The following is a 63197-nucleotide window of genomic DNA, read 5'->3' on the forward strand; positions in this document are numbered from 1 at the left end:
TCGAACTATTCTGTTGTTGCATTGTTGTCTGCCCATATTTCATGCCTTAGAGATGAAGTGATCTATTCACACAAAACTTTGACATTTGTCATTCCATTAATACTTACAAGAAAACTAATGTTTTCTCATTATAAGCTTATTGGTGCATCGGCATAAAAGTTCATGCATCGTTTTAAACATTTTGCATCGATGAAAAACCGATTGATTGATATATAATTAATAGTAGATTTGATATACTTTGATTAATAATTTGTGACTGATATTTGATATTTAAATCGAGTTCCTGTCGCTAAACCGTTCCTCGAGAGCGTTCTCACTGCATCATAATAGGGGTTAATCATCTTATATCACATTGGTAGCTGCTTCATATGTACCTTTAATGTTTAATCTGTGTGGGAGGATTTGGGCCCCTGACTGAATTTCCCATCAGCCAATGCAGCTCCATGTCACAAGTCACATGTGACACTAAATAAGTGTTTTGTTGGGTCTTTTTTTTGTTTTGTATACATTTAGCCTAAGAATCTTTTTATCTGCACTTGTATCCGCCTTTGCTTCATCACATGACCCTATATCATTCTCAATCATTGACAGATCCATCACTGTTTTTACTGCCCAATACAACTCCAAATAAATAAACAAATAAATATAATAGCTATTAAAAAATTTAATGTAATTCACAATTGCATTTATTCAGAAACACACACACACACACACACACACACACACACACACACACACACACACACACACACACACACACACACACAATATCTCAGACCATCTTTGTCCTTCCACTGACATCTTTATTAATGTGCTTAATTGATGCTTTGCTTCATCTACAACCCCAAATCCAAAAAAGTTGGACCGTTGCTCTCATTGTTGGCTGAAGAATGTGGTCCCATTTGTGTCTTATACAGAATTCAAGCAACTCCTGGGTCTTCTTTGTTGAACTTTTTGTTTCATGATCCGGACTCTTTGAGTCCATGCTGTTTTAATAGATCCAGAAATTTACGTCAATAAGGTTTGCAAATCAACACATTTAGTTTTGATTTACATTTTACATAACATCTCAATTTCTTTTGGAATTAAGCTTGTATTTATGTAACCTTAACCTCAATAATCAATGAATAAATTGAGTAATTGGTTGCAGCACTGAAAGCAAAGTGGTCAAAACTAAATTAAAGAGTGTGTTTGCTACTAGATTTTCTCCTAGTTTGGATGCTGACACACTCTGTTCTGATTTGACTGAGAGAATGTATAAATTCGGTGACATGTCGGAAGCTTGATTCAAACCACAGTAGATCCAGTTCGTTCCATGTTACTGCTGAGTGTAACGAAGTAACAGACATACAATCCCCAACTTTGTCCGTTATTCTGTGGCTCCCAAAGTGAGAGCTCCAGATCAAGATCTCAGAATAACTCTATAATAATAATAACAATCAACTGTCCTTCCCACATGATGCTAATGTTGCTCGTTCCTCTCGATTTCTTCTCTACAACATCCAAAGGATTGGACCATTTCTGTCCACACAGGCTGCCCAGGTGCTTGTTCAGTCTCTTGTCATTTTAAGACTTGACTACTGCAATGATCCAAAATGCAGCAGCACGACTTGTGTTCAATCTGCCCAAGTTCTCCCACACCACCCCACTGCTGCCTCTTCCACTGGCTTCCAGTAGCTGCACATTTCAGAATTAAAACACTGATGCTTGCCTACAAGGCCAAAAATGGACCAGTGCCATTTTACCTCAGAGACCTCATCACACTTCGCACTGCACCACGCTGTCTGAGATCCTCCAGCACTGCTCGACTGGTACCACCTTCTCTCAGAATAAAAGGTAAGTATACTTCAAGGCTCTTCTCTGTTCTGGCACCGAGGTGGTGGAATAAACTTCCCCTAGATGTCCGTACAGTGGAGTCCCAAGCGACGGTTGAAGACCTACCTCTTCCTGAAACACTTAAATTAGCACTTGACAAGTTTGCTTGGTAGAATTTAAGAGTGGTATTTATATTTAGTTTGTAATCTGGTGTACCAGTGCAGATTTATTCATTACTAGAGACTCAAAGCTCTTTTGTATGTCGCTCTGGACAAGGGCGTCTGCTAAAAGCTGCAAATGTAAATGTAAATGTGGGAGCGCAGTTTGTGGATCAGGATGAAGGGCTGATCTGCAGCATCAGCACTCAGTATCAGCTAATTAAGGTGGTCAGTTTGGATGTTGACTGGGCGATGGGAATTGAGTTCAATAAGGGTTGTAAAAAAGTGCATCATTCTGAACATCTATAAAGCCTATGAGAGTTCTCAGAATGAAGATGAACATCTTAATAAGGTTGGCTTGTGTTATGTTATGTTATGTTATGTTATGTCTTTTATTGAGGATAACACAGTAGGGATGAGATCAGAGCTCTATAGCAGACCACTCAAAATTTTGAAAGCATGTAAACCAGATCTTCAAGGAGCTCACTTTGTGCACAGAGGCATCGCCATGCTGGAACAGGTTTGGGCTTCCAAGTTCAAGTGTATGCATAATTTTATTATAGTGCATAAAACTTGAAACGATATTGGATTATAATTTTGTCTGATTTTTGAAAACAATTCAATTTTATTTGTGTAGCATTTTCAACAATAAACATTTTCCCAAAGCAGCTTGACTATAATGAGTGAGCACGTGGCAAAAAAAAAAAAACTACCTGAGATGGCATGAGGAAGAACCTTGAAAGGAACCCATTCTCATCCTCAACACATGACCCTCAACGTCCATTCATTATAGTTCCATGATTTTCAGGTTCATGGCAAACTGGTCATGACAAATGCAGCTTGAGTAATTGTATATTACTTTATATTAATTACAGACCAAATCCATCTTTATGGCAAACAGCAACATCGGAAGCGGACCTTAAATTATCCCATTTTCAAGAATCCCAGATTCCAATCCATCCCAGATCTCTGTCTCATACGTATTCTGTCCCATTCCATCATTCTGTCTCATCCAGTCTTACATCATTTTCTTTCAATCTGACTTCTCATGTTTAATATCTTTGTATTGTTGTAAATAAAACCGAGATGTCATTTTTTAAATATTTTTGCAAGACAACTTTACTGACCTTGGTTTTTTGTTAAGGAGGACTTACACATTTACTTGCATGAATGTCTGCGTGTGTGTATGTCTGTGAGTGTGAGAGAAAGGGAAAGAGAGAGAGAGAAAGAGACTATCCTCCAATACTGTCTTTCAAAATCCAGACAAATATTCACACATATATATATGCATATAGACATGACGTCCTGAGCAACAAGGGCACACACTTGTAGCTCAACGCACTAAAACCAGCGCAAATGGGTAAAGCGGCACGTAGCCAGGAGATCGTCTAGGTTACCGTCTCTTAGCAACAGACAGACATTCACCTCCAGTCTGCTGGTTGCCAGGAGTAACGATGATGTTTAGAGCCATTCTGTATTTGAGCTTGGAGGAGAGAAGGACCGACGGAGTCTGACACACACACACACACACACACACACACGCGCGCGCGAAATGATCGGATTTGCTCTGATCACACATATGATTCTTGCACATTTGGATGGCGGAAAAGTCCTGGAATTTTTCCTCGGCATGTAAGTGATCGTCTTGTTTATGATATCTCGAATTTGTTACATAAATGTGTGTATTTTTGTATTAGTAGATTTTTTTACGTTCATTATATGGGGCGATGTGGTATGTAAACTAATTCTGGTTCTGATGTTCCTCATCAGGTGAATCATTCATTGAGAACTGAAACGAAAAAAAAAAAACATTTCTTTGTTGCTGCGACCCCAATTACCCACAATGCACACGCCAGCTTCAATAGTGACTGGCATTGTTTTCGCTCCCTTGGGACTGGTGCTTGTGTTTACTGCAGCCATCACACCCCAGTGGCGGGAAGGCCAGGCTCGTCTGGGGAGGGTCGGGACTGGTGTTGGTGAAGCCAGGGGCATCGAGCTTCTTCTCCTCCGGTCTGATGGACTATGGGAAAGCTGCTTGCAGGTGGTGCACTCAGAATTACGAGAATGCTGGCCTGTATCTGGGCCGTACCAACACGATTCACGAGTCCTTGCCACTCGGGGACTCGTTCTCTCGTCCTTGTTCCTGTGCGGTTCGGGGATTGTTCTCGCCAGTGTTGGAGCTCGGTGTTGGACGGACACGCCGCTCAGAAACGTAGCAGGAGCCGGAGGATTGCTGGTGGCACTCGCAGGAGTTCTCAGCCTGGCGGCGTTGAGCATCTACACTCATCATTTGCCCGATCTGGGAGTGGAGCTTGTGTCAAACATTTCGGACTTTCAAGGTCTTGACTTGCACAAGTTGCCCAGTCTGACACTGCACCCGGCCGGATCTCTGTATTTCGGCTGGGTTGGTGCATGTGTGCAGGTCCTCGGAGGTCTTGCGCTCTTGTTTGGAGTTGGCCGGCCACAATGCCCACTTCGCCCCAAACGGGTACGGAGGGAGATCGTGATGAATGCTTACGAAGTCAGCTGCTAGACAAGGCCTCATGAGAAGATGAAAAAGAAAGGACAATTAGGACTCATCAAACACTGTTGTAACTGCTTGGATCATTGTAAAGAATGTAAAGTGCAGCAGGTAGTGCTGCTGTCTCAAAGATTCCTGGCTTGAACCAGAGCTCAGGTTACCGAGTTCTGCATGTTCCCTCCGAAATGTAGGTTTCTTGCGGGTTCTTCTGCTCCGTCCCACATCCTAAAAACATGCAGGTAGGAGGATTGGCTATACTAAGTTGCCCATGGGTGTCAGTGAATGTGTAAATGACGGACCCACATCATGTTCAGGGTAAGTTCTCTCACCATGTGCTCAGTTGTCTCACCACAAACCTGATCCTACAAAACAAACAAAGGCATGAGCCCATGGTTTCCCATCTTGGCCCATGTAGCTAGACAGAGCTTGCTTACAGTTTTTCTCAGTTACTTTGCAGTATTTCTTCAACCACTATTTGCAAACCAGTAAGTACAATTTGTTCTCGAAACACAATTACTTCCAAAAACTTGTTCTTTTCTCAAAATGTGTACTTTTCAATTCTTTTCATTGGCATCAGAATTTATTCAAACAAGATCGTCAAAATGTTTAGTCGTGTTGCCAGTATGATGGAATCTACGCAATCAATGGTTTGGATTACAATAATTAAATATGCACCTGGCTGATTTTTCTTCTGTTTGGCATCTAATGAATTTCAACAGCACAAATGTACACATTACTGTATGTGGGATTTTGATTGCTAGAGACAGGATTCACCCTCCTACTGTACTGGGATAGTCTTCGTTCGTTTCCTGGTTGTTTATCCATTTTCAGAAATTGTAATTCTGTGTTTTGCTCTGTCAGTTGAAGGTTCACGGGATTCACATTTGACCTGTTTTAGAGATCGAGTTGATCATTGGTTGATCTGATGCCGCTGACTTGCCTTCATTATTGACATTCGAGATTCATCTGCACAATTCATCACTTCAACACATTTACAAAAAACGCACACAATCGATTAAAGGAATGTAGCAAAGCGTTCGCAATTTGATCGAAGCAACGAGAAATTGCTTTTATGATTTGCACATGTGACGACATGATGTGGAGGCTGAATAAGTAGTTTTGAGAATTTCATTTCTGATCTGAGAAACGTTTCAAAGCAACTGAGAAAAACTGTAATGATAAGTGCAGGGTGTGTGAGCAGAAAGGTTATTTCTCCTGTTGCCTCCTGAACCGGCTTGTTTTTATTGCCAACGCTGGTTTTCAGGCCTCAATTGTACTTATTGCATGATTTCTATATTTTAATGAATGGCTCAGGGGTGGTGTGAGGAGTACTCTAAGCTCCCAGAATATTTAAAAGGGTTTTAATATAAATAGATAAAAAGGTCAAAAAGAGAGGCAACTTTTTAAGGCAGGATGATCACAGATCCCATTTGTGAGGGCGTCCAATTGATATAATTAGAGATCAAATATTGCCGGCAACATGATAAGGCAATTACAAAGGCGAAGGCTGTCAGTGTTATTTCCTGCTGAAAAAAAAACAATGCAATCTACACCCCTTATTCTGAAAAAGTTGGTACAGTGTGTAGAAACAAAATGAAACGATCTGCAACTGTCATAAACCAATATTTTATTAACAGTAGAATATACAAAAAAATGTCACATTTTAAGGAAAAAATTAGGTCATTTTAAATTTGATGGCTGCAAGACGTCTCAAAAAAGTTGGGACGGGGCAAAAAGTCTGGAAAAAGTAAGTGTTATTGAAATGAAACATATTGGCGAAAGATTTTGCAACCCATTGGGTTAAATAGCAACAGGTCAGAACGATGAATGGGTATAAATAGCGTATCTCAGAAGTTAAGATGGGGCGGAGCTTCACCGTACAAATTGTGGAACGATTTCCGAATAATGTTCCTCGATGTCCATTTGCAACCCAGTTGAATATCTCATCATTACATATCATCAAAAGTTTGAAAGAATCTGGAGAAATCTCTGTGCACAAGGGCAAAAATAAATGGATTTGTGAGGATTCTTAGTATTCCTGTTGCGGTTGTCCAGAAGTCTGAGACTGCAGAAGCTGCTCGGATGAGTAGTGAAATATGACTCGACTTCCAGCCAATGCAATATTTAAACACGATGTAATTACACATTAAACCACAAGGGTGGCAGCTTGGCAATATTGGGGCTTGATCCCCAAACCTGCCAATCAGTAACCCAGAGCCTTAAGCACTGAGCTCCCACCTCCCCCAAGATCATGTCGTCAGGAGTGGGATCACACTTGATCATCGTGAAGTTACTGGTGATGCAGCACTGAAATTTTCAAGTGAACCAACTTTTGCCTTTCGCACACCCCTTGTGGCAGGTTCATACTAATAACCCCCATGTGTTCAGAGTGTTTCAAACACGCTCTTAGTTTATATACCCCAGCCCTGATCTTGTACCAGCTCTGGTTATGCGATATATTTGTATATAAGTGGACATTGGAAAAAGGATGAACAACGCCGCTATCAGCTATCAGTGTCTATTCATCTGTTTATAGAATGTTTTTGTGTTATACGTACCAAAAACCCTGCACACTGCTACTCCGTTTAGGCTAAGAGAAGCAAAAACAGCTAGCGGTAGATGATTCGTGCTGCTTGGTGTGTTTATGGATGTCGGTATTCATTCCATCTTGAGGTATAAATCACCTACGCATTATTAGTGTTATTATTGGTACTTGTAGTATTTGTGTTCTTTGTATTAATATTATTATTCAAGGTATTATTTACAATGTATAAAATAGCATTTAAGGCTAATTCGACTGTTTGACATTTGTTCGATCATTGAATATTCATACAGTATGTAACAGCCACGGTGTTTTACTGCATAAAATCGTTCTTTCGATCCGTACAATTCGAAAGCGTTTAAAAGCCTTATTTTTTTTGGCCTTATACCGGACTTTAGCGTGTAGGTGTGATGTGCTACGCATTGTGCCTCGTCAGTCCTGTAGACATTTCTCAACTGTTAGAAAGTGAAATTCGAATAAAAAGCACCTTGTAAGAAATATGCGAATACAGTGCAACCTCGATCCTCGCGGGGGTTACGCTTATGACCCCTCGCCAGTAACAAAAAATCGTGACCTTTTGGGTTCCTTTTTCAATGGGAATTGTACATGTATTAGTGTAAACTCAACACAAATTGTGAATTACTTGTCATAAAGGTTTTATTTACTACTTTAAACGAATAATACAATATTAAAAGTTTTTCAAACATTTTGACGTCATTTATTAGTACAAACTCTGTTTTGAAACATTACTCCGAACTTTCGGATTTTTCCAGAGTTACTCTCGGTCCGCTTTCGGTTCCCTGGTGGTCTAGTGGTTAGGATGCGGCGCTTTCACCGCTGCAGCCCGGGTTCGATCCCCGGTCAGGGAACCAACCCCAGCCACTCTTAGTGTCCCGGTCCCAAGCCCGGATAAATAGGGAGGGTTGCGTTAGGAAGGGCATCCAGCGTAAAAACGTGCCAAATCAAACATGCGGATGATCCGCTGTGGCGCCCCCTAATGGTAAGAAGCCGAAAGAAAGTTTACTGTCGGTCCGCTTTCAAATGAAACGTGTCGAGGTCGGGAGTATTGAGGTTCCGCTGTGTATATATATATATATATATATATATATATATATATTGTAGTGTTGCTAAATAATTCGAAATATGATCTCTAAATACGACTTTTATAGGTTTGGAGACACATAGTTGTATACGATGTCTTTGGATGTAATAATGAATTTTTTCATTGTTTTCTTGGTTTTAAAAATAAATAAATAAATAAATAAATAAATAAATAAATAAATAAAAAAGAAAAAGATTTGCGATGTTCTTCCTGGGGACGGAAAACGAATACACCAGATCGAGTGTTGGAGGATTTCCAAGTCAATTTATTTGTGTCGGTCAAAACTTTTACTATAATTTGTAGAAATTTTAATCTACAAATACTCAATATGGACAAAAGTATTGGCACCTGACTTTTCCAGCCGTGTGTTTTTTCACGAAACTGTTACCACAAACCTGGAGGCGCATTTTTTTTTTTATTCGCACTAAACCCAAACCTGCTTGAGAATTCACGACAAAGCCTGCTCAGATCGGCTTTCTGTGGTTTGGAGTGGAAGATCTCCTGCTATAGAGTCCTAAACTTTAATGAACATGATGAATGTGAACGCTGACTTTACAAACACTCTGAATGAATCTTACAAAAATCTCCACAAAATCTTGTTCCCAGTAGACTGAAATTTATTCTAACAGCAAATGGGATGTTTACAAAAGCACATACCAACCTTATGGTCAGATGTTTATGTAGTATATGTGAAAAATATGGTGATATTCGGCTTTTGTGATTTATATCTGATTTGAATTACAAAATAAGGAATTCAGAAAGGTTTCTGATAAGTAACGAGATGAACAGAATGGATCTTTGGTAAACGGTGGACATTTTATTTACAATAAAACAAGACTTATTCAAATTTCTTTTAACATATACAACTTACAAAATATCGCTCGATACTCCTATTGGGTACATCGTTTTGTTCTGTGACGTAATGCGTTTCCGCGAAATCTTTTCCTCCGCCTCATTGCACATATAATCGACAAACGTGAAAAAAAAACATATCAACTATTGTAAATTTGCCGCTCGAAAATGTACTGCCTACAAAAATAAAAGGCCCTGTAAAATATCCGCGAGGGCACTTTGTTCTATTTGTATTATTTTTAATATACAGTGAGGAAAATAAGTATTTGAACACCCTGCTATTTTGCAAGTTCTCCCACTTAGAAATCATGGAGGGATCTGAAATTGTCATCGTAGGTGCATGTCCACTGTGAGAGACATAATCTAAAAAAAAAATCCAGAAATCACAATGTATAATTTTTAAACTATTTATTTGTATGATACAGCTGCAAATAAGTATTTGAACACCTGAGAAAGTCAATGTTAATATTTGGTACAGTAGCATTTGTTTGAGGTCAAACGTTTCCTGTAGTTTATCACCAGGTTTGAACACACTGAAGGAGGGATTTTGGCCCACTCCTCCACACAGATCTTCTCTAGATCAGTCAGGTTTCTGGCCTGTCGCTGAGAAACACGGAGTTTGAGCTCCCTCCAAAGATTCTCTATTGGGTTTAGGTCTGGAGACTGGCTAGGCCACGCCAGAACCTTGATATGCTTCTTACAGAGCCACTCCTTGGTTATCCAGGCTGTGTGCTTCGGGTAATTGTCATGTTGGAAGACCCAGCCTTGACCCATCTTCAATGCTCTAACTGAGGGAAGGAGGTTGTTCCCCAAAATCTCGCAATACATGGCCCCGGTCATCCTCTCCTTAATACAGTGCAGTCGCATCTGTCCCATGTGCAGAAAAACACCCCCAAAGCATGATGCTACCACCCCCATGCTTCACAGTAGGGATGGTGTTCTTGGGATGGTACTCATCATTCTTCTTCCTCCAAACACGTTTAGTGAAATTATGACCCAAAAGTTCTATTTTGGTCGCATCTGACCACATGACTTTCTCCCATGACTCCTCTGGATCATCCAAATGGTCATTGGCAAACTTAAGACGTGCCTGGACATGTGCTGGTTTAAGCAGGTGAACCTTCCGTGCCATGCATGATTTCAAACCATGACGTCTTAGTGTATTACCAACAGTAACCTTGGAAACGGTGGTCCCAGCTCTTTTCAGGTCATTGACCAGCTCCTCCCGTGTAGTTCTGGGTTGATTTCTCACCTTCCTTAGGATCATTGAGACTCCACGAGGTGAGATCTTGCATGAGGCCCCAGTCCGAGGGAGATTGACAGTCATGTTTAGCTTCTTCCATTTTCTAATGATTGCTCCAACAGTGGACCTTTTTTCACCAAGCTGCTTGGCAATTTCCCCGTAGCCCTTTCCAGCCTTGTGGAGGTGTACAATTTTGTCTCTAGTGTCTTTGGACAGCTCTTTGGTCTTGGCCATGTTAGTAGTTGGATTCTTACTGATTGTATGGGGTGGACAGGTGTCTTTATGCAGCTAATGACCTCAAACAGGTGCATCTAATTCAGGATAATAAATGTAGTGGAGGTGGACATTTTAAAGGCAGACTAACAGGTCTTTGAGGGTCAGAATTCTAGCTGATAGACAGGTGTTCAAATACTTATTTGCAGCTGTATCATACAAATAAATAGTATAAAAATCATATATTGTGATTTCTGGATTTTTTTTTTTTTAGATTATGTCTCTCACACTGGACATGCACCTACGATGACAATTTCAGACCCCTCCATGATTTCTAAGTGGGAGAACTTGCAAAATAGCAGGGTGTTCAAATACTTATTTTCCTCACTGTATATATATACACTTACAATTTCTTACAAGATTATTTACAATGAAATAACTTTATCGGAACGATCATGAAGTTCGACTCGTATGAGTTCGAGTTAGAAACTCGTATCTGGGATGTTGTTCTTCTCCTTCCTGAGTCCAGGTTCAGGTGCTTCACTTTGAGTCTTCAATGCGTTCTTTCCGTCAGAATTTGTTTCTGCTTCAGAGTTGGGATGTTAACTGTACTGCGATACTGATCACGCTGGACTTGGGCTGCTGATGTGAGCTCCATCTTGGGATAAAGATTCACAGGAACACTACTGTCCTATGGATCGAAAGATTGATAATTCCATGATTTTTTTGGAGTTTTGCTGAAAATATCGTGAGAGAAACCTTAGCCAGCTATTTCTCCTAGCTAGCTAGGGAGTTAGCTTAAAAAAAAAAATACAAATTCCGCCGCTGAAAATGATCGTTCCTTATAAGAATCCGCTCGACAGAGCAGCACAAGTCCCGCCCCTTTCGGAAAAAGAGGCTATCCAAATTGGCGAATCTCAGATGAAGAAGTAGCTTTCAGAGGAGCCGCTGTCCGCTCTTTCGCTACGCCCCGTGTCGCTGACCAGGGCCAAGCGTTCAGGCCCGAGGCCGGAGTCTCCGTCGCTAAGGAACTCGGCGTCCACCAGCTGCTCGCCGTCGCTCAGGCTGAGTCGACACGCCCCGTCGTCATCAGCGGTGGAACTTCTCACTTCGGGGTTCATCTGGTCATGATTTTTCTCGATAGCGATTTTCTCAATTTCCTGGTAGAGGTCCTCGTTGAGCTGCTTCCACTGGCGGAATTTCTGCGGCGTCAGACCGGAATCTTCCAGAAGCTTATTGATGATCTGTAGCTCCGCCTCCTTCGCCTGTGCAGGAGACACGTTGAGCGAGACACATTCAAGTTAACGTTTCACAATGTTTGAAATCGTGTACCGATATCCAATCTGCGCCTTTCGTTGGCTAAATCTGGTGCCGTATGTCTTTACCTCTTTTATGACGTCATAAGACACGTCAACCAATAAACAAGCAGATAAACTCCGCATAGGCTACGCTACTACACAACTACGGGAGAATACTGTACAAAACTTCGTCTGGAATGGGATGTATGTATATGTATATCATGTAATAGACTTTTGCGATGTGTGTCTGTGTGTGTGTGTGTGTGTGTGTGTGTGTGTGTGTGTGTGTGTGTGTGACCTTGAGCGTGCTCTGAAGGGCGCGGAGCGTGTGGACCTTCTCGTTGATGACGGGATTTTTGTTCCGTCGGATGAACGACCTGCGCAGTTGGTCGTGAGTCATGGGCTGATTTTGGCCAATCAGAGACACTCCTCCTTCCTTCAGCTTGTTAAACAGCTCGCCCATCTCGTCCACAGTTCCTGAACGCGACGAGAATGACGAGAGGAACACGGAATGTCTACAGGTGCTCCCGAAGTCTCCGTACATACATTACAGTTTTAAAATGTCTTTTTTAATAGTCAGTTTATATTATTTTTATTAGATCATTCGCATTACTGGAACTGGACAAACACATGTCTCTCACACACACACACACACACACACACACACACACACACACACAGGACACCAGTGTGATTCATATTAACGAATACAGCACATAGAACAGAACTGTCCTGAGAATTCAACTGCTCAGTGCGGTCGTGTACCTGTAGCTTTTCTGCCCCCTCCTGGTATTGTGTTTACTGTACCGCCTCCTGGTGGTTTGATTTTCTTGCCCAGAGCTCGAGGGAGTGTGTTCGACTGCAGCTTCTATCACAAGAGACGGCAAAAAAACTAAATGTAAAGCTGCAACATTGGAAGTGGAAATTATCTTGCGTATTTCTATTTTATTTCTAACATCATCATCATCATCATCATCATCATTATCACATTTACAGCATTTTGCCTCCTTATCCAGAGCAAATTACAATTATCTCAATCATACAACTGAGCAGTTGAGGTTTAAGGGCCTTGGGCAAGTTCGATATCCTAACCACTAAACTACCCCTCCCCACTAAACTACCCCTCCCCCACTGAACTACCCCTCCCCACTAAATTACCCCTCCTCACTGAACTACCCCTCCCCACTAAACTACCCCTTCCCCACTGAACTACCCCTCCTCACTGAACTACCCCTCCCCACTAAACTACCCCTTCCCCACTGAACTACCCCTCCTCACTAAACTACCCCTCCCCACTAAACTAGCGCTTCCCCACTGAACTACCCCTCCCCACTAAACTACCCCTCCTCACTAAACTACCCCTCCCCACTAAACTCACTCTCCTCACTGAACTACCCCTCCTCACTAAACTACCCCTCCCCACTAAACTAGCGCTTCCTCACTGAACTACCCCTCCCCACTAAACTCACTCTCCTCACTGAACTCCCCCTCCCCACTAAACTACCTCTCCTCACTGAACTACCCCTCCCCACTAAACTACCCCTCCTCACTGAACTACCCCTCCCCACTAAACTCACTCTCCTCACTGAACTCCCCCTCCCCACTAAACTACCTCTCCTCACTGAACTACCCCTCCCCACTAAACTACCCCTTCCCCACTGAACTACCCCTCCTCACTGAACTACCCCTCCCCACTAAACTACCCCTCCTCACTGAACTACCCCTCCCCACTAAACTACCCCTCCTCACTGAACTACCCCTCCCCACTAAACTACCCCTCCTCACTGAGCTACACATTCACCACTGAACAACTATCCATTTCCAGTGAACTACCCCTTGCCAGTGAACTATCCCTTACCACACAAACTGCACCTTTCCACTAACCTACCCCTCTGTAATAAACTACCCCTTCCACTAAACTACATCTCCCCACTGAGTGACCTCTTTCCACTTAACTACCCCCTCCCCTGACTTAACATTTTCGACTGCGGTACCCATTTACCACTAAACAACTACAAATTCCCACTAAACTACCCCTGCCCACTAAACTACCTCTTCCCACTAAACTACCTCTTCCCATCATCATCATCATGCATGTGTCCTCTTTCTTCTCACCGGCGAGGTTTTTTTCTTTAGGAGGCGTGGCGAATGTGGGCCGTCCTCCTCGGACTCTGTCTCACTGTAGCACTCTGTCGAAACACGCACACACACACACACACACACACACACACACACACACACACACACACACACGCACCATCTGCAATAAACCGACTAGTGTCTTATTGAAAGCATTATATCCACACGAACACAACTGTCTGTTCTTTCTAACAGAAGGAGGTCTGATGGCACGCACCGGTCTCGGTATCTGCTGGATTCTGCTGAAACTTCTTATATTTCTGGATGGCGATAATCAGACAGTTGATCCACCTGTTTCACCAAAATCAGAAAGAAAATAAGTGAACTGTCTGGTGGATGTGATCCAAATCAGGTTATATACACAATACCCGTCCACATCAGGGTACCAAAATCTGGGAGAAATCTGGGAGACCCTCTTAGCAGGGGTCTGCATCTCATCGTGTCCGATATTTAAATCAGACACTTAGCAAAAGGCATGTCGATGTTGTTTTACATGGCTTCAAGATGCACTTTTATTCCCTTCATTTTTGAGCTTGATGCTATTTAATGTTATCGATTTTTTAACTTGATTTTTCAATAAATGAGACATTTTTTAATTTGAAGTATTTCATTACACGAGGGCCTTGAAAACACCCCCCCCCCCCCAAAAAAAAAAAAAAAAAACCTCTTGCTTACAGTAAACATTCTCGTATTTACTCAATACTTACAAAAGGATATTATTTATGTTTAAGGAACAGTTATCCAAACCGAGTTAAGAGTTGTGTATCCGAGAGCTTGGAGGATCAGAGACGGCGGATTACAGTGTTTCTGTCTGCAGTTCTTTTTTATCACTGTGTATGTAATAAGGTGCTGCTGCATTTACAAAGAGTACAAACGCCTGTGTGATGATCTTCATGTGTTTACGGGGATGACGTTTGTGTTGCTGGTTAGACAGAGCTAAAGCTGAGCAAACACAACATCACTCTAATCTTCGGTGTGACTGTATGCAAGTCTCCCAACACCTCAACAAACCTCCCAACACACACTTGTATATGGAGATTTACAGATCTCAGTTGGCTACGATTGGATCTGATCCCAAGTCAGTTTCGGTGAAGTTTGTTAAAATGTACACTTTTAATGTACAGTTGTGCCGAGAGCACAATCTTCTCCTTTAACACCTGATGAAGACATGGCAAGGATTCTGAGACTTTTCCTCCATACACACCACACAGATTTATACCCCTGTGAAACAGGAAGTCATGGCTAAACAATATCTGTCTCTAGTCACACAGAAACAGATATAGATAGGAAAATACTTTAAATATATTTTACTCCTATGAATTTGTAGCCAATTATTGTGGCACATATATATTTAGCAAAGATGGGTTTAATATTATTATTTTTGTTTTCGATAAACTGGCTTGCGTTTTAGAAATTAAAAAATGTCTTTGTCTTTCCTATTTCCTCCACCAGATGTCGCCATTGTGTCGCTCATTAGTTTCCCATTGTTTTCAGCGGCATTCAATCACCTCGTGTCTATTTATAAGTTCCCTTTGTCGCAGTTTCATTGCGTGGTTATTTGTGGGTTACCTCGAGCAGGGCTGTGTAAAAGTTCTTGTTTTTGTCATGTTTAACAGTTTATTAAAGGACTACAGGTGAAAAACACCCCCCCCCCCCCCCCCCCAATACTATATCAAATAAAAACTTTCTTTCGGCTTCTCCCATTAGGGGTCGCCACAGCGGATCATCCGCATGTTTGATTTGGCACGTTTTTACGCTGGATGCCCTTCCTAACGCAAACCGGCACTGAGAGTGCACTGGCTTGTACAACCCTAATGGCTGGGGTCGGTTCCCTGACCGAGGATCAAACCCGCGCCGCAGCCTAACCACTAGACCACCAGGGGACCCAAATACCATATCAAATACCCCCCAAATATCCAAATACTTTTGGCCAACATCTCTCGTTTTCCTAGATATCGATGTCTGTTTGACAGCAATCTCCAAGCTCTTAGATCATCACTGGACAAGAAGCTGAAAAAAAACCTCACTTGCTCATCTCGGTCACGTTCTCCGCGGCGAAGAAGAAGTTCTGGAAGCGTGGGTGAGACATTTGAAACACGCTGCAGAGACACAGGGGAGAAACATGGCCGTTCGAATGAGTATGTAGACTCCGGAGGTGTGTGTGCTCTCGTAAAATAAACATAATTACATCTGCAACGTTAAAGTCAGATCCGTAGACCTCAATGAACAGATGAGTTGGAATTCTGAAGCAAACTGCAGACCGAAACGCAGAACATACAAACTGCAATTTATATGGAGAAAGTAAAATGTGTGAAATGCATCATTTATAATAGGAACACTTTATATATGCATTGAAACTGGAGAAACATTAAATAAAAATATATTAAATAAAAGTCTAGATTATATTGACGAAAAAATTTGTCATTTGTGTGACAGTGTTGTGTATTATGTAAATATTTATACATTTATACGTATGCAAATAAAATGAAATCTATTTTTACACAGGTTTGTGCTTTGTGTAGCTACATGTTGGTTGCTACGGTTTTCAGTAGTAGGGCTTTGTTATATGAGGCCTATGGAGAACTCTGAGGTCTATGGAGAACTCCGAGGTCTATGGAGATCTCCGAACCTCAGCGCAAACCACATGGCTGCAAATCCCAACCCGCCTACACACACACTCTGTCGCTCTGCATCTAATAAAGAAGTATCCCAGTGTTTAAGATGTTTAACTTTCGTTCTCTTCGATCGTAAACCACTCTGTACAGCTGAGGACGTTTCCACATCAACATTCTGAAGATCCAGGAAGCTTCTGAGCAACTCAAAAGATGGATTTGGACTGTAATTAATATCAACAGTCTGCTACAAATGGACTCAGGACCATGAACAGTTCTGCATTTAAGCACCTTTCACTGAACAGATCACCTCAACTATGATGGATGAGGATGGGTTCGCTTTTGAGTCTGGTTCTTCTCAAGGTTTCTTTCTCGTGCCATCACGGGGAGTTTTTCCTTGCCACAGTCGCCACTGGGTCGCTCATCAGGGACACACTTTTACATTCTTTTATAACCGCTTGAGCTGCTTTGAGACGATGTCCTTTGTTGAAAAATGAATTTATAAGAAGGTTGTGGGTTCACCCAGGCTCAGCTGATTAAGTTCAATGAGACTCAGAAATGCTTCGCTCATTTAACAATGTCCCAAAGCTGCTTAACACCGACATAGATGACGAACATTCATTAGAAACGTATGAATTGGTCTCTAAATGGCGACTGTGGCACAGAAAACTCCCAGCAGATCTTCCTCTAAAGAGAAAACCCTGAGAGGAACCAAATATCAAAACCCATCCTCATCCGGGTGACGGCGAACGTCTGCTCATCACAGCTCCACCACTGGCGAGGATATTAACAGCACAAAAGATGAAGATGGGTATAAAACTGTTCATGTTGACTGCGACCCCAAGCCACTGTACCAGAGTTCAAATCCATTCTCATGGTCCCTGAGCACAAACCTTCACAGCAACCCCATGAACCAACAGCCATCAATGCACTTCTACTGTAAAATATTTGTAAATATTTTCACGTTCCAAGACTGGTCTCGAGGTCACGGCATACAAAGGGACATGTGTTGACCAAATCCTTAATGACATACATACAAAGGACTTACTATTTTCTCTTGTGTTCTCCAGCACTCTCGATGCTGTAGCTGCCGATCTTCGCCAACCCGACCGCCTTCTCTTCCTGCAAACACACACCTGCTTTTAGTTCCGAGACACACAACATGCAAAGCTTTGACTCGTCTTAGTTGTAGGTCCAGGTATGTGTTTTAAGCGTAATTGTACTTAAGTAGATATTTCTAGTATCAGCAACTTTTTACTTTTACTCATTAAATTAAATTAAAATAATTAAATCTTTTACACAAATATTTGGCTTTTCTACTTTGTAATTTTTTTAAAAACAGACTCGTTACTTTAGTTTTAATCGATTTTTCAATTCATCAACCGATTTCCTGTCATTAGTTTAATTTAGTGCGCGTTTCCGTTCGACCGTTTTTTATTCAAAATGGAAATGTAACACACGTTTTTTCTCGACGTCGTTTCTTGACTCAGATAAAAAAATAAACAAATAAACTCCACCAAAAAATTAATTAGTACACAGAACCCTCTGGGGTCCACAAACGCGCCGGTGCGTTTTGTGCTATTTTTTCCTCAATAAACCAAAACAAAAGTATTTTGTATTCTACCTTTTTTTGTATATACTCATAATTATAACAAAATGCTGTGCTTTTGTAAAAAAAAAAAGAAAAAAAGAAAACCGACAGGGGGCGCTCTCTGCCCTCTCATTTAGTATCTCTCTTCACAAAAATAAAACTCAAAGAATCTCAGTGAATATTTGCCTCAAAGACATAATAAATATATAAATAGAAAGCTTTTGAAATAAAACAATTTACGTCGAATAAAAATAATCTCTGATTCTGAAAACAAAGCAAAGGTTTCGTTTGGTGTCCCGATGAATTACGTCATTTAAAACAACATAATTACTTTAAATCGTTTACAAGAATATTTTGTCTTCATGCTTTATGATCAGTTTGGTTTGACTAAAAATAGGTAATAGCTACTTTTTACTGAAGTACATGTCAGAGCCCGAAATTCTTTACTTTAACTTGAGTAAAAATGTATAGTCAGTACTTTTACCCGAGTCTTTTAAAACAAGAGTATCTGCACGTCTACTGAAGTAAAGGATGTGTGTACTTTTGTGTGCTCACCTGCTGGCTGGTGTACCAGTAGATTGTCACCCCTTTAAGGACAAACCAGAAGCGTTGCCATTTCTGTGCCATGAACACACTCATCTCTTTCCTCTTCTTCCACAACCACCCGTCGCAGTCGGGCAGGCCCAGCTCGCGACACGACACCCTCCTGCGACTCATCGCCGTCCGCGTCTGCGTGCCTGAAGGAGGTCAAAGGTTAGACTGGGGCCACACGGCATAGCCGTTAGTCACTTAAAAGCGATCTCATATCTATAATGCGTCACTGGTGTCCAGCTAGCTTCCGTCACAAACTAAACACAAACTTCGACCATACAAATGTGTGTATCTTGTATTAGAGCAGTTACAATTTGGTGCTTTCAGTACAATTATCTCATAGTTACCACTGGATGTTCAACATGCACCTCATGGTAAAGAGTCTCTGAGGATTTAAGGATCAGAATTGTTGCTCTCCGCCATAAGACGCCTCGGCTATAAGAAGATCAGTAACACCCTGAAGTTACAGTGCAGTGTTCAGGGTCATACAGAGGTTTTCCAAGACGGGTTTCCTCTCAGAACAGACCTCGCAAGGGTCCATCAAAGAAGTCGAGTCCTCCTGCTGTGCGTCAGTTGCAGAAACTGCTTCAAATCACAGACACGAGTGCTGCAGCGTTGCTTTAGAGGCGGCAGAAGCGGAAGGTGTCGGTGCTCAGACCGTACGCCGAACACTGCAACAAGTCGGTTTTCACGGCCGTCTTTCCAGAATGCACTAAAGCGTCTTCTGAAGCTGCAAACCCACAAACAGTTTGCTGAAGACGACCTGTCCAAGAGCATGAATTACTGGAACCATGTCCTGTGGTCTGATGGTATTAAGATAAACTTGTTTGACTCAGATGGTGTCGACGCCCTGGTGAGGAGCACCAAGAAAACTTGCCTACAGTCAAGCATGGTGGTGGCTGCATCCTGGTCTGGGGCTGCATGAGTGCTGCTGGTACTGAGGAGCTGGGATACATTGAGGGAATGTACTGTGACATTCTGAAGCAAAACGTGATGCCCTTCCTTCAAAAACTGGGCCGAGCGGCAGTTTTCTAAAATAATAATGACCCCAAACACACCACCAGGATGACAACTGCCATTCTAAGGAAGTTGAAGGTGATTGAGTGACCAAGTATGTCTCCAGACCTGAACCCTATTGGGCATCTGTGGGGCATCATCAAGCAGAAGGTGGAGCAGCGCCATGTGTCTAACATCCAGCAGCTCCGTGATGTCATTATGGAGGAGTGGAAGAGGATCCCAGCAACAACCTGTGCAGCTCTGATGAATTCCATGTCAAGGAGGATTTTTTTGGCATTTTGTGAAATACTGAACTTTTATTTATTTTTTTATTTTTTTAAGAATAATTTATGGATCCCACAGGGAAATTTATATTTCTTCACATATCCAAGCAATGTAGGAAGCTGAGGTCAAAACGCAAGGTCAGCCAAGTTACAGCGTCCCCGTGGCAGCTGGCGATAACGAGACTTGTACCCCCAACCTCCGTTTTATGGAATCTGGCAGATGCCAATTATTTGAGTGACTTACAATTATCTCATTCATACAACTGAGCAGTTGAAGGTTAAGGGCCTTGCTAAAGTGCCCATGAGTGGCAGCTTGTTGGTGCTGGGATTTGAACTCATGACCTGCTGATCAGAAGTCCAACATCTTAACCCTTGAGGTACCACGCTACCACATTTACATTTACGCCCTTATCCAGAGCAACGTACATCAGAACATCATATGCGACTTGAAACGTATTAAAAGTATTAGTACATTACAGCTAGAAACATGATCAAAATTGAACACAACACCCCCTAGTGTTCACTAGTGTCACTACATTCTCTAGGCATATTTGATGTGAGAATGACATCATACCTTTAAAGGAGCTCTTGGTCGACTCTTTTTCCTCCTGCAGAGAGCGACAGAGAGCAAAATTAGCTCCAGGTGAGTGAACGTGAATGTGGAGCAAAAATTAGCTTCCGCACACTGTGTGTGTGTGTGTGTGTGTGTGTGTGTGTGTGTGTGTGTGTACTCACCACACTGGCCCCCATGTCAGACCAGGATCCGACTCTTGTCCTCGAGTCCAGACTGAGTAAAGATGTACTCCTGCGCTCTAGTCCGGAACCTACCAGCAAGAGAAGAGTTAGAGTGCACTGTACACATCTCTTTCTCACACACACACACACACACACACTTCCTGACATGCTAGCTTGTTGCCGAGAGGCGTGTCGAAGCATGTGCTCTGCTGTTGCTAGGACGCGGATACATCAAAACAGAGTGCAGATGCTCCTGTTGCTCCACAGCTCTGATACCCATCTCACACTGACCTTCTCCTCCTGACAATTACCTCCTGCCTCAAGCAGAGGCCAAAGACATGGTGAGAAAAAGGCCTCTGTTTTAATGGAGATAGAAACTTGTAGAAGGAGGAGAAAGAAAGAAAGAAAGAAAGAAAGAAAGAAAGAAAGAAAGAAAGAAAGAAAGAAAGAAAGAAAGAAAGAAAGAAAGAAAGAAAGAAAGAAAGAAAGAAAGAAAGAAAGACAGAAAGGAAGGAAGGAATAAAGCATGATTGCGAAGGAATAAAGCATGACTGCGAACATAGAACATCATACATGATGTGATTAAAAGAAGAGTTTTACAATGATGTGTGTGTGTGTGTGTGTGTGTGTGTGTGTGTGTGTGTGTGTGTGTGTGTGTGTGTGTTTTTTACCTGTAATCAGGAGGTGTTTCTGTGCACTGTTGCTCTGATTCCCATCAAGGCCTTGATCTTTAATTTCCGGCTCTTTCTGTCCTGTCAGCTGCTGCCCTTCAGGCGACAACACAGCAGTCCTGTATGTGCACACACACACACACACACACACACACACACACACACACACACACACACACACACACACACACACACACACGAGATACAGTTATAATACAAACCAATGCTTTAAAACATTCTGAACCTTAATTTTACCATCACACACATAAAGGATTTAATTCCCACTGTATTGAGCCTATTGAACTCCTGTGTATTGAATCTTCCATGCTGACTGCACCCCCAGGAACCTCCTCACCTCACCTCTATCAGTACCTTACTTTACTAACACCCTTGTAACTGAATGAGCAGAAATCTCCACAAAATCTAGTGGAACATCTTCCCAGAAGAGTTACAGGTGTCTGCATACTTTTGAACAAAGTCCCATTGTTAATATAACAGCAAATGTGGAACCTGATGTTCCTCCTACGGTGGAGCTCCGGGGTGTGTCGGTGAAGAGTTGTGTGTGAAGCTCACCTGAAGGAGTACGAGCGCACAGACGCCGGCGCTCGCCCGATCAAGGAGTGTCTCTTTGTCCCGTCCTCTTCTGGGTCGTCTTCTACCTTCTGCAGGCGAGAAACAAGAAGAGCTTGACGTTATCACCACCTGGAAGTGCAGTGTCTCACACCGAGAACACCGGAAAGGAGTGTGTGTATGTGACCGGGACGTCATGTTGAGGCCTTAAGCTTTGTGGATGCGTGTGAATTGCGTGTCTGAGCAGAGTCTGTGTGTGTGTATGTGGAACAGTCATGTGGCACTGCTGTGATCCCTTAAGGCCCTCCAAACAACGAGAGAGAGAGAGAGAGAGAGAGAGAGAGAGAGAGAGACGGCATCAAACGGGTCATAGAGAAGAAAATGGCTTTCAGAGCTCTGAACAGGAAATGAGTGTTGTCATACCAACCCCTCTCCTGAGACTGTCATCAGGACCCACACGAGGTTTACCATCATTACAAATACAGGATTCTCCAACATCCCAATTACATAATTTTCCCAAATCCCAAATAAATGGTTCTCCCAAATACTACATATAAGCTTCTCCCAAATTCCGAATAAATGCTTCTTCTAAATAGAGGTTTCCGCAAATACCAATTACATTGTTCTACCAAAATCCCACATAAATGGTTCTCCAAAACCTTAAATATATGGTTCTCCAACATCCTGAATACAAAGTTCTCTCAAATCCCAAATGCTGTACATGGTTCTACTAAAGCTCAAATACATAGTTCTTTAACATCCAAAACTCATGGTTCTTCCAAATCCCAAATACAGGATTATCCAACAACTCAAATACACGGCTCTATCAAATCCTAAATACCTGCTTCTCCAACATCTCAAATACATGGTTCTCCGAAATCCTAAATATAAGCTTCTTCCAAATCCCAATACATGCTTCTTCTAAATAGAGGTTCCCTCAAATACCAATTACATGGTTCTCCCAAAATTCCACATAAATGGTTCTCCAAAATCCTAAATATATAGTTCTCCTAAATCCCCAATACATGGTTTATTTTAAATACAGGGTTTTGCCAAATCCAAAATGCAGGGTTCTCTCGAATCCCAAAAAAAGGTTCTCCAAAACCCTAAATATATGTTTCTCCAACATCCCGAATACTGTACATGGTTCTCCCAAAGCTCAAATACATAGTTTTTAACATCTAAAATTTATGGTTCTTCCAAATCCCAAATACAGTGAGGAAAATAAGTATTGAACACCCTGCTAATTTGCAAGTTCTCGCACTTAGAAATCATGGAGGGGTCTGAAATTGTCATCGTAGGTGCATGTCCACTGTGAGAGACATAATCTAAAAAAAAAAAAATCACAATATATGAAATCACAATACACCAGAAATCACAGTGTATGATTTTTTTTACTATTTATTTGTATGATACAGCTGCAAATAAGTATTTGAACACCTGAGAAAGTCAATGTTAATATTTGGTACAGGAGCCTTTGTTTGCAATTACAGAGGTCAAACGTTTCCTGTAGTTTTTCACCAGGTTTGCACACACTGCAGGAGGGATTTTGGCCCACTCCTCCACACAGATCTTCTCTAGATCAGTCAGGTTTCTGGCCTGTCGCTGAGAAACACGGAGTTTGAGCTCCCTCCAAAGATTCTCTATTGGGTTTAGGTCTGGAGACTGGCTAGGCCACGCCAGAACCTTGATATGCTTCTTACAGAGCCACTCCTTGGTTATCCTGGCTGTGTGCTTCGGGTCATTGTCATGTTGGAAGACCCAGCCTCGACCCATCTTTAATGCTCTAACTGAGGGAAGGAGGTTGTTCCCCAAAATCTCGCAATACATGGCCCCGGTCATCCTTTCCTTAATACAGTGCAGTCGTCCTGTCCCATGTGCAGAAAAACAACCCCAAAGCATGATGCTACCACCCCCATGCTTCACAGTAGGGATGGTGTTCTTGGGATGGTACTCATCATTCTGCTTCCTCCAAACACGTTTAGTGGAATTATGACCCAAAAGTTCTATTTTGGTCTCATCTGAGCACATGACTTTCTCCCATGACTCCTCTGGATCATCCAAATGGTCATTTCCAGTTTAGTTCATAGTTTAAAAATCATATATTGTGATTTCTGGATTTTTTTTTTTTTTAGATTATGTCTCTCACAGTGGACATGCACCTACGATAACAATTTCAGACCCCTCCATGATTTCTAAGTGGGAGAACTTGCAAAATAGCAGGGTGTTCAAATACTTATTTTCCTCACTTTACATAATTCTCCAAAACCCTAAATACAGGATTCTCCAACAACCCAAATACATGGATCTATCAAATCCTAAATACCTGGTTCTCCAACATCTCAAATACATGGTTTTCCAACATTCCAATTGCATGGTTCTTCCACATTAAAAAAAACAAACAAAAGCACAGTTCTATTAATGGACACATGCCTTCAACAACCAACAGCCAGGGATTAAATATGCAAACATTTCTATTAACAATTCACAGAGTTTTGAAAAAATTGTGACGTCTAGACGTCTGGGTCAGAGCGTCTCCAAAACTGCAGCTCTTGTGGGCTGTTTCTTGTCTGCAGTGGTCAGTATCTATCAAAAATTCTCCAAGGAAGAAACAGTGGTGTGTGTGTGTGTGTGTGTGTGTGTGTGTGTGTGTGTGTGTGTGTGTGTGTGTAGGTACAGTATATACACAAGAGTCTGAGGAGAGTCTGTGACTCACCACGATTGGCTTGTCTCTGTCTCTGTCTTTGACAGACAGTGTAGGGAGGCGTCTCAGCAGCAGTGACACACCATTTGGGTTCTCCTGAAGCTTCGCCACCAGGTTCTTCCTGCTCCAGCCCACCTGAAACACAACGCGAGACACTTTCTCAACGTGCTCCCGAACTTGTTTCTTAGAACATGCAGCACGAGTCGGCCACGATGTGGTAACTGCATCTTTAACAAGATTTATGGAACTGAGGGTTGATCATGAAGTAATCAGTGTAATGAGAGTTATCCAGGGAGCAGCTTTTACTCACCACAATCTGATCGTTCACCTTTATGACCTCATCACCTGCAAAGATCTTCACAGAGGAATCTGCTGGAAACTGTGTTGAGTCAAGAAGAGAAAAAGCACAGAAAAGCAGTGGGGGTTATCTGGAATCTGTTTCATTGCTGTTTCTCTCACTCCCTCTGTCCATCTCTTACTTCCTCTATCCATCTCTCACTCCCTCACTCTGCCACTCCCTCCCTCCCTCTGACTCTCACTCCCTCCATCTGTCTCTCTCTCTCTCTCTCTCTCTCTCTCTCTCATTCTCTCCCTTCACCTCTCAGTCCCTTCCTCTCTATCAACTAAAACCATCGGTCACTTCCTCGCTCCGCATTTCACTCCCTCAATACAAATCTGGACTAATGATGGACTAACCTCAGCAGCTGTTCCAGAGACGTAGTGTTGGCTTGAGGATGTGGAGGTGATCTCAATCCCCTACAAACAGAAGAACAGAAGATATTTATATAATGTACTGTACAGACCAAAAGTTTGGACACACCTTCTCATTCAAAGAGTTTTCTTTATTTTCATGACTATGTAAATTGTAGAGTCACACTGAAGGCATCAAGGGCTATTTGACCAAGAAGGAGAGTGATGGGGTGCTGCGCCAGATGACCTGGCCTCCACAGTCACCGGACCTGAACCCAATCGAGATGGTTTAGGGGTGAGCTGGACCGCAGAGTGAAGGCAAAAGGGCCAACAAGTGCCAAGCATCTCTCGGGGAACTCCTTCAAGACTGTTGGAAGACCATTTCAGGTGACTACCTCTTGAAGCTCATCAAGAGAATGCCAAGAGTGTGCAAAGCAGTAATCAAAGCAAAAGGTGGCTACTTTGAAGAACCTACAATATGACATTTTTCAGTTGTTTCACACTTTTTTGTTATGTATATAATTCCATATATAATTCCACATGTGTTTATTCATAGTTTTGATGCCTTCAGTGTGAATCTACAATTTTCATAGTCATGAAAATAAAGAAAACTCTTTGAATGAGAAGGTGTGTCCAAACTTTTGGTCTGTACTGTATAAACAGTATAATTCAGAGTAAAATGTCTGTAATGTTTGTTTTGTCAAAACTCAAACAAAAACGAGTAGTTTGTTCTATTCAGGTTTCTGTTTATATATTTCTGGCACTGAAATTTGCTCCGCCTCCGGGGAAGAGTTTCTCAAATCTGCGTTTTTCCTTAAAAGACAAGGACATGAATTTGTATCTGACAGTTGTTGTTTAGTTGCTTTCACACAGCTGGAACAGGAACAGATTAAGGGTGAAAGTCTCCAGAGTTTCTGGGAAAGCAGAGGTGTGGTTAAGCATCAGTTTGTGATTGAAGGGGCGGAGTCTATTTGCATTAGCACAAAGTTGGAGGCACACAATTGTACTTTGGATGCGGGAGCATGAAATTTTCCCTTCACTTCAACTAGAAGAAACACCATCCAAAATGTAGTTGAACATCTTCCTAGGAGAGTGGAGGTTATTTGTATCAGCAAATGGGGACCGAATGCGGGGTTAAAAAAAAAAAAGCACACACGAATCTTATAGTCAAACACATAGTGTATTTAAATCCAGAGCCAAGTGTTTGTGTGTTGTGTGTAAACCCTCTGAATACTCCACACACTCCAGCTGGAGGTTATGGATCTTCCATGGCCTGAACACATAATCCAGATTTATCATTCATGCATTTATATTTAATACATGTTTCCATTGTGATTGTGTTCATTTACATCAAAAGTCAGACGTAAAGAGGAACGAATGGAAGCAAACAGATGGAGAAATCCCAATCTATACTGGATTTTTTTTCCTACCACACCAACTGTATCTCCTCCACTTTAACAGGACAATGCACACAATTTACAACCCTATTTGTAGATCATGTGACCTCACATAGGATTATAAACCCAAGTCTTGACTGAACCGAAAAACCAACCAGGTTCATTAAAGTTCATCAAGGTTCATCCAGTATGCAGTGGTGGACAGTAAGGAAGGAAATGTCATCCTTTTTCTGTACTGAAGTATTTCTATTCTGTGGAGACTTTAACTTCAATAAATTTCAAAGTCAAATATTTTTTTACTCGACTACATTTTGCGAAAACAAGTCAAGTAAAGTCAAGTTTATTTCTATAGCGCTTTTCACAACAGACGTTGTCTCAAAGCAGCTTTACAGAAATCAACATCAAGGTGAATGTTGTGTGTTTATTCCTGATGAGCAGCCGTGGCGAATGTGGCAAGGAAAAATTCCCTTAGATGTTAAAACAGAAGGATAAACACGCAGCGAGTCACCAATCAGGGTCGAGCGCACGCTCAGATTTTAACTCGTTTTCATTGGCGCTTGGTGCATCTACTGATCACCAGCATACAGTCCAGCATCAGTTCAACATCAAGCAGAACATTTACAGAGAAATAAATGATGAAGAAACTCCAGACTCGAACTCACCACAACACACGTGACCTGATTTATGCGATTTTATTTTTAAATAAGAAGGTTTTGGGTTCATGATCGTTGTAATAAAAATCAGTGTTTAAGTCGGTAATATCATTCTATTAATAGATCAGCGTGCTGAGAGTCACATTCGAGTCTTTTGACGTAAAAGTTGAATAACGGAAAGTCTTGTGACAAAAACGATAATCGGAACATTAAAGCCATAATAAATAGTACTTTGGATACTAAAGTACTTTTACTGGAGTCATATTTAAACTAGTGTTTCTCTACTTTTAATCAACTACATGGTTTGTAATTGTATATACAATTCTCCTGGGAACTGCTCTAAAAAGAAAAACACAAACCGCTTCTTAAATTTGGCACAAATGAATAATGTGGTCTTTGCAGTGCAGATCAGACTTTTTTTATTCAGTTTCACTATGCCGGGATGAATCTCTGAGCGGCTCTCAGTTCTGCAGCGACAGGGTCGTTTAAATGCCACTCCACCTACGAAACATAGGAGTCGCTTCTTTTCTGTTCTGTATTTTTATTTCAATGTAAAACAGAAATAAAAAAAACAGAATGGGTGTAGTAGGAGTAGGAGTTCCTGATTAAGGATCTTGGTTTAGTCGGTACTTTTAATACTGTAATCATGAACTGACTAGAACTTCCTTCTTTCCTACTGTGAAACGCGTATTTTTTTCGAGCGAATCGGAAACCACAAAAGTGAAGTTTCCTGGAGTCCGTCATGTCGATTACCAGTCCTGTATTCAGACTCTATCTTTACAAAAGTGTGTGAACACCTGAACTGGTTTACATTTAGTCCTTAATGACTGCTATAGCAAACTCCACTCTTCTGTAGGGTGTGAGTTCAAAGCAGGAGTTCAAGGTCAAGGCTGGCTCAGGAACATCAACTCTAATTACTCAATACAATTCAATCAATTCAATTTTATTTCTGGCGAATGAACTTTACAGTTCTCAAAGCAGCTTTACAGAATGTAAGAATTCTAGAATGAAATTCACTTCTATTTAAATCGAACCAGATGAGCAGCCTGGGGTGGAGGCAAAAACTCCCTTAGATGTTATGAGGAAGAAATTTTGAGAGGAACCAGACTCAAAAGGGGAAACCCATCCTCATCTGGGTGACACCAAGAGTGTGATTATAAACCATTAAAACGTTACAAACACTAGAGAGTAAGAAATATCATGAGTGTGTGGTTATGAGTAATGTGAGAAATATCCTTTCTACAGTCTTCTACAGTCAGTTGGAGTTGTGGAACCAGGTGACCTTGAGCAACTCATCAATTAGCTCACATTCGAAGATCATTATAGATTCAACACCAACTCCAACTCCTCCATGCCAACGCCTTTAAATGTTCAAGAATAGAAAATGAGAACCAGCATATGTGGAAGGTTATTTTGAGTATTGATTAAGATGTTTATCTTCAAAGTCCAATGTCTGAAATCTTCATGAGGTGGGATCCAACTGGGGCTGGTACGTCTCTAGATGCCCCCCGGGATCCACGCAGGGTCCGAAATCATGAATAATGATCCATTGATTTAATGATCTATTTATTAATAGAATAATGTTTTTTTTTATGAAATATAAAAGAATATATATATTATATAAAATAGTAGAACACAATTTTTTTTTTATATTTCATTGAAAAATAACTTAAAAATAAAACATTTGATAATGATTTAAATATTTAAATAGCATCAATTAATATATACATGTAGCTTAGAAATGAAAAAAAATTCATTGTGTATTAATAACAATTATTATTTGTTGATCTTTTTGTTTGTTTGTTCTTTGTTGCTGTCTGGTTGAGGAGGTTCCTGGGGTGCAGCCAGCGTTCACAATCATCCCAAAGATGTTCAACAGGTTCTATAGCAGAAGATCTTACCATTACCAACCCATGTCAAGCAGATCTTCAATGGGGTTTGGCTTTGTGCACATGCTGGAACAGGAACCTGCTAAAGCCTCCAAAGACAAAGTACAATTGTATCAGGTGTCCCAATACTTTTGCTCACATCATGTAGTTCTAGACTGATGTTTCCTAGTAATAATAGTAATATTTCTGATAGACGTGAATAAAATCCGACTCGCAATACTGGTGTATTAATTTTTTCTGGCCATGGAATTTGCTCCACCCACAGGAAGAGCGTCTCAAATCTGCCTTTTTCCTTGAAAGGCAAAGAAACGAATGCGGTGTGAAAACGAGTTCTTTTCAGAGATGATGAGATTAGATGAGGTAAAGATTTCAAACTTTTTGAGCAAACTGATGAATGAAGTGATTTATCTATTTTACTATTGAGTGTTCTGCAGAAGGGATTAAATTGAGAGAGAGAGAGAGAGAGAGAGAGAGAGAGAGAGAGAGAGAGAGAGAGAGAGAGAGAGTAAGAGAAAGAGAGAGAGAGAGAGAGAGAGAGAGAGAGAGAGAGAGAGAGAGAGAGAGGAAAAAAAGGATGGACAGACGGATTTAGTACCAGTTGTTCTCCGGGCTGGACCGGCACCAGATCAACACTCTGCAGCTGAAAAGAGTGAGTCAGGGCATCCTCAGGAGCAGAACTCAGAATGTCATCACATATCGCCACCAACTGACGACTCTGAGAGAGAGCGAAAGAAAGCGAGAGAAAAAAGAGGAGAGAACGAGAGATTTTATTTTCTTCATTTTTCCTTTTGTTGATGCTTTTTACTTTTAACCTCTAGAACTGAAAATGAAATGAGAGAAAGACAAACAGACCTGAACAATAACAGTGGAGAGAACGAAAGAGAGACATGAAAGTAAAGCAGATAAAAGAGATAAAGAGAAGGATACAGAATCAGTAAAACAGAGAAGGAAAGATGGAGGAAAACAAACAACAAGGTACTCAGAGAGAGAGAAGAATAGAGAGACACAAAGAAAGAAAGGCAAAGGGAGTAAGGCAGAGGAAAAGACAGAGAAAAGAAAGAAACAAAACGGAGAGACAGACAGGACAGACAGGACAATCAAGTAAGACACCAGGAGAAGTAGAGAGAGAAAAGAATAAAGAGACATGCAGGAAGGAAGACAGCAAAATGAGAGAGAGACACACAGACAGAAAGAGGAGACAAAGGCAAGTGAGTAGGAAAGACAGTCACAGAAAAAGACCAAAAGAAAAGAAAGAAAAGAAAGAAAAGAAAGAAAGAAAGAAAGAAAGAAAGAAGGAAAGAAAGAAAGAAAGAAAGAAAGAAAGAAAGAAAGAAAGAAAGAAAGAAAGAAAGAAAGAAAGAAAGAAAGAAAGAAAGAAAGAAAGAAAGAAAGAAAGAAAGAAAATGAAGGCAAGCAAGAATGAAAGATAGTGAAAGAGAGCGTGAGAGACAGCAGGAACTGAATAAAAAAAAAAAATAGATAAAAAATAAATAAAGGAAAAAGAACAGAAAGAGACAGACAGACAGACAGACAGACAGACAGACAGACAGACAGACAGACAGACAGACAGACAGACGGAAAGAAAGAAAGAAAGAAAGAAAGAAAGAAAGAAAGAAAGAAAGAAAGAAAGAAAGAAAGAAAGAAAGAAAGAAAGAAAGAAAGACCAAAACGATGGATGAAATACAGTGAAATACAGTGACAGAGACAGAAAGAAATAGAGTGGCAAATGGAAAGAAAAAGAAAGAGAGACAGAGAGATAGAGAAACAAAAAGACACAGATAGTGAGACAGAGAGAAGTATGCTGAAGAAAGGAGGAAGAAGAAGAAGACAAAAAAAGAAGAAGAAAAAGTAGCCAAGGAGGAAGAAGAGGAAGAAGAAGAAGAGTCTCACCACTGATATGAGGTCCTTCTCTTTCTCCAACAGCGTGGTGTCCTGTAAACAGGGGACAGAAAAGCAGGTGTGATTGGATGCCCAACCCACACCCACACACCCACCCACACACACACACACACACACACACACACACACACAATGTTATTTTGCTGGGAGAGATTCTAGGAAGTCATAGCTGCCTGGATTCAAAGAAGACAAGCAACGCCTCAGTAATCCTTACCCTATATAGCTAAATCTAGCTAATCATTAATGTCTCACACACACACACACACACACACACACACACACACAAACACACACACACACACACACACACACACACACACACACTCACAGCTGCTGAGTAATCAAGCTTATTCCTGACTATTATCCCCCTTCTCACAGACTTAACTGCTATAGTGACTGTTACACAACGTTATTATAAAAAGCACCCCCCCCCCCTCACACACACACACACACACACACACACACACACACACACACCGACACCGACACACACACACACACACACACACACACACACACACACACACACACACACACACACACACACACACACAGAATAAATCTCAGTAAATCTGTTTATGGTCATTCAAAGCACTACTTATATTCACAACAACAGGTGAGTGTGTGTGTGTGTGTGTGTGTGTGTGTGTGTGTGTGTATATATTAGGGCTGTCAATTAATTAAAATATCAAGTTAAGAGTTAACACGCGATTAATCGCACATTTATATTTGTTATAAAAGTACCATAAATGAATACATTCCTAGTTTTTATTACTCTAATCAACACAAACATGAACACATATTGAGGCTTTATGCAAATGTACGTTTATTATTAGTGAAACCAGACTCAACATAGAGCACGAAGACAAAATATTCTTGTAAATGTTTTAATTATGGTGTTTTAAATGACGTAAATCAACAGGACACCGAACCAGACTTTCTGAGTAAAGTAAGGACATCATGAGGAAATGTGTGTTGCGTTGAAGACTTTAATTTGGCCTCTTTTATATTTATTTATATCTCATTTACTTGGAAATGAAATCGCCGGCGTAAAAACGGAAGTAAATAAAGAAAGCTTCGCTCGGTGAACTTGAATACCGTGCCCTGAAGTGGCCGATTCTCCAGCGAGTGGGACGGACCCCAGAGCAGCATGGACAACGTTTCCTCCTCCCCCTCGTAAGCGGGGGGGCAAATCCTTCCAAAACAGGTCGCTCGTCATCAGGCACCTCCCCGTCCCTCTCCTTCAATTATATTCTCTATGTCTATGTCTCCTGTCCCTGACCTTCCGCTTCTGTCACCTCTAAAGCAATGCTGCTTTGATGGACCCTTGCGAGTCCTGTTTCGAGTGGAACCCGTCTTGGTAAACCTCAGTATGACCCTAAACACTGTACTGTAACTCAGTTTCAGGGTGATACTGATCTTATAGCCAAGGCATCTTTATGCGTTTAAAAATCACCATCGATGAAGCTTTTCTCCCGATGCTGTGCAGCTCAGAACACAGGTGAAGTGTGTTTTTTCATGCCGGTTGTTTTCAGCGTGACGAATGATTCACATTTCCAGGAAAAATCCATAAATTAGCTGCTTCGTTGTTTAAGCCGCGGAGTTTAAAGCGTGGGAAAAAAGTAGTGGCTTATAGTCTGGAAAATACGGTATACACATTAGTATACATAATTTATTTATGAACTTATTTTACATTTAATTGACACAAAACTCCATAGCAACAACAAATCATTAGGAAACTTTCAAGGGATGTTTGTTTGACACGATACGATTTGTTTCCCGAAATCGTAATCATATGTAAATGTAAACGCCGTATGCACCCCAAATAGTACTGGATCGTCTCTTTAGACATTTTCCCCGGAATGCTGTCGTGACTTGGTGGTAACTCTTCCGCGTTCAGTGCTGAGTGATGATCTGGTGGTTGGGGACCTCTGGTCTAATTTGCTGTAATGTTATTATCTTGTATTTTAACAATGTATTACATTTCAACTGACGGTAAAAAATGGCCAGGAATCTCTGGAGTTAGTCGACTATACAAAGGAAAATGAGGTGTGAAGTGAATGGCGGGAATTTCGGAAATTCACACACTCATCTCGAGCAGATGTCTGGATAAACCAAGAGGTGCAGAAATACTCAGATGTACTTCAAACCTGATGATTTACCATCTCCTGGCCTGTCGCTGCATGATAGGATAGGAGTTGTGGTGCTGCAATGTGATTGGCTGATCAGATACCTGCATAAATGTGCAAGTGTACCTAATGAATTGTATGTGTGTGTGTGTGTGTGTGTGTGTGTGTGTGTGTGTGTGTGTGTGTGTGTGTGTGTGTGTGTGTGTGTGTGTGTGTATGTGTGTGGGGTGGATCACTTCTCAATAAAGCGGCTTGTCATTTCCTCTGTGGGTACATTCACATTTACACACACACACATACACACACACACACACACACACACACACACACACACACACAGGTACCACTTCCCCTTTTTAGTTATAGGTTTGACAGTAAAAAAAAATTAAACATGAGTTTTTCCATGTACAGCTCGGTTTAAAACACACACACACACACACACACACACACACACACACACACACACACACACACACACACACACACACACACACACAGGCAATGACACAAAATGTAAAAACCACGCTAACACTCACTCTAACCTTAACCACAGTCACCAACAGGAAACAGCTTACAAACCAAATGTCCCCACAAATTGTCGAGTATCAGTTGGTTCCCATAAACATGTATAAGCAGAATTATTCAGAATTATACAAACACACACACACACACACACACACACACACACACACACACACACATGATTGCTTTTTTTATTACTTGGCTCTGGATATTCAAATGAAACGTCATTGCGTGTATGTGTGTGTCCACCTTCACATCCATCCAGTTCCACCTTCTTGGCAGTATGTTGATTACTTTCTTTTTTAAAAGCAGTGGAAAATCTATCCAAGCTCTGATTATTTTCCCAGAAAGCTCTTCCACTATGGACATTGTCTCAAAGCAGCTTTACAGATTTTAAGAGTGAAGGTGAATGTGGCAAGGAAAAACTCCCTTAGATGTTATGAGGAAGAAACCTTGAGAGGAACCAGACTTTTTATTTGGAACCTCATCCTCATTTGGGTGACATCAAGAATGTGATTATATAAGGTTTAATTTCGCCTATTTTATATTTATTTATTTATAATTTTAATGAAAATGGTCAAACAGACATAAACACATTAAACAAATTAGTGCCATAGAAATGAAATATTTTGAAAACCTAATATATACAGTGAGGAAAATAAGTATTTGAACACCCTGCTATTTTGCAAGTTCTCCCACTTAGAAATCATGGAGGGGTCTGAAATTATCATATGTAGGTGCATGTCCACTGTGAGAGACATAATCTAAAAAAAAAATCCAGAAATCACAATATATGATTTTTAAACTATTTATTTGTATGATACAGCTGCAAATAAGTATTTGAACACCTGTCTATCAGCTAGAATTCTGACCCTCAAAGACCTGTTAGTCTGCCTTTAAAATGTCCACCTCCACTACATTTATTATCCTAAATTAGATGCACCTGTTTGAGGTCGTTAGCTGCATAAAGACACCTGTCCACCCCATACAATCAGTAAGAATCCAACTACTAACATGGCCAAGACCAAAGAGCTGTCCAAAGACACTAGAGACAAAATTGTACACCTCCACAAGGCTGGAAAGGGCTACGGGGAACTTGCCAAGCAGCTTGGTGAAAAAAGGTCCACTGTTGGAGCAATCATTAGAAAATGGAAGAAGCTAAACATGACTGTCAATCTCCCTCGGACTGGGGCTCCATGCAAGATCTCACCTCGTGGGGTCTCAATGATCCTAAGGAAGGTGAGAAATCAGCCCAGAACTACACGTGAGGAGCTGGTCAATGACCTGAAAAAAGCTGGGACCACCGTTTCCAAGGTTACTGTAGGTAATACACTAAGACGTCATGGTTTGAAATCATGCATGGCACGGAAGGTTCCCCTGCTTAAACCAGCACATGTCCAGGCACGTCTTAAGTTTGCCAATGACCATTTGGATGATCCAGAGGAGTCATGGGAGAAAGTCATGTGGTCAGATGAGACCAAAATAGAACTTTTGGGTCATAATTCCACTAAACGTGTTTGGAGGAAGAAGAATGATAAGTACCATCCCAAGAACACTATCTCTACTGTGAAGCATGGGGGTGGTAGCATCATGCTTTGGGGGTGTTTTTCTGCACATGGGACAGGACGACTGCACTGTATTAAGGAGAGGATGACCGGGGCCATGTATTGTGAGATTTTGGGGAACAACCTCCTTCCCTCAGTTAGAGCATTGAAGATGGGTCGAGGCTGGGTCTTCCAACATGACAATGACCCGAAGCACACAGCCAGGATAACCAAGGAGTGGCTCTGTAAGAAGCATATCAAGGTTCTGGCGTGGCCTAGCCAGTCTCCAGACCTAAACCCAATAGAGAATCTTTGGAGGGAGCTCAAACTCCGTGTTTTTCAGCGACAGGCCAGAAACCTGACTGATCTAGAGAAGATCTGTGTGGAGGAGTGGGCCAAAATCCCTCCTGCAGTGTGTGCAAACCTGGTGAAAAACTACAGGAAACGTTTGACCTCTGTAATTGCAAACAAATGCTACTGTACCAAATATTAACATTGACTTTCTCATGTGTTCAAATACTTATTTGCAGCTGTATCATACAAATAAATAGTTTAAAAATCATACATTGTGATTTCTGGATTATGTCTCTCACAGTGGACATGCACCTACGATGAAAATTTCAGACCCCTCCATGATTTCTAAGTGGGAGAACTTGCAAAATAGCAGGGTGTTTAAATACTTATTTTCCTCACTGTATATATATATATATATAAATAGGTTACAGAATTACTGCTTTAGTTCTAGAAAATATTATGGTCTGACCAAACAAATTCAGGACTTATGGGTAGAAATACTAAGTGCTTTCTTGTTCAGGTCTTCTTAGTGTTTGTTGTCAGAGTCACCAGCGAAGCCCAAACCGCTATAAAAAGCACACAAGAGCTGTGTGTGTATTTGTTTACACCCTGCACATAATTTCAAAACCCCAGCGACCCACACTGCAGCTTCAAACTGAAAGCGAATCAGCATGTGGGCAAAAAAGAAAAAAAATTTTTATATAAATGCATCTGGAAAGAATTCAAAGAGATTCATGGATTCAATTCCTTACAAATGATTCCTCTTAAAATTCTACAAACAAGACTCCATAATGACGACGTGAAAGAAGTGTGTTTGAAATCTTTGCAAATACATGTGCCAAGTTTGTAGCATGAAACTCAAAAAGACTTGAGGTATTGAGCCAAAAGCTGTGAATTCTAATGTACGTGTGATTGATATTTAAAAAATTCCTTCATGTTGTCAGTCTACCACTAGCCCCGCCCAGTTTGCCGCAGCCAGTCGGGGTCTTTTGAAGGCGTCTGCGAGATTATGCACATTGAATTTTGAACCACCTGACCCAAACCAGTTCCAGCATGACGTTGAACCTGTGCACAAAGCCAGCTCCATAAAGATCTGCGTTCCATCGGATGTTTTAGAAGATCCCCTGTTATACAGCTCTAAATTCTATCGAACGTAATGGATTGTGAACGCTGACTGCACCCCAGGAACCTCCTCACCTCCATCAGAACCTGACTTTACTAACAACCTGGTGGCTGAAGGAATCTCCACAAAATCTTCACAAAATCTAGTGGAACATCTTCCCAGAAGAGTGGAGTTTACAGGATGAGAGATGAGATGGGCTTGGAGTTGAACTCACAACCTTCTGATCAACATTTTAACTACTGAGATGACACATCCTATAACCCATTGCATCATAGATCACCAAACTGTTAGCTCATGCATGAGCAACAACACAGAAACCCCCCTCACACACACATACACACACACACACACACACACACACACACACACACGTTTTTAAGCAGTTCTTCTCATGAGGCCCAGGTCAAAAGTCTAAAATATTTCTATCCTTATGAGGATTATTTGGTCCATATAAAGATATAAACACACACACACACACACACACACACACACACACACAGATTTTAGTCATTAGCAAATAGAACACCGTTTCCAGAATTAGACCTACATGTAAACAGACAGATTTTTTTCGACATTTAATCCTCTTTAACAGCACACACACACACGCACACACACACACACACACACAGACACACACACACACACACACACACACACACACACACACACACACACAGCCCAACATATCTAAAGCTTGAAAAGCAGAACAAAACAAAAGTAGAAAAGCAATAAAAAAAATTTGAAATGTTGTAGAAGTGTACCTGCTGTTTCAAGGCAACCTTTCTCTCTCTCTCTGTCTCTCTTCTCTCTCCTTCGCTTTGTCTCTCTCTCTCTGCCACAGACACACAGTCTGCAGAGTCCTTCACCAGTCATACATTCACTCCGCCTGTCTTCACTCTCTCTCTCTTTCTCTCTCTCGCTCTCTCTCTGCTAACTCTCCACAAGTCCCTCCCTCCTCTCTCTTCCCTCTTTCCAAGTCTGTACTTCCTTTTTATCTTAAATTTCCCACATCCATTCCACTTCACCTCCACTTCAATCTTCACATCCCTTTCTTCTTTCAATGTTCTCACTCTCTTTTCTCTCATTTGCTCCTAAATATCTTATTGCTCCTCTCTTTCTCTGTATCTCACTTTCTCTCTTTCCACTTTCTCTGTCTCTTTCAGTCTGTTTTTCTCTATGCGCTCTCCTTTTCTGTTTCTCTGTCTTTATCTATCTCTTTCTTTGTTTTACTCAGTCTCTTGCAATCTCTCTCTTTCTCTCTCTCTCTCTCTCTCTCTCTCTCTCTCTTTTGTTCTGATGATGTAATTATTCATAAAACTAAATTTAGCTCTTTACTCAGAAGAAAATATGTCAAATATTTTGGGTCATTTAAAGTCAGGATTTATATTATATCCTTGTGAGATCCTTGTGGCAAACACACACACACACACACACACACACACACACACACACACACACACACACACACACACTCACACACACACTCACACTCACACACTTTCTTTTATAAATAAACAGTAGGCATTTGTGAGACGTTGGAGAGAATGGTGAGATCAGGGACCTAAACACACGCCCTCATGCCAATACTGTTTTCCCTGGATTGTATAAAGTGTCACCGGGCCGTGATTTCACAGAGAACGAGTGATTATTTCATTTTGTTTTGAACTGGAAGTAAACAGGGAGCTGTAGAAAAGTACATCAAAACAAAAAAAGGAAACGTTTAATACCCTGAATATTCGACACACGACACACCCGTTCGGATCACTATTTTAATATAAACGATGGTATTCTACAGTCAGAGCGACCCGAATCCCGCGTGTGTGGGGGCGATGTGCTCGGGGACATGCTCTGAGCTCACATCAGGAACATCAGCATTCACAAAAAGAGAAAACTGCCATTACTGCTAATATACAGCAAGTACAGAGCACTGAGACATGCTGATATTTACCTTTATATCTGTCTCTTTCTACTCAGAGCTCACTCACCAAGCAGCTGTCTGACTGTCTGTCTACTAAACTGTCTGTCTGTATTTCTGTCTGTCTAGTGTCTGTCTGTCTGTCTGTCTGTCTGTCTGTCTGTCTGTCTGTCTATCTATCTATCTGTCTGTCTGTCTGTCTGTCTGTCTGTCTGTCTGTCTGTCTGTAAACTCATCTGTATTTCTGTCTAGTGTCTGTCTGTCTGTCTGTCTGTCTGTCTGTCTGTCTGTCTGTCTGTCTGTCTGTCTGTCTATCTATCTATCTATCCATCCATCCATCCATCCATCCATCCATCCATCCATCCATCCATCCATCCATCCATCCATCCATCCATCCATCTATCTATCTATCTATCTATCTATCTATCTATCTATCTATCTATCTATCTATCTATCTATCTATCTATCTATCTATCTATCTGTCTGTCTGTCTGTAAACTCATCTGTCTGTCTGTATTTCTGTCTATCTATCTATCTATCTATCTATCTATCTATCTATCTATCTATCTATCTATCTATCTATCTATCTATCTGTCTGTCTGTCTGTCTGTCTGTCTGTCTGTCTGTCTGTCTGTCTGTCTGTCTGTCTGTCTGTATATTCCAATGTATAGTTGTCTCTCTATCTAGCTGTCTGTTCATCTGTCTGTCTATGAATCTCTATCTATCTATCTATCTATCTATCTATCTATCTATCTATCTATCTATCTATCTATCTATCTATCTATCTATCTATCTATCTATCTATCTATCTATCTCTATCTCTCTCTCTGTGTGTGTGTGTGTGTGTGTGTGTGTGTGTGTGTGTGTGTGTGTGTGTGTGTGTGTGTGTGTGTATCTGTCTGTCTACCAATCTGTCTGTCTGTTAATCTGTCTGTCCCCTTCCTACCTGTGTGGCTGGGTGGCTCAGTGTCCTGTACACTTGTGTGTATTGATGATGTAAATGCATATTATTCAGAAGAATAATATGCGGAACACATAACAACTTCATAACTTAAATACACTGAGGTCAATTATCAAGGGCAGCATTTGAATCCCTGAAGACATCACGAGGAATAATGACATCACAGCCCTGACATAACCGAAAGATGAAAAGGTCACAGGGAATGTGTTTGTCATACGAGGTGTAATTTTGCATGACAGGATGTCTTCCCAGCTGGTCTTCATACAGGTGTCTTTCAGACTCCTAACGCTTCTAAAAGACCCGGCATGCTTTCACACAGTGACTCCACAGTGCTCTGATAGAGATATGATCATCTCTGAGAGACGTGACCTTCTCACTACAGCGGCGTATTCATCAGCTGCTAGCGGTGCTTATGATCACGCCTCTCAGCTGAAGAGCTACATTTAGATCGGATTAAAGTTCACCGCAGCTTGGGGGCTCATCATGTTCAGCATTACTTTGGGCAATAAATGTTCTTACATACAAGTTATATAAATCATTACTCGAGAATTTACACTTCATTAACAGAAGTATTGGGACACCTCACTTTTCCGGCTGTAGCTGCTTCCCTCCAAAACTGTTACCATGAATTTAAAAGCATACAACTACATCTGTGGCATTTGACAGAAGCCGCTATACAGAGCAACTTGACCAATCTGAGTCCTAAACTACCACCCCCACATAAACATGACACACCTGCTGGGATTTACATTTACACCCTTATCCAGAGCGTCTTACAATTATCTCATTGTTACAACTGAGCAGTTGAGGGTTAAGGGCCTTGCTCGAGGGCCCAGCAGTGGCAGCTTGGTGGTAGCTTAGTGTTACTTGGATTTAAACTCCCTATCTTCTGACCAGAAGTCCATCATCTTACCCACTGAGCTACTGTACCCCTATATCCCACAAAACTGTATAAAACCCACTAGCATAAGTTCCCTTCACTTAAACTAGAAGACCCAAACCTGTTTCAGCACGACAATGCCCCTGTGCACAAAGCCAGATGAAGCTATAATGAAGATCTGCTTTACATGGGTTGGAGTGGAAGATCCCTGCTATAGAACTCTAAACCCTATCCAGCACCTTTGCAGTAAATTAAAACAAACCCCTGGCTTTCTCACCTCACCAACATCACTACCTGACTTTCCTAACACCCTTGTGGCTGAACTAATCTCCACAAAATCTAGTGAAACATCTTCCCAAAAAAAAAAAGGGGAATGGTATCTAAATGTGGAATGGGAAGTCCAAAAAGCAGCATGGTGTAAGATAGAGGTAGAAGCGAGAGTAGTGGAAGGAAGGTAGTAATGGGGTGGTGATGGAGAATTTTGGAGAGCTGCAGCTTCTTCTCTGTGATAAACTCCTTGATAAACACAACACAACATTCTGCAGATACAAACTTTTATACAAACTGATGCCATTTTCCCCATTATATGATCACAAACACTAATTATTATAAATGTTGCGACAGGGTTTGCTGAATACTCAATTCTAATTGGCCAAAAGGTGTGAATTCCTTTTGTCCAACAGAAACCCTTGTAGTAGTTCTGGTTTATAATAAATAAAGTGCTTATATAAACAAATGCTATAAATTATAGTAATCATTTATACTAATTGTAAGTAATGATCATTGTCAATAGTAAAAGATGACACCTAGGGACCTTCTGTACACAAAAACCATGAAAAACATAAAGAGGTGGGAGAAAGCTTTCTGGATGTTTATTTACAAGCCATAAAAAAACTAGCAGTGTCGGCATTTCGATGGTTTGAGAAAGAGTTTACACTTACTCATTTCTCAGTAACTTGATAAGTCGCATATGATCGCCTGGTGAGGGAATGGACGTTTATAGCTGCTATAGTGTAGGTGAGAGCAGGAATGAAATCAACATTTAACTACTGTCAGGTAAAAAAAAAAAAAAAAGGAATCTGTTGTTCTTCAATTAAAAAGGGAATTGCTGGTGACTTCCTGTCGTGTAAGAGCAACTGCGCCGTCTCGCATTGCACTGGTGGACAGCGTGATCCCAAGTCTGGATAGATGACAATTATTAGTATGTGTATAAAATATACGCTTAACTATGATAACTACTGTAGTACTAGGTTTTTTTATAATATAATATTTTTATATTTTTATATAGTTACACACCGCTCACATTTCAGCAACCATTTCAGTATATCTATATTCGATATTATTCTTATATATTCTATATTACTTTTAATTATATTGATAAAATTGATTGAATTGGCACAAATTAAATTGTTTAAATAAAATGAAATAAATGGGGAAAAAAAGGGAAAAATATATATATTTATTATTATTATTTTATTTATTTTTTTTTTTTTCATTTTATTTAATCAATTTAATTTGTGCCAATGTACACTATATATATATATATATATATGATATTTGATGTTGAAATAAGGTCATTTATTAATTAAAATATACTTCTTAATTATAAATTGAAGTAAAAGTATACCTAAAATAGTGTACAGTGTATCATATATTTAACCGAGAAAAAGAACACATCGTGTTGTTAATAAAAGCGTGGAGAACCAGAGCGGTCAGTTACATCCAAATTGCAAAACCAACGGCGACTGCATGCAACAAGTGTATCGTGAGGCTGAAATCGGCACCGGCCATTTGGATTAATGATTCCAGGAAGAAGAGCATTCCGTTGGACAGCAACATGATCAGGGAGAAGGCCAGGCAACTTTATGAACAATTCGCCTGAGAAGCACGTGGGCAAAGACACGGCGAGGACAACTCCCAACCAGGAACATCGAAGGCACCAGAAGATGCACCAGAAGAGCCTGTTGCGTTTCAAGCAAGCAGGAGCTGGTTTGATAGATTTCCAGCTCAAGAGTGTATTGCTGCAAGGGGAAGCAGCATCAGCGGACGTGGAAGCAGCCAAGAAGTACCCCGAGATGTTCAAGACATTAGTAGAAAACGGGTATCTGCTAGAAGTCGTTAACATGGATGAGACTGGCTTGTTCTGGAAGAAGATGTGTACTGTACATACTATTTTTGCACCTATATTTTGTGTCTTTTACAATGAAAAACAATTATACTGTACATATTGATGTTTGATTTAACCCCAAAAGAAGTATGTAAAAATAAATACAGTAAGAAACAAAACTGATAAGATCGGTAAAAAATTGAAAGAATGCCAACGAAAAAGATTGATGTACAATCCAAACTAAAAGAAACATCGCACTTCCTTATTTTGGGAATGTATGTACCATAAGAAATGAGTAGCGTTATAAAAAACAGTAGGCTTCCGCTTATTTATTGGTTGTCGTTTCCTCTGACGTCCAAAAAAAGGGGCGCAGTTTAGACCAGTTTAGCCAATGAAAAAAAGAACGCTTTCTTCATTGGAAACTTCCACCAATAAACAAGCAGAAAAACTATGTATAGGCTGCACTACAGTACTGTACTGTACCACAGTATTTACTATAAATGTGATATTTCTACGCATTTACAAAAAATTCATCTCGCAATATTCTCGCTAATGTTTTCTGTGTGTGTTTTAAAGAGTGTGGGAGGAGGATTTATGGCTTAAACAATCAAAAAAAGCAGAGAGAGAGACTAAAAATTGTGGACACACCTAGACTTTAATTGTTTTGGAAAAACACTTGCATAAATCAACCCCATTTGTTTATATGCAACAAAGTGGGTAATTTAAATGTATTATTTTTCATCAAAGTGACACCTTAGGCAATAACAGTAGGTTCTGGATAAAAAAAAAAAAGTAGCTATGTCACGCTCTACTTCACATGCTTCTGTTTCTGGAGTACGTGCAACATGCAAACTCGACGTAGTAGAACACAGCGCTGCATCACAGACAGGAATCTGATACAGCGAGAATGCAAGGCATCACTAAAGCAAGAAACTCACTGAACACAATTTAACACGTCTCCTTTCACTGTAGCCACAGCCGCACCGATATTTACCTCAGAAAATGACCCTGGGTTTTCTCTGCATTTTTTCTGAGGGTTTCGGTTTTCCTGGCGATTTGAAATGAAGACAATTTGTGTGGTTTTGTGCAAATTCTACAGGAAAAGCAAGACAAGCAAAAAGTAGCTTAGCAACTGTTTTGAACTGTTGTGGCCGACCTTTCCGATTGAACACAATGCGATTCGATGCAACACGATGCAATGGACAAAAATACGACGCAGTGCAGTTCAACATGGTGCAGAAAGTTCACTTTTATTTCTGTGGTTCACACAGACGGCAAAACGTCAACTTACTGAAGTGTCTTCTGACTTCTAACGTATGACCCCTTTCACAAACACGCCTTTGTGGGGCAAAAAAATTTAAATAAACCCAGACGTTCTTTTCCTGTTGTGTCTGCAGGAAGTCACAGCTCTACCTCTGCCATGTTAATCTGTATTCTATGTGACTCTCAGGACACGCCTCGGCCTTCATTCACGTAGCAGCAACGGTGCCGAGAGAACGCGCTCGAGAAACTGTTTAGTGAGGAGAAATCGATCTACTTATAAAATATTGGTCACAAATTTCAACTTGTATCCAATGTACCATTGTGTATCGGTGAATCTTACCATCTCTAATATATATATATATATATATATATATATATATATATATATATATATATATATATATATATATATATATATATATATATATATATACACAGACCAAAAGTTTGGACACACCTTCTCATTCAAAGAGTTTTCTTTATTTTCATGACTATGAAAATTGTAGAGTCACACTGAAGGCATCAAGGGCTATTTGACCAAGAAGGAGAGTGATGGGGTGCTGCGCCAGATGACCTGGCCTCCACAGTCACCGGACCTGAACCCAATCGAGATGGTTTAGGGGTGAGCTGGACCGCAGAGTGAAGGCAAAAGGGCCAACAAGTGCCAAGCATCTCTTGGGGAACTCCTTCAAGACTGTTGGAAGACCATTTCAGGTGACTACCTCTTGAAGCTCATCAAGAGAATGCCAAGAGTGTGCAAAGCAGTAATCAAAGCAAAAGGTGGCTACTTTGAAGAACCTACAATATGACATTTTTCAGTTGTTTCACACTTTTTTGTTATGTATATAATTCCATATATAATTCCACATGTGTTCATTCATAGTTTTAAAGCCTTCATTGTGAATCTACAATTTTCATAGTCATGAAAATAAAGAAAACTCTTTGAATGAGAAGGTGTGTCCAAACTTTTGGTCTGTACAATATATATATATATATTTTATGGCTATCAATTAAAATATTTAATTGTGATTAATCGCATGATTGTCGTGAGTAAACCCGTGAATAATCGCATTTTTATCTGTTCTAAATGTACCTCACATTAATACTTTTCCACATTTTTAATAACCTAATGAACATGAAAAAAATATGGATGCTTTATGCAAATGTATGTTTATTATTATTAACATATTATAAATGGTAATTATTTATCAACATGGCGCATGAAGAGAAAATATCCTTGTAAATGTTTGAAAGTAATTTTGGTGTTTTAAATTTACGTTAATCATCAGCAGTGTTGGGCAACGTTACTTTTAAAAGTAATGCATTACAATATTGAGTTACTTAGTTACTTTTTATGGAAAGTAACGCGTTATATTACTTTTGCGTTACTTTTGCGTTACTTGTATCTCTTTCAGGCCTTACAGGTGTAACAGGTGTAATATAGATAATTGCCATTAAGAAAGAAGTTATATTAGGGCAAAAGACATTTCTTAAACATTTAAAATGCTTAATAACTTCTTAAAACAATAAGATGATCGACTAAATTTTGACCACAAGGCTGAACACTTTCCAGTCGCACTTCTGTACACTGCTTTTCAATCTGCCTCGCCGTCAGGAATGTAACTGTCGTTCGTGTATATAAGGTTAAGGGTGTGGGCTGCACACCGGTGATGTGGAGGGAGAACATACCTTTCGCTGTCATCACGTAAAACATCGTGCAAATCCGTAAATATGACCTCGTCCTCGTCTACATCATTCTCTGCTTCATCATCAGCTTGAAACATTCGGAACGCTTTTACAAAGTTCGCGCTATTATCAGTGACCGTGGCAGTTTATCTTCCCACAAAGAGCAAATGAGCTGTGAATTTGCTCTCTTTCTCCCACGGAAAATTCTGAGCAGTCCATAGATCTGCAGATGTCGGCAGAAGTTTTCTATATTTTCATCTGCATTTCCAGAAGTGCTGTGCTTTGCATGCAGATGTTTTATTTTTTTGAAGTAGTATTTTTTGCAGTTGACAAGAGCTTTTCACCAACACATAATCTACACTTAACCATTATTCCTTTCTCCTTTTCCTCCACTATTTCAAAATTATAACAAAACTTCCATCACAGTAATGTAATTCTCTGGTTTGCCATCTCCGCTTCTGACCAGCTTCTGTTCCCGTTGCTCGCACGTATGAGTGCGCGATTCTACGTGACTACGTTCATTTTAACTCGGTATTTATTTTTTTATGCAAAATAATTTCACTGAAAAGTAACTCGCATTACTTTTTTAAAAAAGTAACTCAGATATTAATGTGTAAATGTATAAAGTAACGCGCTACTTTACTCGTTACTCCAGAAAAGTAAAATTATTACGTAACGCACGTTACTTGTAACGCGTTACCCCCAACACTGATCATCAGGATACCAAACGGAACTTTTGCTGCAGAATGTTTCCGCCTGGATGGTTTTAATTGCCGGATGTGCGCATCACGGCGGATTTTTTGGTGCTGAGACTTGGCGCATCGGTAAAAACAAATATTTAGCGGATAAAAATAATTTTTCCGGTGGAGTTTCTTTTTTTTTTTGTGTGTGTCTGAGTAAAGGAAGGATGTCGTGAATAAATGTGTGTCGCGTTGAAGGTTTTTATTTCGCCTCTAATATATTTTGACAGCCCTATTTATCATTAAAGGAATAACAGCATGAAAGTACACCACATGCATGCCCACACTTACACACACACACATGCATGTGGAGCAGCAGCCAGGTGTGTGTGTGTGTGTGTGTGTGTGTGTGTGTGTGTGTGTGTGTGTGTGTGTGTGTGTGTGTAATAACTCCTTGACAGCTGTGTTGCTCTCCCTGACTGACTTTAAACTGGAGTTTGAACCCAAGTGTGAGTTCTGTAGAAACAGGAAGTGGACGAAACAATGGGCTGCAATCAGAGTTCAGTCCGTTCGAATAGACACAACACGTTGAGGGCGCAAAAGAGCGCGAGGCATTTACTGACTCACTGATTACCTACACATTTGAACAACACCCTGAAATTGTTCAGTATTTCACACACACATACACAAGCGCACACGCACATGTACACACACTCATTTCCACTCCTTCCTTCCATTATTCCTGCGTAAACTCGACATTGTGTTTGTTTTCAGTGCACGTGCGCAGAAATATTTCGGGAGTCTCGCGGGATTATCGACGGAACGATCTTTCCCATGCACAAGGTTCCCAAAAAAAAAAAAAAAAAAAACCAGCGCTGACGAGAGCAGATCTCGGGGCATGAGCACAACCGTGCGACACGGACCTGCTCTCAGGGCTGAGGCTGATCAGGGAGATAAGCAGAACAGGTTTTAGTGTGTGTGACTGTGGATTTGCATGTGTATAGAGGTTTAGAGCGGTAAGAACGTAATAAGCAGTACGTGTGTGTGCGTGCGCGTGTGTTAAAAAGCAAAAACAGTACAAGCGTGCAAATTGTGTATAAAACCAACTCACACCCTTCCATGTGTTTTACTCCTTTTACAACTCGGTAAGAGTTGCTGCCCTACATATTCGTTTTTTTGTCCCTTGACCCCGTCCACACCCCATTGACCACACCCCCTTTTTCATCTCAACTACCCCTAAGATGATCAATTTTCTTCGTCCTCCTGATCTTCCTCCGTCTCCTTCACACTCTTTCTTTTTTCACTGTGTGTGTGTGTGTGTGTGTGTGTGTGTGTGTGTGTGTGTGTGTGTGTGTGTGTGTGTTTAAGAGAGTGATAACAGAAGGTGACCAGATAACATCCAACACTGACCTTCTGCACGGTGGAGTCCAGATCTTTACACAGGTCAAGGATTTTCATAAAGCCTGAATATCCTGTCAGCTCTGTGTAATGGCACCTGTAAACACACACACACACACACACACACACACACACACACACACGTGGTTACATAATGTTCGATTTACAAAGATTAAAAATGAGACTCAAAAAAGCACAAATAATTGGTATTAACTGCAAAAAAGTATTACACATAAATAATACACTACACAGGCAAAAGTTTGTGGACACCTGACCATAGGATTAATATGTGCTTCTTATGGAACATCCCATTCCACATTTAGTCCCCATATACTCTTATAATAAGCTCCACTCTTCTAGGAAGATGTGCCACTTGATTGTGTGGAGAATTCTATGAGATTTATTCAGCCACAAGTATGTTAGTAAAGTCAGGTACTGCTGTAGGTGAGATGAGGAGTTTCCTGGGGTGCAGTCAATTCATTATATTTATCAGTGTTTAAAGCAGGAGACCGTCCACTCCAACCCATGTATCTTCCTAGAGCTGGATTTGTGCACAGAGACATTGTCATGCTGGAACAGGTTTGAGTCTAGTAGTTCAAGGAAAATTGACATTCTAACGCCTCGAAAAACAATATATTATATATTTTATGTATAATCTTTTTTACATAAAAAAAAAACCTGTGGGTGCTGTTTATACTGTGAAAACATGCGCATAATGAGAATAATAATACTGAATATATACAATTATATGTAAACAGATTTTCTTTTCCTGATCTGACTCTACCTCTACTCTACAGCTCTACCTCTGCCATGTTAATCTGTATTCTATGTTCACCGATATTGGTCAATCTGAAAGATTTCTTTGTACTCCTCCGGCTGGTATGAGCAGTTCAGACACAGAACAAGATTTGAGAGTTTATTGACATACGGATCACCGTACAATGAGAATCTTACTCTGTGAGTTCTCCAAGCAGCCTATGACATGACAGTGTACATAAAATTATAAAGGACATATGGAAAAAGTTTGGAACCACCAGGTCTCAAGGTTTTTGAGAGTTCCTTTTTATTTCTTTGCAATAATCTCTGTAAAAGGTCAAAAGAAGTTTGGAGGTTTGGAGGCTGATTCCGGAAAATGAAAGGAACCAACATGGCAACCATTCCATACTTAAACATTGTAGACGAAGCATACGGAGTGTACGTCCGAGCGTTATTTAGAGAACAAACAGTCTTCTGGAGTGATATCGATCATGGAATGACCTTTCCAGTCACTGCACCTAAATCCTATTGCACTTCTCTGGGATGAACAGGATTGGAAAGAAATAAGTGTGTAAAGGGGGGGATTTTTCAATGAGAAAATGAAGTCTGGAAATTCTATATATTTGTTTGTTCAAAGGAAATCTTCATAACTTTAAATGGGAGAATTTGTTGTATAGAATCTGTTCATGTTGTTATTTACATATTCTCTACACCACAGGTGTCAAACTCAAGGCCCGTCGGCCGAATCCAACCCGCCTCGCCTTTTTATTTGGCCCGCGAGATTTTCAAGTGCGTATGATTTTCTCAAATAAGGTTTATTTAAAGCGCACACTGAGAACTACATATAGACTACATATCTGACGATGCAATTCCATTTTGTGACCTGCGAAGTCACGTCCCGTCCCTAGAGGGCAGTGTTTCTAATTAAAATTTTTACAGCGGAAATTTGAAATATCAACAATCTTCTGAAGGGAGACAATTTAATGAAAGATGGGAAAGCGAATATTCGGTATGTTCGTGTTTTAGGCAGACTAAGCGGTGTGTATTCTGTGTTATGAGGCAGTGTCGGTGGTGAAGGAGTAAGTTTTTCTAGAAAAACATAGAATCATCCGAGAACTAAAATGCACACTGCAGGAAATGTTTACTAAAACTACAGCCAAAAATGTTCAATCTTTAAACTCTTTGGTCCACAACTAAAACTGTAGTGCTTTAGATTTCAGCCCCTTATGTGATTGGTCTACACAGAATGATACAGGAAGCAAAAAGCACATCTAGTGACAGGCAGGTCTGAGGACAGAAACTCCTTGTTGACGAAAAAATGCAAACAAATAGCAGGAACGCTACAGTAGCGCAAAACATCCACTCTTTACATCCGTGGTGAGGAGAAAAGCATCTCAGATCGCACTAGAATTCAAACACTGAGGTGGGCGATTTACATCAGGACACTACATTGGGTTCCAATCGTGTAGGACACAAACAGACTCTGAAGAAGAGCTTTTGACTTGCTACTGACCGTGTTACTGTAACAGTGTGTGCAAACACCAGTTTTCGATTTATTTCACTGATTTCTGAAAAGCTTCATTACATCAACCTGAGCAATTTCCACATGAGGCCATGTAAGCAACAATCTGAAAACAATTAATCATGGTCAGTTTCTCTGAAACACAATAAGCAAAGATGGCGGACGAACACAATTCTACACGCCCATGTCAACTTCCCCTGAAAAAGCATATAACAGACGTCATTCAAGGCTGAATGAAGAGAACGAGTGACAATGACAGTCGCATTTGGAACGAATTAGGAACGAATCTCACGAATGTGGATAAAGTCAACGGGTATTTGGACACGAGTCTGCTGAGGAGGGTACTTTTCACTCTCTATGACTGGTATTTGCTTTCTGCTCAAATTTATACCATGTTACTTCAGAAAGCCGAAGTAAGTCCGATCTGAAGCTTAGAATAAATTATAGAACATCAGAGCAATACAAAGACAATATCGTAGATATCTAATCTAAATTTACATTTATGGCATTCAGGTTAAGAGCCTTGCTCAGGGGCCCAGGAGCCCAGGTTCCTCCACCAGCTTCCTTTAGCTGCATGTACCAGATTTAAAACCTACAAGCCTAAAAATGGCCCAGCACCTTCCTATCTCTGCGACCTCATCACTCCTCGCACTGTATCACGCTGTCTGAGATCCTCTAGCACCACTCGACTGGTACCACCTTCTCTCAGGATGAGAGGCTCTCCTCTCTCTTCTGGCACCGAGGGGGTGGAATAAACTTCCCCTAGAAGTCCCTGGCTATCTTCACGCGACAGGTGAAGACCTTTCTCTTAAATAAAACACTGAAACACTTACACTAACACTTTCCAAGTTTGCTTCGTTTAAAAAAACCTCACAACCGAGTTGTAGTCGGATTTATCTTAAGGTTGAAATCTGGCGTACCAGTATAGATTTATTCACTGATAGATAAATGCCTCAAGTGTAAATGTAGTGCAGGTTCATACTGATCTGGAGCACATTTTACCCGCAGTCAGATCCAGAAATGCTACATTCCTCCTGACTCAAGTCTTTTCCCTTTAAGCGTTAGCTAATGCAGAAAGCGTGCATCTGGGATTTGTCCAGGGAGATATGACGAGGGCTGAAAACAGAACCAGGACAATCTACTCAACTAACTTACAAACTGTAAGACTGTCAGCTAATTTATACACTATATTTCCAAAAGTATTGGGTCACCTGACCTTTCTTGCCATATGTGGTTCTTTTCCAAACTGTTACCACAAAGCTGGAAGCACTCAATTGTACAGGATGTCTTTAAAAGGTGCTATAATAACATTTAGCTTTCACTTGAACTTGGAAACCCAAACCTGTTCCACTATGGTGATGCCCCTGTGCACAACGTGAGCTCCTTGAAAATCTGGTTTACATGCTTTGGAGATGAAGATCTTGATTGGCCTGCTATAGAGCTCTGATCTCATCCCTACCAAATACCTTTGGGATGAATGTGAACGCTGACTGCACCCCAGGTCTCCTCACCTACATCAGTACCTGCCTTTCGTAACATAAAATTTTGTAACATTTTGTACCATCAGGTCAGAGCTCTATAGCAGGAGATCTTCCATGCCAACTCATTGAAATCAGATCTTCATGGAGCTGGCTTTGTAGCATCCAAAGAAATCCAATACAATTGTGTGGCTCCTATTTTGTTTTAACGTTTTAGGGAGGGAGCACATTTAAGTTGGTATAAAAAAGTTTCCAGACTAACTGCTAACTGGTGCTATTCTGACGAGCTCAAGCCCTGAAAATGCCGACACCATTAGGCAACTCGTGCATGATGATCGTCGGAGAACAATCCACATGATCTCACTTCCACACTCACCCTGCTCGCCAGATTTGCCTGTGGAATTTGCGATTTCCAGAATATAAAGATCCGACACGATTTACAGAAGGAGCTCAACGTGCTTCGATATGACGACTTCCAGAACACATTCCAGAAGTAACAGGAATGCTGGGAGAGCTGCATTGCTGTGCAAGAGAACTATTATAATGGTGATGGTGTGTAAACATAGATAAATAAAATACTTTTTTTCTTTTTTTGTAAAGAGAGCAAATCTGGAAACTTTTTGATGCCACCTCGTATGGTGGGAAAAGTCGATACTTTGGTTCATGCGGTGTGGCATAAATTCAGTTTCAGCATGTTGGAAGATATTACACCATAGCGAGGTTATATACTCGAATCTGATTGGTCAGAAAGTGTGCAGTATCACTCTTGATGTCGCTTTTCATGATTGTGTGTGTGTGTGGTACCTGTTGAGCAGAGAATACAGGGCCTTGGCTGCGACGATGAGGTCCAGCACCAGCTGCAGTTCCTGATTGGGCACTTTGGTGGTCCTGTGGCCGTCATACGTGTTGGCTCGCCATCGACCCTGAATACCCATCTGCAGCGAGTGAGCCACAGCATGCAGCTTCTCCGCGACAGTGCATACGCTCTCTCCGCCCAGACCATACGTCTACAGAAAAACACACACTTTTACTTATTAGAATATGCCATTTGCAGAACAATTTGCTATTGTTCTTACTGAGCTGTGCTGTATTGTGTCTGATTATGTTTTAACACTAGGTGTGTAACGGTAAACATATTCGTACCAAAAGGTTTCGGTACGAGACTTCGATCTTCAGTAAACTCAAACTTTCCTGTAACCAAGTTTTTACATGGATTCGCAATATGTTATGGATTCACCTTATGTACAGCTTCAAGAATTTCTCTTAAAAGGAGAACGTCCTGAAAGTTCCACATATCAAGGGAGTTAAATGAATAAACGAAGAATGAAAGGAATAAATTGGTTTATGAATAAATCAAAGAAATGTGTAAATAACTATCTTGCTTGTTTCCGAAATTCAGACATTTGTTAAAGTATGCTGAAAAAAATAAAACAGTTAAATAGAATATAACTTTGGAAAAAATATACATATATATATATATATAGACATCTGTTATTATTTTATTTTATTATTATTATTATTATTATTATTATAATTATTATAATTATTACCCAAATGGGGTCTAACAAATGTAAAAGATTTATTTTATATATATATAATTCATTTTATTTGTATATATTTTGTTGTTTATTTGAACCAAGCAGGCATTTTATTTTAAATTGTAAAAAAAAAATATATAAATAAATAAATAAATAAAGTAAACTTTTTACGTTCAGAATTGTTGATAATAAAAAAACACGTAAAAAAAACCCCCACCAATTTTATACTTTGCATTTCTTGCCCCTAACTGTTCCAAAATTGTACCGACCCGTGACTTAAAAACCGACGTACATATCGAACTGTGTTGTGTGTACCGTGATGTTTAACACACACGGATATTATGTTCAGTTTACACAGTAAATTTCAAAACACAGAAACATTCAGCGTAAAGACCTTCGTCTTTGAGTCAGACTTTGCGCTCACAGACCTCTTAAAATCTTCGGGGCCTTGTCAGGAAAATGACTGTCCATTACTTGCTTTGTCCCCTCAAGATGTTCTCCCTTGTTTGACAGATTAATAATTACCCCCCACCCCACCCCCCCCACCCCCCCCCCCACACACACACACACACACAGGACATGTCAGAAGTAATACGAGGTACCAGAGTGCATAGTTTTTCCACCGCGTCCAGAATGAGTTCCTGGTGTCCGATCTTGTGTACGCCGAGCTTTTCGAGTTGCTGTGAAGATAACTGGAGCAGATCCATCCCACTCAGTTGCCATTGTTCTAATGAGTACTGCTGCAGAGACGCGTTCAGACCTGCACACAGCGCACACAAAAATGATCCGTGACGAAACAATTTCTGAAATGACCAATGAGTCATGATACTCTACATACAGAAGCCCAACAGTGTCCTGGCTAATTAAATAACAGGCTTCCAGAAATAACAGAATTCAGCATCTTCATGGATATTACACTACAGGCAGCCACGTGATGTGAAGGCTAAAATATGATTGGATATAAACTGTATGAAAGAAGAGAATAGACTATTGGTATTAATTTATTACATACAGTGGGGCAAAAAAGTATTTAGTCAGCCAACAATTGTGCAAGTTCTCCCACTTAAAAAGATGAGAGAGGTCTGTAATTTTCATCATAGGTACAATTCAACTATGAGAGACAAAATGAGAAAGGAAAATTCCAGAAAATCACATTGTCTGATTTTTAAAGAATTTATTTGCAAATTAGGGAGGAAAATAAGTATTTGGTCAACTACAAAAAAACAAGATTTCTGTCTCTCACAGACCTGTAAATTCTTCTTTAAGAGACAGCTCTGTCCTCCACTTGTTACCTGTATTAATGGCACCTGTTTGAACTTGTTATCAGTATAAAAGACACCTGTCCACAACATCAAACAGTCGGACTCCAAACTCCACTATGGCTAAGACCAAAGAGCTGTCAAAGGACACCAGAAACAAAATTGTAGACCTGCACCAGGCTGGGAAGACTGAATCTGCAATAGGTAAGCAGCTTGGTGTGAAGAAATAAACTGTGGGAGCAATTATTAGAAAATGGAAATCATACAAGACCACTGATAATCTCCCTCGATCTGGGGCTCCACGCAAGATCTCACCCCGTGGGGTCAAAATGATCACAAGAACGGTTAGCAAAAATCCCAGAACCACACGGGGGACCGAGTGAATGACCTGCAGAGAGCTGGGACCAAAGTACCAAATGCTACCATCAGTGACACACTACGCCACTAGGGACTCAAAACCAGCAGTGCCCGACGTGTACCCATGCTTACGGCAGTACATGTCCGGGCCTGTCTGAAGTTTGCTAGAGAGCATTTGGATGATCCAGAAGAGGATTGGGAGAAGTTTATATGGTCAGATGAAACCAAAATAGAACTTCTTGGTAAAAACTCAACTTGTCGTGTTTGGAGGAGAAAGAATGCTGAGTTGCATCCAAAGAACACCATACATACTGTGAAGCATGGGGGTGGAAACATCATGCTTTAGGGATGTTTTTCTGCAAAGAGACCAGGACGACTGATCCGTGTAAAGGAAAGAATGAATGGGGCCATGTATCGTGAGATTTTGAGTGAAAACCTCCTTCCATCAGCAAGGGCATTAAAGATGAAACGTGGCTGGGTCTTTCAGCATGACAATGATCCCAAACACACCGCCCAAGCAACGAAGGAGTGGCTTCGTAAGAAGCATTTCAAGGTTCTGGAGTGGCCTAGCCAGTCTCCAGATCTCAACCCCATAAAAAAATCTTTGGAGTGAGTTGAAAATCCGTGTTGCCCAGCGACAGCCCCAAAACATCACTGCTCTAGAGGAGATCTGCATGGAGGAATGGGCCAAACTACCAGCAACAGTGTGTAAAAACCTTGTGGAGACTTACAGAAAACTTTTGATCTCTGTCATTGCCAACAAAGGGTATATAACAAAGTATTGAGATGAACTTTTCTTATTGACCAAATACTTATTTTTCATTTTCCAAATCGAACAATGTGATTTCCTGGATTTCTTTTTCTCATTTTGTCTCTTATAGTTGAAGTGTACCTATGATGAAAATTACAGGCCTCTCACATCTTTTTAAGTGGGAGAACTTGCACAATTGGTTGCTGACTAAATACTTTTTTGCCCCACTGTATTCATGGTAAAAAAATATATGAAAATGCAAGTCAGTGATTGTAACAGTGTTTAGGCCAGCAAAAAAAAGCCTTGCTGACCCTGATGGCCTGCCACAGTATGCAGAAAGCTGATATCCATTCCAGTAGAGGAAATGAACACCAGTGCACTGCTAGAAGAAGTTAAAAAATCTGAACACGCTGATTTGACTCAACCACTACGTGCTGTTATAGTAAAATTATCGCCAGACCTCACTCCGCACATGCCAGTACCGTAATTTCCGGACTTTAAAGCACACCCATATATAAGCCGCACCCACTGAATTTGAAAAAGATTTTTATTTTAAACATAAATAAGTGTCTACACTGAAACTAATGAACTTTACACAGGCTTTAATGAAAGATAATGTCTGTTACAGGGTGTAACGTATGAAATATGTTGTGGCTCCTTTAAGAGCAGAGCGTTATTTTAAAAATAGGTATTACTGCATGTGTGCAAGACCGAGGATTATGTCCTTATTATTTTCTGATGCTCATTTCTAAGTTTCTTTGACTAACCCGTAACGCTGTTGCCAAGAAAAATAAAAAAGCACGAATTTTGGAAACCTGTCTGTGCTTATATGATTTCTTTTGCAACTGGAATTAGCGAGCTCTCCCTTCACCCAGACTCAACGCGTTACAACGGCTTGTATCTAAACAGTAGCCTACCAAGAAAGTAATTGTTCACTGTCTTCCTCCTTCCTTTTACAACTATTTCTCTCGGGAGTTTTTCTTTTGGCATTGTCGTGCGTTTAAAAAGCTTTTCTCCCGATGCCGTGCAGCTCAGAACACAGGTGAGGTGCGTTTTTTCGTTTCCGTACGGAAATTTAATTGGTCTAATGTTATGTCGCTCATTTTTTTGGCTCGAAGTTTGTGAAACCGGGAAAAACCCAGGAAAAATCCATAAATTAGCCGCTTCGTTGTTTAAGCCACGGGGTTCAAATCGTGGAAAAAAGTAGCGGCTTATAGTCCGGTAAGTTTTTTTGGATTGCTATCGAGTGTTCCATGAAGCTCCATAAAAATATACTTTACATTGGTTGAAGTGTAAAATCTCCTGCTATAGATCTCTGAACTCAACCCTATTGAACACTAATGAATGTTAACACTGGCTGCACCCCAGGTCTCCTCACCTCACCTACATCACTACATGACTGGTGGACCTGAGTGGAGGTTACTATTAGGGCAAAAGTGGAATAAGGTGTTTAAAAAGCGTTATGTCCACAAACTTTTGTCTACTGATTTACACCTTAATATATGATAAATCGGGTACTCTCACTATAAAGTATTACCATTTTTATTATTACGATTTTACAATATGTTTCTATTTTTACTTTTTTTTTTCATTCACTTAAACTAGGAGAGCCAAACTTGTTCCTCTAGGATTAAATGAATTAAAACTGATCCTTGGGATTATTTTACTATAACATCTCTCCCTGAAAGCTTTCTCTTTCTCACCTACATTAATATATACATATATTAGAGCTGTCATTCTCTTGCCTTCTTCTGGAGTAGTAGTTGCTGTTGTTGTTGTTGTTGTTGTTGTTGTAGTAAAACCAGTATAGTTGTTGTAACAGTAATAGTATTTGTAGTTATAGTAGTTGTACTGGTATTCATAGTAGTACTTGTAGTTGTAATACTCGTAGTAGTATAAATAGTTATAGTAATAATATTTGTAGTAGTTTTTCTGATAGTAGAAGTTGATGTAGTACTAGTAGTTGTTTGGAGAAGGAGAAGTAGAAGACTTTGTTGTAGTAATTGAAATAGTAGTTTAAGTAGTAAATGTAGTAGTAGTAGTAAAAGTTGTATTCGTAGCAATAGTAACAACAATAATAATAATAGTCATTGTTGCAATAGTAGTATCTATAATAGCAGTAATACTAGTATTAGTAGTTGTTATAATAGTAGTAGTACTAGTAGTAGTTAATGTAGTAATAGTTGTAGTAGTTGTTGGAGGAAGAAGGAGAAGTAGTAGTACTAGTCTTTGTTGTTGTTGTTGTTGTAATAGTAGTTCTTCTAATAGTAGTAGTTGTAGTTGTAATACTCGTAGTATTAAAAGTAGTTATAGTAATTATATCTGTAGTAGTGTTTCTGATAGTAGTAGTTGAAGTAGTACTAGTAGAAGTTGTTGTTGTAATAGTAGTTGTTCTGATAGTAGTAGTAGTAGTTGTTGTAATTGAAATAGTAGTTTAAGTAGTAATTGTAGTACATGTTTTAGTAGTAACAGTAGCTATAATACTAGTAGTAGCTGTATTTGTAGTAATAGTAATAATAAAAGTAGTAGTTGTAATAGTATTAGCAGTAGCTATAATAGTAATACTAATATTAGTAGTTGTTGTAATAGAAGTAGTAATAGTACTAGTTGTTTGGAGAAGGAGGCGTAGAAATCTTTGTTGTTGTAATTGAAATAGTAGGTTAAGTAGTAATTGTAGTAGTAGTAGTTGTATTCATAGTAATAGTAGCAATAATAGTATAAGTTGTAATACTAGTATCAGTTGTTGGAGAAGGAGAAGTAGAAGTCTTTGTTGTTGTTGTAATAGTAGTTGTTCTGATAGTAGTAGTAGTTGTAGTAATTGAAATAGTAGTTTAAGTAGTAATTGTAGTAGTAGTAGTCATAGTAGTACAAGTTTTAAAAGTAACAGTAGCTATAATACTAGTAGTAATAGTAGCAGTAGTTGTATTTGTAGTAAAAGTAAGAATAATACCATTAGTTTTAATAGTAGTAGTAATACTAGTATTAGTAATTATTGCAATAGTAGTAGTACTAGTAATAGTTCATGTAGTAATAGTTGTAGTTGTTGGAAAAGGAGAAGTAGAAGTCTGTGTTGTTGTTGTTGTTGTTGTTGTTGTTGTTGTTGTTGTTGTTGTTGTTGTAATAGTAGTTGTTGTAATAGTAGTTGTTCTGATAGTAGTAGTTGTATTCGTAGTAATAGTAGCAATAATAATAGTAGTAGTTGTAATAGTAAGAGCAGTAGCTATAATAGTAATACTAGTATTAGTAGTTGTTGTAATAGTAGTAGTTAATGTAGAAGTACTAGTAGTAGTTGTAATAAAAGTAGTAATATTAGTACTAGTATTAGTAGTAGATTGTGAGGTGTAGTTGTGTTAGTAATAGTATTTTAAGCAGTAATTGTAGTAGTAGTTAGTATTCATAGTAATAGTAACAATAATAATAGTACTAGTTGTAATAGTAAGAGCAGTAGCTATAATAGTAAAACTAGTATTAGTAATTGTTGTAATAGTACTAGTACTAGTAGTAGTTAATGTAGAAGTACTAGTAGTAGTTGTAATAAAAGTAGTAATATTAGTACTAGTATTAGTGGTATATTGTGAGGTGTAGTTGTGGTAGTAATAGTAGTTTAAGCAGTAATTGTAGTAGTAGTTAGTATTTGTATTAATAGTAACAATAATAATAGTAATAGTTGTAGTAGTAGTAGCAGTAGCTAAAATAGTAGTAATACTAATATTAGTAGTTGTAATAGCAGTGGTTCTAGTTATAATAATAATAACAGTATTAGTTATAGCAATAGTAGTAATTGCAATAATAGCAGTAGTAGTATTAATAGTAGTAATAGGGCTTGTTGTTTTAATAGTAAAAGCAGTAGTTGTAGTAGTAAAACTGTGCTTTTTCTTGTAAATAAGGAGGTAAAAGATGACCGTTTTGGGTCACCATACACATTAGTGAGGCCCATTTAAATAAATGAAGTAGAGCGTGTGAACAGGGATGTAAAGCTTCGAGCTTCCTACGAAACATAACTACTGATGTACACTCAGCTACATTTCAATACATAAACATAACCATAAACATAAACAGATTTCTCTTTTATAGTATAAAATCTCTTAATCTTAATAATATCTCTTTCCCACAGAGAAGGTAAAGAGGCTGTAAAGGTTTTTGCACTTCAATTTGCACAGCAAAGAAACGTTGCAACAAAACAAAACAGTGATTGAAATGATAGTAATAATGTATATTTGTGAATATTAGTGTATATTGTAGCAGTAAACATGTGACTGTAGATGTCTGGTCACATTCTTGTCAGTGAAATGCATTGAAAGCTGTTTGGGCCAGTTGATACTCGCAGTGAGTGTAGAGCCAACTCCCAACACTGTGTGTGTGTGTGTGTGTGTGTGTGTGTGTGTGTGTGTGTGTGTGTGTGTGTGTGTGTGTGTGTGTTTCATAAACAGAGACCGGAAACAAGGTATACTAGGTATGTTCTGACTAGTATTTGGACTTTGCATATGTGTGTGTGTGTGTGTGCGCGCGTGTGTGTGTGTGTGTGTGTGTGTGTGTGTGTGTGTGTGTGTGTGTGTGTGTTTTATAAACAGAATGGAAATAAGATACTAGGTATTTTTTGACAAGCATTTACACTTTGGTTGTGTGTTCCATAATCAGAAAAAGCAATGCTATAAGACACTAGGTCAGTTCTGTGTGTGTGTGTGTGTGTGTGTGTGTGTGTGTGTGTGTGTTGTTTACACCGAGTTATATAAAACACGATCACACACTCGTTCACTTCCTCATTCCTGCTCTCCGCCATCCCTGGGGATTGAACTCGGTTTCTATTTGATCTTTTCTCCGCCTGCCGTCACCTCTCTCTCTCTCTCTCTCTCTCTCTCTATCCCTCTCTCTCTCTCCGCCTGCAGTCCCCTGTGTGTAGGGAAGAAAGTTGTACCTCGGAGCCAGGCGCTGACTCTCTCAGAGCTCCAGGTCGTCGGAGGCTCCATGAGCGTGTGTGAGGAGCGTGTGATCCCGTCCCAAAGCCGGAGCGCTGAGCCGGACTTCTCCCGATCACCAGCTCCTGCTGCCGCCAGCACAAAAGGTGGTTTCTACTGAAACCACACCCACATCCAGGTAGACCACGCCCACTTACAGGTACCGCGCCTCCGAAAAACCAATAGCGTGTCGGGTATGCAAATTATGATAATAATAACAATAAGCAGAAGAAGAAAAAGAAGAAGAAAAAGAAGGAGAAAAAGAAGAAAAAGAAGGAGAAAAAGAAGAAGAAAAAAAAGAAGAAAAAGAAGAGAGGAAAAAGAAGAAGCAGAAGAAGAAGCAAAAGTAGAAGAAGAAGAAGAAGAAGAAGAAGAAGAAGAAGAAGAAAAAGAAGAAGAAGAGGCAAGAGAAGAATAAGAGAAGAAGAAAAAGAAGTAGAAGAAGAAGAAGAAGAAGAAGAAGAAGAAGAAGAAGAAGAAGAAGAAGAAGAGAAGAATTAGTGGTGGACGACGTACAAAAAACATGTTTTCTTCAGGTGTTGCAACAGCAGATCATCAGTCTCCATACTCGCCTGTCCTCTTCACCTGCATCTTTCAAACCAACTACCTGCATGTCTTCTCTCAACACATCTATAAACCTCCCTTTTGGTCTTCAAGTCAAGTCAAGTTTATTTCTATACGCTTTAACAACAGACATTGTCTCAAAGGAGCTTTACAGAATTTAACAGTTAAGGTGAATGGTGTGTATTTATCCCTGATGAGCAGCCGTGGCGACTGTGGCAAGGAAAAACTCCCTTAGATGTTATGAGGAAGAAACCTTGAGAGGAACCAGACTCAAAAGGGGAACACATCCTCATCTGGGTGACATCAAGAGTGTAATTATAGTCTTTAAACAATACAGAACACTGGAGAGTGAGAACTAACATGAGCACTGGAGTGTACGATTATGAGTGATGTTCTTTCTACAGTCTTATACAGTCATTTAAGGTTGTAGAACCAGGAGCTACTGAGCAACTCATAAAATAGCGTAACATTTGTGATCATCACAGATCCAACACCAGCTTCTCCATGCCAGAGCCTTCAAACACTCAAGGCATCTACTTCTTTAAAGGTCCACAATCTTCTTGAGGTGGGACGTGACTTGAGCTGGCGCAACCTCAGGATTTCTCGGGATCTTCCTCTTTTCCTCCTTCCTGGTAGCTCCATCCTCAGCATTCTCCTAACGATATACCCCATGTCCCTCCTCTGCACATGTCCAAAACCTCTCAATCTCACCTCCCTCACCTTGTCTCCAAAATTTCCTACATGCCTACATGAAGCTGGTGTTGGATCAATGATGATCTTAGATGTTGAGCTGTTTTATGAGTTGTTTAGTAGCTCCTGGTTGCATAAAATCTAATGACTTTATAAGACTGTAGAAGGATCATTACTTTTTACATCATTACTCATTACTCCGATACTCATGGTGGTTCTCACACTCTGGTGATCTGTATTGTTTTAGATTTATAACCACACTCTTGATATCACCTACACGAGGATGGATTCCCTTTGTGAGTCTGGTTCCTCTCAAGGTTTCTTCCTCATAACATCTAAGGGAGTGTTTCCTTGCCACAGTCGCCCCAGCCTTCTCACAAGAGATAAACAAACATTATTCACTTTAACTTTGTAAAGCTGCTTTGAGACAATATTTATTTACAGTGATCTTCAAGGATTTTATTTGGGAATCCAGTCCACTGCAGATGCACATACTGTAACCATTTACACACTCATTTCCACCCAGGGGGCATCACAAACCTGTCAATCCACCTCCATGCCTGTTTTTAGAATGTGAGAGGAAATCGGAGAACATCAAGGAAACCCAGTCAGACATGGGGAGAACTTGCACAACTCCAAACAGACTGTAACCTGAGCTCAGGATTATTTTGGAGACCCCGAGGCTGAAGCAATGGTATACAATCTAATACCTTGTTTAGCTGTTCCGGGCGTCTGGAGCATCAGGATCATGCTTTGCCTGGAATTCTTTAGATTCTCTATAAATTCTTGACATGAACGTTCAGGTGTAAGGGCACATCCTCTGATTAATACAGTTTTAAATCAAGTTCGTTTTCAGGTAACTGAATCTTCTGACGTAAGTGGAGCTCGTCCGTGACTGGTTGTACTGAAGCCATGCAAAATGCCGATCGTTCATGTAAACAAGTGCCAACAGGTCAGTCTGTGATCAAGCGTTACAAACCCATTTGCATCATATGCACATTTGTGCTTCAGTGTTGTGTCTGTGGACAAGCAAGTGGAGAAAACCTTAGGTTGGAGAAGTGGGAGCTCAGGAGTTAAAGCTCTGGGTTACTCATCAAATGGGTGGGGGGGTTCAAGCCTCAAGGACCCTTTGTGCTCCAGGGTTGCTGGAATCATGGCTGACCCCAGCTTCCTAACATCACTGAGATACGTGAAGAAAGAATTTCACTGTACTGTAATTTCATTATGTCATTTTAGCCCTTACCAGGACAAATACACACAGGATTGAGAAGTGAGAAGCACCATGTCAAGGGTTATGGCGAAGGGTCTGATACGTGTGGGTTATTGAGGCGTAGGTCAAAAAAGATCTCTACCCACACACAAACACACACACATACGCACACACAGATGTTGAAGGGCCTGCTATCAGGTATGAGCTGGACTTTATGGTGCTCCACCCTCTGTTTCAACAGGCTAATGTTTCACAGAAAGTCATTCCGAATTCTTCACGTGGAAAAAGCAGCGTTTCATGGAAGCGTTTTTTTTTTTTTTTTTTTTTTTTTTTTTTTCAGAAGACGCCTCACCAGAGAGCAACGAACAAAAAGAACAACAGGCAGTTTTCTTCTGAAAGAGCTCGTGTTGAGCTCGTGTTCTGAAATGAAACAAAATGACTGGATATCAT

At 40.3% G+C, this 63197-nt stretch overlaps 2 protein-coding genes across 3 annotated transcripts; one reads left to right on the forward strand and one right to left on the reverse strand.

The window, feature by feature from the left end:
- Positions 1–3306: 3306 nt before the first annotated feature.
- On the forward strand, positions 3307–5692 carry cldn23l (claudin 23-like). Its single transcript, XM_083544939.1, has 2 exons — positions 3307–3605; positions 3744–5692. Exon 2 carries the CDS (start codon positions 3817–3819, stop codon positions 4504–4506), a length of 690 nt encoding a protein of 229 aa, XP_083401065.1. The 5' UTR covers positions 3307–3605; positions 3744–3816; the 3' UTR covers positions 4507–5692.
- A 5144-nt stretch (positions 5693–10836) lies between these two features.
- On the reverse strand, positions 10837–60410 carry cnksr1 (connector enhancer of kinase suppressor of Ras 1). 2 transcript variants are annotated; one of them, XM_083544616.1, is made up of 21 exons: positions 60244–60410; positions 53564–53721; positions 52228–52430; positions 47680–47764; positions 31157–31198; positions 29862–29981; positions 25334–25393; positions 24948–25016; positions 24650–24772; positions 21937–22025; positions 21364–21482; positions 20693–20781; positions 20532–20565; positions 18642–18823; positions 17544–17617; positions 15911–15982; positions 14101–14174; positions 13860–13933; positions 12510–12612; positions 12043–12221; positions 10837–11711 (listed from the first exon to the last, which is right to left on the reverse strand). In XM_083544616.1, the coding sequence occupies exons 1-21, from the start codon at positions 60293–60295 to the stop codon at positions 11364–11366; spliced, it is 2349 nt and encodes a 782-aa protein (XP_083400742.1). In that variant the 5' UTR covers positions 60296–60410; the 3' UTR covers positions 10837–11363. The 2 variants fall into 2 exon arrangements, with proteins under 2 accessions (XP_083400742.1, XP_083400743.1); XM_083544617.1 differs by lacking the exon at positions 10837–11711 and adding an exon at positions 11733–11930 and having other exon boundaries at positions 11977–12221.
- Positions 60411–63197: the final 2787 nt, after the last annotated feature.

The sequence above is a fragment of the Silurus aristotelis genome, assembly GCF_946808225.1.
Source record: "Silurus aristotelis genome assembly, chromosome: 6".
NCBI classification, from domain to species: domain Eukaryota; kingdom Metazoa; phylum Chordata; class Actinopteri; order Siluriformes; family Siluridae; genus Silurus; species Silurus aristotelis.

Excerpts from the sequence above, each read along its gene's own strand:
- cldn23l (XM_083544939.1), top strand. The coding sequence starts at position 3,817 with ATGCACACGCCAGCTTCAATAGTGACTGGCATTGTTTTCGCTCCCTTG.
- cnksr1 (XM_083544616.1), bottom strand. The coding sequence starts at position 60,295 with ATGGAGCCTCCGACGACCTGGAGCTCTGAGAGAGTCAGCGCCTGGCTC. Across the intron at positions 20,782-21,363 it reads GAAACACCTCCTGATTACAG|GTTCCGGACTAGAGCGCAGG; the intron begins GTAAAAAACACA and ends TCTTGCTGGTAG. Across the intron at positions 14,175-15,910 it reads AACGTGACCGAGATGAGCAA|GTGGATCAACTGTCTGATTA; the intron begins GTGAGGTTTTTT and ends TTGGTGAAACAG.